The following is a 72,089-nucleotide window of genomic DNA, read 5'->3' as shown; positions in this document are numbered from 1 at the left end:
CACCAATGAATCGTCACTTTCAGTACTGACTAGGCCCCATGCTCTAAAAAAAAAAATAGTTTTCAATGCTACCATGAGCTAACGTGAGAGTCCTATATGCAGCTTCACCTGAAAAGCTCAGAATTGACAAATGTAGTTGATGTCATTAGAAATCTGACCATTATTAAGGACACTAAGCTACGTGGGAGGATAAAGCAGTCCTCTACTGGATTGTGTTGGCATTTCATGACAGTATAACTGTAGCTTTTTTCACTATTTACAAACTAATAGAACACACATGCTTCTGTGCTATGGCACCTGTGCAGAATAAGGTGCATCTGTTCGGAGGCTACTGCCATAGATTACTAATAATATAGCTGCATCCAGAAAACTAAATATGCAAAAGTGCATTTGACGAAATGGACCACAATAAAGTATGCTTAAATAGGTCATGAGACAGAGCAGTTGGTAATGTAGGATATTACCTCGGCATTGGATCAACACTAGTAATTGCATATAATATGTGTCACATGACTACTTTCGACCCTCACTGAACACAACTTTCACTGAGGTTTTCAAACAGGATTGAAGCCTTCTGTTCTACACAGATGTTTTGAATGGCCAGTGAGAAGTATTGTCATACCTTTTAAGGTATTTCTATGCTAACATTTGAGATTTTATTGCATTAATCCATTTTTTAGAGCTCAATGAGAATGAAGGCGTCAACAATCACTCTCATATGTTCTTAAAAACTTAGTACTCAAGGAAGGGGCTTCAAGCCAAGCAAACTCGAGCTCACTTTTTTTTTTAAATCCGCAGTCATAAGCCACATGGACGTAGTGACCACATCATCGACTTCATTGCATCAGCCAACCTGTTTCCTTTTGACCACACCCTTCATCCTTCGTAGCATTATTTTTAAGCCTTGAAGAAATAAACATCGCAAATATTTACAAAAAGGAGCTGGCTTGTACTTGAGAGTTGCGTGTGACAACCTCGGTCTGTACTCAGTTGAATGCAGGTCGAGTTTCATGAGGATCTAAAGTGTTCATGTTGTGCGAGGACTGTTAATTGTTCATGGCTTCTTCCTTTTAAGGGCTTGTATTACCGAGTGTGCCTTGTTGAGTTACAAGCAAGTTTGCTGCAACCATGAAGTGCTTGAGGAATGTAACTCTTTCAATGCAAATTACTAAGTGATGTTATTGACATGAAATTGCATGCTTGCATCACGTTGTCATTTGGTGTTATGCTTTCCACGGTACTTGTATGCCTCTGAGAATGTCTGATATAATAAAGGTCATGATAAGAAATTGAAATGTTCTTGCCTGTGCGCCAGCAGCAACATTGCTACAAGGTGCTTGCATCTTTGAGAATTTCAAGCCTTGCAGGAGCAGTGACCTTATAAATACGTAGAAGGAATAAAACAAACATGCTTCTCTGCAATGATGACTGCAATTTTCAGGTCTCGCTGTTTGCAAGCGCAGTGACTGTCTAGCTCTCGGCGGACACCTGAATGCGCCGCGGGGGAAGGAGAAAAAGAGGCACCATATTATTTTGCCGCACACGGGCATACTGTGCGTCATTTCGCCGTCATGGCAACGCGCGGCTGTAGCGGTCACAATTACTACTGGCTTCCTTTAGAAGTAATGCAGGCACCACGTGCGTCGTTTTCTAAAATCCTCGCTCAAACACAATCAACCCCATCTACTACGCAGACTTGTAGATCGTTTCTCTTCCGACCTGTCAAACTGTGTAGCACTGCTGCTCGAGGAGACACAATTACCACTGTATAACCAGCGCGAAATTCTCACGAGCCGTAGTAACTCTCGACAGAACTGCTAAATACACGTTAAATGTGGGTCGACTTCTGCTTGAAGCTATTCTGACATATATGCCCTGCATCGCTGGAAGTTGAAGATGACAACGATCAGCAACAGTGACACAAAAGAAGACAAAGTGGTAGCAACAATTGATGCAAGAATAAGGTCGACGCTGCTGTGTTTCTGTGTTTTGTGTGCTGTGCCAGCCTGGACTAACCTTCGTGGACTAACCTTGCCACATATCATCTTGGTGGAGGTGAATCAAGATACCCGTACGCGCTGATTAGTTCATTTACGTTGCCAAAAGCTGGATTTTTCGAAGCGGCCGCCACCTACCTGAGATCACAACCACGTCTCAAACAGCTACGATGACCTCCGTATACCCTGCATTTCAGCAAAGGTGAACGAGAAGTTTTAAAAAGGCTTGTTGTGATATTGAGATGGTTTCATTACAATTGCAATACTAATGTTGATTTACATCAGGATAGAGGTGAAAAAGCTGCCTTCCTATTGCAATTACGTAATCAATGTTAGTGGTTACCTAAGTTAGCAAGTGCGAGATGCCGGGTTAGTTGGTATTGCATTCCTTAAAGAACAGCACAAGGAACAACACGGAAATACAAAGAAGAATCGAAGCACACTGGCGCTGACTAACTGCTGAAATTTTATTACGGGGCAAACATATATAAACATGCATAATGGAGTGCAGCCAGACCCTTTTACTACACTGTTTTCGGTGATCGCGCAGCATCACCTTGCCTCCACACCTTTATGCATGTTTATAACTGCTGTACAAAGAAATAAAATTTTAGTTGTTAGTCAGCGCCTGTGTCCATCCATTCTTCTGTGTGTTTCCGTGTTGTTCCTTGCACTGTCATATAAGAATACCTAGGTTTGGTGAAGGTTTGGGACATGCCCTTCAAGACATCAACACGAACCATTCTCGAAATTATACGAGCTATTTGGCGTTGAGAGCTTGTGTTGTTGATTACTGTGTCATATCCCTTCTACAGTAAGCCCGCTTAAAAAATCATGCACACCGATTTGTATTTTAGGCCAGTTGGCGAAGCTTAATTTGAGGTCTCATAATGGACCTTTTCCCAGCAGCATCCTGTGATTGCACAAAGCCTCCTCACCCGCCGTTTTTGACTACCATGCTTGCGAAAAGTGCGTTTTCTGCGCGTAATTTTCAACGAACGTCCCCTCGATTATCCAGGCAGTGGCCTGCTGCACAATAACGGAGCTGTTCCCAGTGGCGCATTCCTCTTGTGACCGCCAGGCGAATTACACTCGACGGGATTGATTACCGATGTTCCCTCGCATATTTTGCTGCTGAAATTTGTTAACAATAGTTAGGTGGGCCTATTTTCGGAGAAGTAATTTAATGCGGCTTGGTATCGCCTAGCTTGTATAGAGACGCGTGAGTTATCTATGGACACACTCCCCAGCTCCTGTCCCCCATGACAATAGACCAGTTGCAAAACCCCAAGTCAGCTTCCCTGCGCGGCAGAAATTCCTGCATATAGGCGGCATAGACTTACTTTGGGGTAATCGTTGGATGCAGTGCTGGCACATCGCCTGGCGGGTAGGGTAATTCCCGTACCCCTCCCCCATTCGTCGCAGCATTCCCCGCACTGCTCACAATGATTGTGCGGCCGTTCGCCGCGTCAATGAAGCTAGGGACGTTCTTTCATGACAAAGCACGTACGGGGAACTCCTCTACCGAAATGGCGGCCAAGGAGCTTCACTCATGCGCAGTAGCGATACTTAAAAATGTCCATTTCGTGCAGTGCTAGCATCGTATAGGCCATCGAAAATGCACAGAATCATCGCTGCCTGCCCTCTCATCAAACGAGAAGGTGCAACTAAAGAGTCCTTTTGTCATGGATCAACTAAATCAACTGCAGAGGGAAGGTATATCAGAGTGTGTCCAAGCGTCTCACTCAAGCATCACTGCACATGCTAGTTGGAAGTAACCCTGCACATAACTACACCGTATAAGCCCACCCTAATACTGTCAAAGAATTTCTTCAGAAATTTTGGGAGCATCATAGGTAACCCCCTCGTCATACGTTAATCGCCTTGCGGCCAGAAGAGGAGTGGGGAGCTAGAAAAAAGTTTCCCATGCAAGAGAAATCTCTTGCTACTTCTGAAGCCGCGACGCGTTTTCAATACGCTCCCAATTTTCTACCGCGTCGCCGCAGTTTAGTCGATTAGGTCTTTCCATTGCTTCCGTGTGAAATACCTTTAAATATGTGTACTCTGCATCACCTCTCATGATCTTGTTTTTCTCTCCCTCAGGTTCCCTCGGAGTATGGATCCAACCACGACGATGACAGAAGACTGTTCAGTTATCCTGCCTTTTTCAAACTCAATAAAAAGTAAACCCTGTCTTTCGTCGTTATGTACCAATATGTATGCAAACTGCACTCTGAATGGCTACACGGCACGCCACACATCTGTCTCTCTAGCACGAAGAAACAAAAATTCCGGAAGCGAGGACGTCTGTGACCGGCTAACGTAGTCATAATACGTCTTTTCACCAAGCGATTTTCTGCTGTATAGGCGTATATATGTTAAGGCTGTCTATAGTTGCAGGTGGTGCTGGTGGAAAGCATTTATTACAAAAGGAGAGGTTGCTTGGAGAGCCACCCCTAGTGGGCCGCGGAAGTAGCATTACCAAGAATATGCAAAACGAAGTCGCTTGCGTGCAGGATGTCTCCTATTGCAGTGAAAACGGCGTCGCTTTGTGACTAACTGCGCAATCAGTCGAATGGCAGTTTTCAAAGTTCTAGCGTACCATTGTGCGTGTAGAGTATATTTAGAAATGAAGGGTGTAAACATACCCCTTCGAAGAAAAAGAAAGTTACCTTAAAAGGGTGTAAAAATACGCTTTAATGTAGATTTGTGATACTCTTCGGGGTGGTAACATCCTCCCAAACGAAGCGTAAATATGAAAGGTACGTCCATCCAAAACGTGCAAAGATGGACTTACAGAGCGCTGTATTAAGCTCATTACGCTGGCTCCCCTGTTACACGGGCACTTGTATGGCCTTGAAAATTACGGTCCTTTGCTGCAAAGGTGTTGACGCGCAGCTACACGGCAAAGTCGTGCGCCCTTTGCAATAAAGGACCGTAGCGGGAAAGGCTGCCGTCAGCGGCCTTTAGCTGCGTAAAGGAGCAGCCCAGACCTGAGCGTCACCGAGCGGGCTTAAAAAAACAACAAAGAAACAAAAACGTTGATACACATGTAACTTTAATATTATATTTAAGCCTACATGATTTTATTTAGCGTTAACTTTGCATTTCAATCAACTCTTAAAATCTCGAGTGTTGCTAGAAGACTTCGAACGTTTTCAGCAGCCGCATCGACATACGTGTCTCTTTGTTGTGATGTGCGTTTAGTGCGGTCGTCTTTCCTCGTTGTTTTTTGCTTGTGCCAGCATTTGTCGTTTTGTTTTTTGCTAGCTTTTTACTATTTATTTCTTATTGCCGCGTTTTAATCAGTTGTTTTATATATTTATTGTTATTTTTTAAACGTACTGTATTTTAATTTTCGGCCAAATGTCGATGGAGCCGGTTGGTGAGGCCTTTCAGGCAGGCACGCGAAAGTGCGCGTCGAGAAATGCGGCCAGAGGGCCACGCACGTGCGCATTGGCCGGAGCGCGAAATCTGGGCCCTTATCCGTCTGTGGGAGGACCACCTTTCAGCTCTCCGAGGTGATAGGAGGTACGGGCCCGTGTGCGAGGCCATTGCTCGTGCACTGGCCGAACAAGGCATCGTGAAAACAAAGGAGCAGATTCATTCAAAGATTGAGAACCTCACGACGGAATATCGGTGAGTAGCTAGTGCTATTCTCTTGGATGATTGATTGTATACGTTACGACACCTTATTTACCAAACTGAGACTTGGCGCGCGACGAGCACCACTTCGCGCACTTCTTCCACCTCGTAAGAAACAGGCCTGAATTGTGCAGTTATGTATTTTGTACGGGTGCATTTTGGCAACTTCGCACGCTCTCGGAATTTTTTCATATCAGAGCGAGCTATGGCACGCAGCTGTGAATGTGAATCGGCTGGTATAACGAAGCTTCATGTTAAATTTTAGTTCGCAGATTTTACCGACTTATGCAAGCAGTATCTTGTACAGGTGGGCATGCTGCCGAATATTACTCCTCGCCTTTCAGCTTTTTTTTTTTTTATCGAGTTGCGCGAAGTGACGTGTTTTTGTTGTTCTTGCAGGCTACGTCGTGCATATACAGTCTCATTTTCTTATATACCGCGGAATCACGTTAACGCATTAGGTTTCTTGACACTTCGCCCCACACTGCTGATCTCATTTCATCCCACATAAAAAAAAAGAAAAAGAACTTGTTAGCCTTGGTAACTCAATCGCAGTAGCTAAAATGGGCAACGGATGAAGAAAATTCTTTGATTTGTCCATTTGCTAGGAGCCTAGTACTCATTGAACTCTGATTACTTGCAGGAGGTGGTCACGGAAGCACACCGGCCAAGGTGCAATACATTGGATCTTTTACTTTGAAATGAACCGGTTCCTGGGCAGCTTGCCTGTGAACAACCGTTCCCTGGTGGAGGAGAGCAACTGCAACCCTCTCAGCACAGTCGAAAAGGTAACTTCCATGAAATAATATGCATCTCCATCTACATGGACGGCATTTCAACCTTCAATATCTCAACAAACATGATTGACAGGCTAAATACACAAAGTAGAAAAGTGCTAATGGGAAAATTCACTGCCCTTCATTCAAGCCAGAAATACAGCTAGGTTTCAGATCACATGGTTGGCATGAAATGGTATTCCTTCAAATCTGAAGTCCGACTGCTCAACAAATAACTTCATGTCTGGCTCAGCAAAGGCTTTGAATATCTATTTCAGATGACCACTCTGTAGATGTAAAATAACAAATATTTATTAAAAGTAACGATACAGGTTGGCACGTCATGCTAAGGACCAAGTTAAAGCATTACCAGGTGATCACAGCTGTTATTTACTGAAGTGTAAGGCAGACAGAAGATTATGCAAACTCTTGGGGTGGCTACGAAGATGTCTTGCTATTATACAAGTAAGCATGGTTTTCATGCGGAACACTTTGAGGTCACTGCAAATAAAGAGAGGACTATTTGTTGGTTGAACTGTTCAATTTCTTTTCCAGCCGTCTCTATCTGGATGTTTTTAATACTTAAAGTGCTATCCTACTACATCGACAGTTTTGAATGTTGTTCACGTTTCATCTCGCTTCAAACTGTTTTCATGCAGAGTGTCACTGCCATGGAGACAGGAAGCGGAGACGGCTGTTCCTTTCATCTCGACGATGAAGAAGGTAGTCTATCTGCTGCTGCAGACGTGCATGCCGCAGATTTTCAGTCCAGCATGCCGCAAGCTGTGGTTGACAGTATCCAACAATTGCCACCTGCTGTTGCTGCCACTACACAACAGCAGCCAAAGCGGAAGCGTAAGCGGCCGCTGACTACAGGAGAAGAGAATCAGCTGGCAATGATAGGAGAACAGCGCCTCCTGCGACAAGGCTTGGAGGAGTACAGGAGGCAAGAGCTTGAGCTTCGGGAGCGCCAAGTGAAGGCCGAAGAAGAGCTTGTTGATATGATGAAGGAATATTTGAAGAAAAAGTTAAATGTGGAAAAGTCAGCTTGTGTTGTTGTTATGTACATGCTACCATTGGTCCACATGCTGCATGAAGGACTCAAGGCAGTTCTTTTTTTGCTGCAATGCTGGCAGCTCGGCAAGGTATATAGCAGACAGCACTCGTCAAGTCTAGTCTCCTTACAACTGTTGGGGATGAAAATGATGCACGAGTGCTGCCTGAACATTAGGCCCACTGTCAGCTTCCATTTCTGTCGTGTGAGCAGGCTGCTCAAAAGCTGTGTCGTGTCGAGTAACTTCATCCAACCATTGTTGTTGTAGTCTGGAACCAAAACGCTCACAGATGTTGTTTAGTGTGCAGCAAGCTCTGATGATCATGGGAACATGCCTTATGTTGCACTCCATTCTTTTCATAGTGTAACGCAATCGAGCTTTCAACCTCCCGAAAGCATTTTCTACAATCCTTCTTGTCTTCGACAGGTGATAGTTGAAGATTTTACTTTCTTCCAGCAAAGGTCCATTAAGCGGGAAGGGTTTGATGAGATTCCTAGTCCGGGGAAAAGCCTGGTCGCAAAGGATTATTAGGGGCACGGCGGTGCAGTTTACGACTATCACTGGAGACTTAAACAGTGCTCCCTCGACAGTTTTAGACAGCTCAGATTGAGCGTAGACGTGGGCGTCGTGACATCGTCCTGGGCTGCCCGCTGACATATACCTAAACCGGTATTTATGGTCCACAAGGGCCAGAAGGATGATGCTGTATCTGCATGCATAAAAAAAAAACAAAACAAACGTAAGTATGCACAATGCTGATGATGCATAAAGTTACTAAGTTGGTAGATTTAGTTAGAATTTAAGAGCAGCAGACTAAAGGGAGCCCAACGCTGTAAAGGGTCGTCTACTTCTAAAGTAAAAAGTGCTTCAGGACAGTGCAGATGTTTTTCCCATCACTGTGGATGTGCTAGTGACATGGGAGTCGCGACAGCTTCGTGCCGTGTTTATAATTGCTTTTATTTTGCTAAAGTTTACATTGCAATATTTCTTTATTTATTGAAGATACAGAAACAAAAAGAATGCTGCAACAGTGTAAGTAGCCTTGAGGTTAAAATTACGACACTTTACACTTATTCTAAAAATTGTTAAACATTACTCCTAGATCTACTACGAAGTGCACAACGTGAGCAGACCTGTCTTGAGCGGTGGTCGGCGGAGAAAATGACGTCAAAATTTAATACATGTGGAAGCATTCACAGGCAATACTTGCACTCAAGCGCTGCCTCATGGCTACACGAATTGTAAAAGCACAAGTGCAGACTAACAGAGTAACTGTGATAAAATTCCACGTTATTAGCTATGCAACAAACAGCTCCAGCGTTCCAGATAGTGTGCTCACCTATGCACTGACAGAAAATCAAGAGAAATAGACTTGCCAGCCCTTGTAGTTCCTGTAATCCACTGCATTCAGTTGTGGTGGGGAAACCGGGAAATGGCAGCCATCCCCACAGCTTGCGGGAATTCTGTCATTGAGTAAAACTCGCGAATGTGCTCATCCATTTCATTCGATGCTATCATTCGGATCCATTCCGATTGTAGCACATCTACCACAGTCTCTGCAAACTCCCTATAAATAGTGTACACAGTCGACAGCCCAACACCAAAGAATATTGCGACCACCCGGTCTTCGGCAGCTGAGCACAGTTTGATGAGGCCAATACCGACTCGCTTTTCAACACTGATGGCGCGTCCCGCATATTCGTGTCCTCACGCTGCATCGTCGGCCGGCACCGGTCCACAAGGTACCGGAAGGTTGCAGGTCCAACGCGGAATGCCTGCCGAAAATGCTGCTCTCCTAGGTTTGGCAGCGTATCTTCGAACCACCGCTCGTTACTGGGATAGATCCACCTTCTGTGGTGCACAGTTCGCTGTGGGAACACGACGGCGCCAGAAAGGGAGATGTTTGCTGTGAGCTGCTCCTCGAGCGCGTCAGCGTGCGCCTTTGCCGCATCCGCCGCCGCGCGCAAAGATGTCACAGCGGCAATTCTCAAAGCAATTTCAAACTTCGCTTCCACCTCCCGGTTCTCGTCGCTAATGGTTGTGGCTGTAACACGCACTTGATCGAACACAATCTATTACAACTTCTATGAAAATCGCACCAGCAAAGTATGCCTCTCACGCAAACACGCGGAACCAGGCGGAACGACGAGTGCGCGTCCAAGTGGTCTGAGTGGAAAGGAAAACAGAAAAACGTTTGTTACTAAATGTCCGCTTCAAACGCTCAGAATAATTCTTTATTGATGATGAACTGATTTTTATGGCGCAAGGGCATCTTAGACCAAAGAGCGCCTAAGATGCCCTTGCGCCATAAAAATCAGTTCATCATTTCTCAATAATTCTTTATTAATGAGTCGGTTACTTTTCCTATCCTAAACAAGGGTAGTCTTGTTCGCTTATCACTTTTAGCAGAAACATATCTTCTACTTCAATATTGGTAGCTGTTACTAACGCCATTTCAAGCGCAGCGGTTGATAGCTGGTGTGATTGCCGCTCGACAGATGGCGCTCACAAAAAATCCTTGAAGTATAATACAATACAATACAATAATAAGTTTATTTCCAGGTTCAACTGGAGGGTTTCCCGGATAAAAGCTGCCTTCGCAGCTTGACAGTGTCCAGGAAACCCTTACAAGCAGCAGCAGACGAGTGGTGAAGGAAATCTCCAAATCTGTCATATATACAGTAGTCACATTCAAATAACAAAACACACACGGAAATTCACAATAAGCTTTAAAGTAAATGGCACAAAGAGAAAAACAGTTGAAATGCGCAGTTTTTAAGGGAAAAATGTAAAGTGGGCAAACATTCAGCAATCTACAAACAGAAGCATAAAATCACATTTCAACAAAATATTTGCGCAGCTCGGCTTTTGTGTATCCTATTGTACTTTGATAAGTGTTTAAAACATGGGGCAGGTTGTAAGACAGCATTTGTAATTTATAATCAGTGCGAAAACGTGGTACATTCCATGCATTAGTACTTCTTGTGTGCATGTTAGCACGATGCGTCTCCAAAGATGCTAAGGAAGAATAATATTCGGCAACGGATGTCTTCGAAAAATACATGATTTGTAGTAACCTATAATTATACAGTTGATCAACACGGATAATACTATGAGCTTGGAATGCATATTTGGAGGTGGTCGCATAATCAACATTAGCTATTATTCTAACAATTTTCTTTTGCAATACGAGAAGCTTATTTATGTTTGTCTTGGTCATTGTGGCCCACACTAAACTACAGTAGTTAAGGTGAGAAAAAAATAATGCGTAATAAACTTGTAGTTTACACTTCATAGGTAGAGTTGCACGACATCGCGAGAGGGCCCCACAGGCAGAAGAGAGTTTTTTGCAGATATGTTCAACGTGAGCATTCCAGTTTAAATGAGATGAAAAATATACACCAAGGGATTTATGTTCTTCAACAATTTCTATTTGTTGGTTTTCAAACTTCAGTACACAGTTTGGTGTTGTTGGCTTATTTCTTGCGCGAAATATTACAGCCGTCGATTTTGTAGGATTTATCTTTAATTTATTCATCACTGACCACCTAGATAACCTATCCAGTAGGTCGTTACCTTTCGCTATTACATCATTGAGATTATGGCCTGAAAGAAGTAATGTGCTATCATCGGCGTAAATTACAAAATGAATAGAAGGATCTATAGTTACAATGTCATTTATATAGGTATTAAACAAAAGGGGTCCAAGTACGCTCCCTTGCGGGACACCACAGCTAATAGGTAAAGGGGATGAAAGTTCATTATCTACAGATACTGACTGGCTTCTGTTTTGGAGGTAATCTTCAAGCAGTCTGAGTGGTTTACCACGGATTCCGTACATTTGAAGTTTATAGGCAAGGATCGCAAGATTTAAGCAGTCAAATGCCTTACTAAAATCAAGGAAAAGGCCCACCGTATACAAGTTCTCATTAATATTGTTCAAGATAATTTCTTTTATTGCTAATAAGGCTGTTTCTGTTGATTTGCCTGTTCTGAAACCAAACTGCGACTCAGATATTACCTTATGTTTATCAAAAAACTTCGTTATTCTTGAAAAGATAACCTTTTCCAGTCCCTTAGAAAACACGGGGAGCACCGAAATCGGCCTATAGTTTCCTGGTAAGTTTCGGTCGCCCCCTTTATAAATTACTGACACTTTTGCAGTTTTCATTCCGTTGGGAAAAACCCCGGATTCAAGTGCCAGATTATAGATATGAGAAAGCAGGGGACAAATTATAGATATGACATATTTCAACGGTGTCATCTGCATGGCGTTTATATCTAAGGCTTTGCTATTACTAATTCCCATATACACGTTGTAAACTTCACTTGCATCATCATCATCGTCATCTATCTCCTTTGCCTTTGCGGTGTAGCTGCGCCGCTTCTCCTTTTTAGTTTTACTCCTTTAATAGAATAAACCTCCTTTGCAGTAAAGGCCTTGGAGAAGTACCGTGTGACTGGGGTATTAAGTGCAGACCCAGTGAGGGTAAGTTTATGCCTTGGGATTTAGCATAAGCTTATTCGAACTGGGGGCATACATGCACCAGATTATAGAGCATATTTTTGCACTTTCATGGCCTAATCATTAGCCTCTCAGAGTAAGGGTAAAGTCAGACCCTGTGAGGATACGTTTATGCCTTAGGAATAAACATAAGCTTATTTCAACTGGGGGCATACATCCTTTCAATCCGAAGATCCAGACCCTGTAAAATTTTACGCAGATTGAAGCTTGTTCGTTAAAGCACTTATGGCACGCATAGTTTTGCCGTGTTATCTCAATACCGGAAAACCATGTGGGAGAGTCATGTAATGCATGTGAGAGCTATTAGAGCGGTGCTGAACATTGCTTCCGTCATGTATAAAGAGCGTATGAAAACGATTGCCGGATAACATGAAGCTGTTGGAAAATATCCGGCTTTTAGAGCCAAAGAACGAAGATTTCTTCCCTTTGACATTTTCCGCCGCACATTCGCCTAATATATATTGCCAGCAAGTGTGCCTGCACTAGAATCTGAATAGCTGCTCCTGCAGCGTAACGTGACATGTTTACAGAAGGCAGTGTGATATTTTGGTCAAGCGTGTGGCACTTAAAAGAATTCTGCCGGAAATTCCATGTTTCATTGAATTCGCAGATTGCTATCTCCCTGCTGGCACCGCCGATATCTAATGTAGCTGTTGAGAGTGTGCTCAGCCAAATATCTCTCACAAAAACAGAGCACAGGAATAGAATGATAAACGAGACGCTAGTTAGTGCCTTGCATGTCACGTTTGGTCTGGCCAGGACATGCGGATGTTGCAGATTTCAAACCAACCAGAAGAGTTCCTCGCCCGTTTCAATTATATTTTGTATGGCACAACGGGTGATGCAACGGAAAGCCCTTCATATCAAGCCTCATGAAGCAGAGTTTTTTTTAGTCAATATTTATTGCCTCAGGGCATCAGTAGGATATGAGATGAAGGATGAATGAATGATTAAATGAATGGAAAAAGGATGGCTGATTTTATGAAGTCCAGAAGTGAGCGATGATGAGGACCCTGCGTCCAAGTGACGTATGAGGCAGGATTGGTTGCTGAAAGACCAGCTATGCTCAGGTGCCGAATTCGTGTTGGTTTGAGTGCTGGGCAGTCCCACAGCAAGTGGTGGATGTCGGCCTCGACATCTTCGTTTTTACAGATCGGGTATCCTGGGCGAGGATATAAGTGTTTGAAGTGTTACCACGTCCTAGTGACAGCTGGTGTAAGAGCAACACCGACCCCGATCCTCCTAACCGCAACCTCCTCTGCACGGGTGAGACCGCGGGGAAGGGATATCGCACACGGAGGGATACGTGCACGTGTGCGGCACCGGAGGTGCTCCTTTCTTGACAAAAGGAGGGTAGCGTCGTCCACTTCGAGGAGCCGTGGAATTGATGCGTCTTGGTTCACGAGGCGGGTTCCTAAATCAGCTTGACTTTGGGAAGGCAGCAGATCACGTGGGACCCACTCAATGCGTATTGATTGTGGGATGCGCGCCGCAAGCTGGTGGATGTCTTGGTACATTTTAGGGCAGCGGCTGACACGCCGGAGCAGACGTACTGCTTGAAGTGCGCCAGTACGGATGACAACGTGTGCTGTAGGGAGCATGGTTATGGAAGCCACGGAGCAGAGTGCCTCCTGAACTGCCACGAGCTCAGCGCAGAAAGATGTCAGTGGTTCCGAAAGCTGAAACGTAGTTGTCTGATTCAGGCTAGGTCTCCGTGGACAGTAGATTGCCGTTTGGCTTCATTGCCTTGCAGGCTTCCATCTACGTACACTACTATGGAATCTTGAGGCAGGTGAGTATCTTGCTCTTCAAATTTCTGGGGAAGCAACGATGCCGAGTTGGCAGACGTTGGTCTGCGGATGTCAGTTGGTTTGTTGTCTCCTAACTGTATAAATTTCCAGGGAGGGAGTACTGGCGCAGGAGGCTAAATAATAATGTGTGACGTTGCATACGCCCTCAGAGCTTGCGTGGAATGTAACAAAGTGGCCTTGAGTCTGCGAGCATCATGGTGCTGCTGCACCAGTTCATCGATGGTGTTGAGCTGCGCATTCTCCTGTAACGCTATGACCGGTGTGAGTCGTGGAAGGCATGTTATGGTCCTCATAGCTTCTCGATTTACGGCTTCAAGGCGATCCCATTGTGCTCTTGTAAGATGATGGAACTGGGCCTGATTAGCAATACGTGGCTGCAGAACCGCTCTCACTAACTGGCGTGCAACAGACGAGCCAGTGCCACCCTTTTATATGCAATTCGTCTTATTAAACTCATAGTTTGAAGTGCTTGCTTTTTTCCCTGAGAAAGCCAAGCAGTCGTTAAATCCTGATTGTTGAATTGTTAAGCCCAGAATTTTCAGTCTTAAATTTTCTTGTATTGGGGTGCCTGATAGAGACAGACGGATTGGATTTGAGGTCAGTTTACGGCGTCCCCAGCGATTGGCGACTAACGTGTATGAAGTTTTACACACAGAACGTTGAAGACCAACGGAGGATGCGTAATCAGAGGTTACGTCTAATGCTGACTGAAGGGCGGCCTCTTCAGTGAGAAGATCATGGTGAGTGCTCTATACCGTGATATCATCTGCGTATTGCAAAAACGTGATTTTAGGAATATCATGTAAGCGCCACGCCAATGGGATGAAAGTAATATTAAACAACGTCGGAGACAATACTGATCCCTGGGGCACGCCACGTAGTGAAACGAATGAACCAACAGTGTCACCGCTGAGGCGTATTGCAAATTTTCTTCCGTCCAAAAATTATGCGAAAAAAGTGCGTACTTTCGGAGGGAGATGAAGCATGTCAATGGCATTCAGGATTGCAGCATGACTGATGTTGTCATATGCCTTTTCAACGTCCATTGCTAATATGGTACGTTTGTGGCTGCGGGTAGATGATAGGACTACTGATGCCAAGGCAGCCAACCCGTCCTCAGTACCTATGTATGGACGAAATTCAATTTGAGCAGGGTGATAAAAACCGTGCTGTTGAAGCCACCCAGAAAGTCGTGTGGCTAGTATTTTCTCTGCGAGCTTGCAAAGCGTTGATGTTAAGGAGATTGGTCGTAAGTTGGCGAGGTCTGTTGGAGGCTTCCCAGGTTTGGGAATAGGGATCACGACAGCGGTTTTCCAGCTCTCGGGTACGACACCATCAAGCCACACTTTGTTTATGGTGTCTAGTAGTTGAGGAAGTGAAGCAGTACTGAAGTTCTTGTAAACCTCGTACTGAATTTTGTCCAAGCCGGGCGCTGTTTTCTGTTTCGCATCGTCAGTTGCAGCCAGCAGCTCACACATCAAAAAGGGGCTCGCAATTCCGTCTGCGTCGGCAGCAGATGGTAGTTTCCATGCGTCTGCAGGGATACCTGCCAAATTAAGATTTGCAGCTGAAGGAGACAGTATATCATACTTTAGGAAAAATTTTCGAGCAGCTTCTTTGGCGAAATCGCCCGGCGACAGATTAGCCGCAAAGCATGCTGTTGCTACTGCGTCAGTAGAACGACGACCGTGTTCCATTGCACGAAACGTTCGCCAGAGTGAGGCATTCGAGGATTTATTAGAAAATTGTTCACACCATGCATGCCACTGGCGTCGCGATAGATCGCGTTCATATCTCCGAGCCTTCGCTGTAAGATAATTTAGTCGTGTACGTGCCTGCCCCGAAGTAGGATCTTGCGTAGCAGCCAGCTCAGCTTGACGGCGGGCTGCCCACAAGTTAAGCAGGCAGAGATCTGGTGCCGGGCGACCTACATCAATTCAGGTAGTAGTCGTAGCGCTGTTTAGTGCTTTCTGTATACGGTCAACAAGAAGTGACGGCGAATCTGAAGACATACTGTCGCGACATGAGCGAAAGGTGTCCCAGCTTATCACAGAACATTTGCAGCGTAAAGGGCGCAGACGGTAGGGATAGAGACCGATGAGGATAGGGTGGTGATCACTTCCCCAGCAGTCTGGCTCCATATGCCATGAGGGAGTTCCCGCGCCCAACCACCACGTCAAGTCTGGAGCATAGGCAGCACTACGTATGTGACGCACAGGCCGTGTTGCTGTCCCAAGGTGATTAGGCAGAACAAACAGGGCATCAGTGAAGGCATCCCGCACACGCCTACCATGAGGGCTTGCAGTAGGATACCCCCAATCCGGGTGAGGGGCGTTAAAGTCGCCTCCGACTAAAATTGAACACCTGGGGTATTGCCGACGAACACTTAATAACCAGCCAAGATTATTACGGGAAGAGGCGCCTCCAGCTGGTCGAACGTAATATGAAAAAAGAACAACGGTTGCTTTCAGAAATTTTGCAGCAACTGCTACTACCTCTTGGTATGATGTGCACCAGTTTTCGAGAGAAAGGCGCACATGAGGAATACGCGTTTCAACATATACCGCCGCCTTTCCCGGGAGAGAAGCAGTCTGCACGCGACGGTCGGTCATTGAAAGAGGCACGTAGCCGCTGAAGCCCGGAATAGATGGCAAGGCGTTCGTTTCCTGAAGTAATATAGCCCACACCCGAAGCTTGTTAAATCGCAGTCGGGTCTTGAGCTCGGCCACCTTCGTGGAAATGCCTCTACAGTTCCACTGTAGTACACCAAGACGACCGGATTTCACCATTTTGGTGTGCTAGTCCAAGCGCTGCAGTATCACAGATGTCAGGTTGGACAACTGGTTGACCATATAGCGGAGCAGCGATGTTGCCGAGATATCATTGAGCGTTGTGGTACACTGGGAAGATGCAGCAAATGTCCCTGTTGCGCGGGATGAAGGTGGCGGTGTTGGGCAATTACTAGATTTGGCGGTTACTTCTGCACCTCGCCGACGTCGAGCTAGCATTTCGCGGTGTTGTCGGGGCTTAGAGACCTCTGCTAAGAGACGATTGATTTGCTCATTCACTACAGCCATATCGTCGTCTGGTGGATCAGTACGCTGCTGTATTGGCTGTTGTCGAAGGCGTTTCTTGAGCACCGTATCGTTAAACTTTGTCCTAGCTGGAGGTGCATTCGAAGCGGGCTCAGGAAGCTCTGGCCACTCGCCATCATCCCACTGGAGAGCTGCAAAGCGATTGGATGTCTGCACTGGTGTCATGTCCTCTATTGGCCAACGCTTAGCGTTCCGAAGACGAGCCTTCTGCGTTGCCTTTTGCTTTGTCGGACAACTTGGAGATGTTTTCTCGTGGTCGTTCGATCTGCAGAGGCCGCATCAATACGTAATTTTTTCTTCAGACGCACCTTCATCCGCAGTAGCAAAAGGGCAAGATTTGCGCATGTGCCCTGCCCGAAAACAGTTGTAACAGTAAACCACACTCGGTTTATACGGTCTCGGCCTTAATATGCAGCCGTAGTAGTACAGACAGGCTGGGAGTGTCGGAGGATCTTGCAAGGTGATCATGCAGGAACGCCCCTTTCCTATGTGTCGGGCCTGTATGACTCGGTGCGTTGGGCAGTACAGCTCACGTTGAAGGGTGGTTTGATCTTCGTTTATGTCGACGTTGTAAACGACGCAATGCTGCAAGTCGGAGCCTTCAACTAGACACACTTGTACAGGCACTGAGATCTCAGTTGTGACTAAACTATAACCAAGCGTTTGGATACGTTCCACCGCAGTAAGTGTCGGGAGCCACACAGCTATAGTGTTTGACTTCTTCCTCGCCGTGAAGCCCCGAAAACCTCTGGTTCCTAGACACGCGTCCAAGTTGGCCTGGATGATCCTATTTGGTATATCGGTGAGGCTTTTGTTGGCTAGGGATTTAGTCGCCACTTTGTAAGATGACGATCCCGGTGTAGGTGCAACCTGATTTTCGATAGTAGTTAAACAGGAGCGCTTTCCTTGGTAGCCACCACTTGCCGAGGACGAATTCGGTTGATTATCTTTCGAAGGACGCTTGTGAGGGGCACGGGTGCTCGTTGACACGGATGGTGGAGCTGTTAAGTCTATGGGAGAGCACGTCTCCTCAGGTCGCACTGTTGGATGTCCCTCTCGGCGTGTTAGCTGGGTGGTCATAGCCGTGCTCCGCCCAGAGAACAGTTCACGTGCGGGCTGTTGTGCATTTTGGGAAGGCTGAATGGGCGCTGGTGCTGAAGAACCTGGAGCACCAAGCTGGACCTGAGGCTGATGGTCAGGTTGAGCTGTGGACGGCAGGGCAGGAGTTGCAGCGAGCAACTCCGGCGAAGCTCCCTCTGCCAGCGTGGCAGCGGCCGCACTAGGCCTAGCCTCCGTGCCGACTTGAACTGCAATCATGAATGGGTAGCATGCGCCGGAGGTCTCGCAACCTGACGCCGAGAGGACGTATGGAGCTTCCTCGGAAGTAGAGGATCCACTTCTCTGGAGACAGGACAGTTGCTTACAAGGACGGCAAGAATTTTCAGAGGAGCGATGAAGCCACCTTAGCAGCAAGACACTTCTCTTTCCTTGAAGCAGAGTTCAGAACTGCCATTCAGGCTCCGAAAGATCGGGAACTTAAAACAGAAATTGTTTTCTTAATTTTTAAACACACTGTCGGAATGTATAGGTTTAGTTTTCAGTGTATATTGGGTATCTTTGTATGTGCTGCTCATTTTCTATTATGTTCATTCTTGTACATGTATGCTTCCTCGTATTCAGTGTTTGCATTATATAAATGTTATGAGCATGGTGGAATATGTTATATATGTATAGTACACATGTATATTAGGCAAGCTAAAGAGGTGTTTTTATGCATTTAACTCGACAATTTTCGTACTTTTGATCTGTTTAATATTTTTAGAATATATATACATGTCTGCATGCATGTATACATAGTACACAACTACCACATACACCTCGTTTCGCCTCTATCATATTCTTGTCTATATGTTGCTTCTGAGTGTATATGTCGTAAATATGTATGTACGTTTGTGTGTGTTCGGAAGTGTGCGTGCTGTTTACATGCGGAATGGTGTTGGTAAAACATTTATTGTGGCAACCAGGGTACATTACAAGGATTGAGGTTGTTTCTTATTCCGGCTGGTGTCTGACAAGCCGTGCCTGGCAGCGACCGCTTCAGCTCCCAGTCAACCAGCATGTTTTGCGCTGCTGGGTCCGAGATGGAGACCGCGATCTCCCAAACCTTTTGGTCCGTGAGGCCCCAATGGGGCGGTGGCTTGGAATCTTTGCATAAAACCGTTATGTGATTGAACGTGGCTCCAGGTGCCTCACATAGAGAGCATACGGAGTCGTACCGGCCCGGGTGTGTCAAGGCCAACCAAGCTGAGGAGGGAAAGATTTTGGCCTGTAGCTGGCACCAGATTCTTTGATGGGGTTTTGAGAGAGAGGTATGAGGTGTGGGATATAAGAGTCGTTGTTCTCGGTAGCGAAGTGTTATGTCATGATAGGTGAGAAGTCTGTCCCGCGTGCTTCCTCAGCCTTCGGTATGCCCCGCTCTGTTGATGTGTGCCTCAGCAATTGAGTGGGCTACCTCGTTACCATGGTTGTCTGCATGGCCTGGTACCTAGACAATGTGAATGGGTCGGGAAGCTGTGGAGCGAGAGGTTAAGATTTGATGTGCGACTGGGTGTATTTTACCTCTTGCGAAATTTGGAATGGCCGGTTTAGAATAGCTGAAAATGAGTGTGGCAGTGGAAAAGGAGATGGCTAGCGCTATGGCTGCCTCTTTGGCTTCTGTCGATGTTTTTGCTTTAACAAAGGCAGAAACTGTGTGATTGAAGTTATAAGAAATCACACTGGTGACATATGCCGTGGGGTGACTGTATTCTGCCGTGTCTACGTAGGCCGCTTCAGTGTCAGTCGCGTGGTGTGGAATAAAATCGTTTCATTTAACACCACTCAAAATATTCGACTACCATGATTATCGAGCCAGCGCTCTTAACTTATTGCCGAGCCACCAGCGTCGCTCACATGTTACAAAAAAGAAAAAAAAATACATAAGAAACAGACAGCTGCACGGGCGGCAGATTCCGAGGAAGAGGGAGAGAATGACGGAGCGAAGCGATTGAGAAGGAAGCGGAAATGGAGCGATAATGTTAGTAATAATTTTTGTGCGTGTTTTTAAATGTTTATATTGGGCGATTTTTGGGCTATATGACATTTTGACATTTGGCTACATTTGGGCTACTTTTAGAACACCTTTGGCGGTGAGTGCTCACACCCATCTGTTAACCCTGCTCATCTTCCCTCCATAAAGTTGTATCCAGAGAACAGGCCACAGAACAGGCGTCTGGGAACTGAGCAGGCACGTTTGCGCCCGATTAAAGCGCATCAGCCAGAAGTGCACCTCGAGCACGTTTTGAAGAGACCCAAGTAGAATAGGCAGTATGTATAGTGACATCCGATGGCGTTATTGTAAAGCCTTTGAGCATCGCCCTATGGTGCGTGCCGCACTGCTGTCCCGTCGCGTCATGCACGATTATTTTCAGCGTCGTGTTTAGTGAAATATGTACAAGAAGATAGTCATTATTTAAAGTCTACTCTAGGCTATTTCGGAAAAAGCAAAAGAAACAGTAGCTGGCCTTTTAACCAGTACGAACCTTTAATATCATGTACTGAAAGGAATTTGCAGAAAGGGGATGATGGTAGAGATAAAAGAAAAGCAGACCATATTCTTCAAAGAGGAGCCAATGACCAGCGGAGTGTGCATAGATCAATATTGTCAGTGTATTCCTGGTAGACCTTTTTGTCATCTTTTTTGGTTACAGCATATTTGCTATGTGACTATTGCCTTACTGTCGTACCTATTCTGGCAATGCAGGTAGTTCCACTTTCTTAAGGCAGTGCTCGCTAAGGACCACGCAGTGCAATCCTTCAGTGCCAGTATTTAACAGTGTGGACTGCTTGGGTGTCCAAGCTACCAGCGTTGCACATGAAGCGGAGTTCGCGTCTATTATTGTTCAGGCTAGCTATTCCTGCACCAGAGCTTTTTAAGTTTTCAGTGCAGAACTCCTTGCCTAATTTTTTAGGCAATAAAATGTGTTCATAAAAGTCACTCAAGTGTTTTCTTATGCTTAGTTACACTCGGCAATATTTCCACTGGTAGTATAGGTCAGGTCGCAAAGTTGCAATGCATTTGTTACATCCATCATTTACTTTGCATGTCTACATCACTTGCGACTGAAGCTTTTCTGCTGTCTTTGTCACAAACCCTTGGGAGTGCACTATTTTGGTATTTTGGTAAAAGCATATTGAAATATTCTTATGGAAAATGATTTTAATAGGAATTTGTAAAAAGTGCCAATATTGTACAGCCATCCAGCTAACTAGTGAGTGCGAAGGCTGTGTTTTCTGTGCTCGTGTGCATTTAAAAGGCGCTAACTTGCGAAAAGATCAAATTTAAGCCGATGCTCCCCTAGCCCTTGCCTAATCTTGACCTTTCGAAATGTTTGATTCACCCTAAGGCATACGAGCACAGAAAATGTAGCCGTTATGCATGCTAGTTAAATATTTGGACGGCTTTACATAGTGTCCAACGTTTAGTCGTATCGCTGAATGGCCAGCATAGTCGGGTTGAAACCTCGCTTGGCTGCAGAGGGGCACCAAATAGTGCATGACTGCTTATTGTAATGAGCAGGGGATGATTTAGCCAAAAAGCTATGAAAGTTTAGAGTGTTTGAACACGGCCGCTCAATGGAGGCGCACTTGGTGCGGCCCGTCGCGTCGCGCCTCAATGGCTGGGGAAGCGACTATTGGCAGAAGTTACGGTTTCCGCCGTCATTCTCTGCGGGGGCGCCACCACTCCAGGACAGGGCGCCGCCGGCACGGACGAGCAGACGACGCGGAAGGAGCGCGCTGGCTGGGTTGGCGCGTGTTATCGTTTTGACTACTTAGCATAACAGCGTCCTAAGCGTATGCAGCACCATGCCAGGCAACTGCTGTGTGCCGCTGTGCACCACGAAAGCAAGAAAAGATCGGTTACCATGAGTTCCCGTGCGATTCACAACGTCGAGCAGCATGGCTGAAAAACATATCTCAGGAGGGCTAGGATGGAAAAGGAAGCCGGTGGGAGCCGAGTGACAAGTCACTAGTATACTCACTGCACTTCACAGATGACGATTACAGGAAGAACATAAAACGGAAGATCCTGCTTCCTTCAGCTGTCCCCTCCGTGTTCCCAAACTGCCCACATTACAAGTTAAGTTACTCACGCGGGCTCATGCTGAGCCAAACAACCTTGAAAAAATTATTGTGCGCAGGTCAATAGCTTTATTTCCCCCCCTTGTTATAGCTACACTTCATTTCCTCCTGGACAACCCCCCGTGTCATCCTGAAGCATGTGTGCTTCAAGAAGGCTGCGCCACGATCACTTTTATGACGATGATATCAAAATGGTATGCCTTGCACAACCTCGCATAAGTGAAGCCATGGAGACACCAAGAGGAGCCGCTCTATTTGTCAGATGACGAGCGACTCTCTTGGTTAGAGTTGGACTTTGCCATATCGAGGACATTCAGGTCCAAGGAGGCACGTCGAAGCAAAGGCTAGCCAAACAAACGTACGAAGCAACAATCATGACAACCAGATCCACAGTGGCGCAAATTAAGTACCTTCTTGGTCACATCAAGTATCTTACAACAATGTCTTCTGTGTGCCTTACTAGTGCATTGCATTTAACCGAATCTTATTTTCAGCTTCCGATACGCCCTAAAGCAGGCTTTGAAAGCGGGTCTATAGCATTGCTTTTTAGCAGCCTAAGGCAATTCAAAGGCGGGAACGACAAAGTTGACCCAAGGGCTGCAGTTTTCACCTCGGAGAAAATACTGAAGGTACCACTAGCGAAAAAAAAAAATATATCGACTGATGTTATACACATTTTGCCATGCTTTGTGCAGGTTGGCATCTTGCAAGCATCAGTCTGCAAATGCACCTATTAACAATAGGCAGCTATAAAACTTGGCATTCGTTATTATGAAAGTCGTACCTTGCCAACTGCCATATCACGTCTGCTGCGGGAGGGTTTTCGAGTCAGCTTGGATTCATTCATGTGTGGTGTGAACTAGCAGCTGACATAGAGTTAGCACCGATTGCATTCTTGGCTGGTTACCTTGCACGTCCATTTGAAGAAAAAGTATGAATAGTTTTACAGAATCTCATGAAACATTTTTATTTATTCTGTCTTCAGTCTCTGCCCGTGTTTTCATTATTTATATATTACCAAATTTTAAATAACTTCTAGTGCTTACTTTAGAGTGTCAATAATTTTATTTTATTAGTCCCCATCCATTTATTAACTTTGTGCCTTGTGATTCCTGCAAAACCCTGGACTTATCAAAATTCTTGATGATGGACGCCTAAGGTATTTGAAAATCACCATGCACCTTTGTTAGCAAGGTGATGAAGTTCCCGCAGGTCATAAGAAGCAGCAAGCTATGCAACATGTTAATTTCATCCCGTCTTCCCTATTTTGTGCAATTTCCGGAGTTGATTTGCGAGAGAGAAGACCGCAGTCACACTAAAGACCTAACCAAACTAATGCGCAACTGGACAGGCAACATTAATCAGACAGTGGAAAAAATCCCGCTTGCACATAAACCTTTTTCGAGAAAAGTTATTTGCATGTAAAATAAGCTTTCGTGTCTATTGTGCATCACGCGGCTTCATAATCAAACCAGAAAAAAATTGCCTGAGCCTGCGGGCGTGTCGTTGAACTGGCTGTCTTGTGTTGTTTCTCTTGCAACTGTTTGTGTTAGCTAGTATGTTTTGGTGGTGGTACCCACTTGAATATTATTTCCAGTGAAAATGGAGGAACAGGCTGAACAATAATGTTGAACGCTACGTCCTGAATTGTAAGTTTCCAGAAAAGTGCACGCAGAATATTGGCCCCAAACCATGTCCCGATTTCAAGATTGCAATATCTAATACGTTATTACAGTGGTTCAAACGCAACTAAATGGGTGCGCACTCAGCGAAGCACACGACTGCCTCGTTCTCGTTGTAAACGGAAGACCACGAATGACTTGGAAAAGCCTAGTGATGATGACTTGCCGCTATCACCTTATCAATAGCAAACTTGCACATAGCATCATATACAGTGTGAAACGCCGCTCATAATCCTAAATTGAGCAAGCGCCGACCACGCGGACGCCGAAACGAAAGCACAGCCACGGCCGCTGCGCGCAGCTCTCCGCCCGGACTCGTCCCGGACTGGTGGCGATGAGAACTAGGCGCAATACGGCTCATCTGGGCGACGCGACGGGCCGCACCCAAGTGCGCCTCCATTGAGCGGCCGTGGCAGAAGACTGAAAGGCTGTGGGCCACTGCGTCATTCAATGTTCTATTTTTGTGAAGATATGTATCGGTACGAAAAACTTTGGTCAAGTGTTTGAATAATAAGCAACGTGTGTGCGAAGTAGAAGCGAAGCAGAGGAAAAAGAAGCCAGTACCGCCAAAGACCTTCACTCGACGAAACAATATTCTAGATGTCGCTTTTAAATAGTATGGTGTTTTCTTAAGTCTGGGTCACTTTTCGTTCGGGCGCATATTGAAAAGCGGTAGCTTCAAAGCTCTATACGAAGTGCTGTATTGATTGTAGTTTTTCAGCTTGGTCACTTTTGAACCTCTTCTCTGTTCTTCGACCACAGGTGTATGGCGGTGGTGCTTCTATATCCGGCGATCGGGCACTTCGGCTACCAGGTCACTGTGCGCCAGGCGATGGTGCTCTCTTGGGCGGGCATTAAGGGAACCTACCTGAGTTCCCTCGCCACTGCCCAGTTCCTGAGGAACGAGAACATCTACACGGAGAGCATCACGAGGGTCTCCTTCTCGACCACTGAAGTGCTTAAAAAATTCAAGGATTCTGAATTTTTTTTTTTTTTTTTTGCTGCTGAAGCCTGTATTGAATCGCTTCCTCTAAGAACTCGTAGAGATTACGCGGGCAACCTTTGTATTAAACAAAACTAAATGAACACAGCATTTTCTAACGAGACGCCCTTGCCACAATAGTTTTGTATTTTTTAACAAAGCAATGGAAATGTTCCATTCTCGAATAAAAGTTACAATGATTTTCATTTCGCGCTTAATAATTTCTTTTGGCCAGCTTTTCATTTTGATAACAAGGAAGGCTTTGAAGGCATGATTTTTTCGTCATCGGCTAAAACTAAGCGGCAGTCATGAATGTAGTCAGAGCTTTAAGAGAACAAAGGTTGCATTCCACGAACAATTCGTAGTGCGGCTTGCAGAATATAATTCCCAAGACAACGCTCATTTCACGCAACGAAGACGAAGCGAGCATTACTAGTACGCATCGCACAAAGGGAAGCCGAAAGCTCGTCTGAATGTGTAATAATGGCGTCGATCACGTATGTATAAACGGCAGTCATCCTACAATATCAGCCTATAATACGAAAAATTTGACGCCTATATTTTTTTTTTCATGTCAGTCGTACCTGTACGTCGTCGGCGACATGGTTCTCACGCAGCTCATCAACGTCACCCTCTTGCAGGTGGTCCTCGGCACCCTAGGTGCGCCCAGTAGAAGGCCTCCCCTTTTTAGCTCCTCCTAACCCTCACCCTGTGCGCAGGCATGCTCGAGGTGTCGGATGTAGAGCTACGCGCCATGCGTGACGCGGTGCATCACCTCAACGAGGCTGCGGACTCGGCTCGTGCCCTCTACATGAGGGATGACTCGTTCTTGCTGGCAGACTGGCACTGGGTGGCAGGGAACACGCTCATTCGGAACCCGCTCGAGGCCAGCTTCCGACTACAGGCAGCCTTCGTGAGTCCTTTCCTTTCCCGCCAGACGCTGACAATTTTGTTTTTGAATCTGCTACCTAAATGTAAATTGTTGCTATTCTAGACGCTGTTTGTGATTCAGGTTATACCGAGAACGCGCAAACCTACTATCGTAAGTGCCATTCAGCTTCCTATAGTACAGTAGCCTTGTCACGGTAGTCTTATCACAGTAGTCTTGTCACAGCATTGAAAGGAGCTATAATCACGTATTTGCGCTTTTACCTGGTTTGGTATGTTATTATGCGCTTGAGTTTACACCAGCGCCACCTTTATGGTAGCTTCCTTCTTTCTGCAGAGGGCTGGATGCATTGTACGACTTCGAAAGGTTCCCAGGTACATCGACACATTGGCAGTCGAAAATGTCCTCAGAATTGAGCAGGTACGTTACCGGGTCTTCAGTAATCACAAGCCAATTGAATTAGCCAGTTTGCAGAAACACAGTCATGAAAACTAGCTTTCCTACTTACAATTACGAAAGAAATCAAGATATATGAAGAGACCACAGTGAATTTTATTGGCACGAAATATTGACTATTTGTTGACTGGTACAACTAAAGTGTTTGTTTCGTTCATGTTCTTGGCCTTACTGCTGACACAATAGGACGCAGAAAAGTCAGTTTGTCTCTCAGTCACGAAGTCTCTATGATAAAAAACTTAATATCCTCATAATTATGGTTATAAACGAAAACTATATCTCTCGCGTGCTCTCCCGCAGGCTCGGTTGTCCTGCAAATGCAAATTAAGTCACGATATAATAGAACAAGTAAATACACATCTGGAAGTTATGCTAAACACGCCATAACGACATCAGAAATAGACTACGGTGAGTGCTAGGTCTCCTGCACACTTTTTATTTACTATTACTCTGCGGAGGGAGCTTTTAGCCCTTTGTAAAGCCGCGGTAGAGCTGTTTATTAATATCACAAGAACCCTATAAGAAGCTTTTTATAAATCTTCTTTTTTTTTGAAGGTCAGCTATGCTCGTCAGTACCGCCAAGGAATAATTCAGCAAAGGACCAAAATGACGTTAATTGCAGCCCTTCAGTACCAATTTCACAAGAAAGTGTAAGCGGAACTTTCGCTTTCTTTCCAGACATGCTGTATATGTTTAAAGGACGCTTAACGGGAATGCGAATTCTAGCTAGAAAATGACATTTATGTGCAAATGTTATAAATTCGGCATTTCTTCTGAAAACTCTGCTTTTGTGAACCAAAACTGTCTGCATATGTTTAAGGCACACAGCTATGCCTCAGCGTATTTCGGACACAACTTGCTATCGGTAAGATACCGGTAAACGGTGATTGAAAAAAGGAATATTCCTATTACACAGCTTGAGCTTAGGCATGCTTAGGGTACCCGTAATCCTCAGGAGAAAGCGCCTTTTTCGTGTGCGGAACCAATTTTGGAGGTTCGCGGTGCCTCTTCGTTATTTCAATTAACTTGTACTAAGGTGGTTCACCCGGTTGGATAAAAGTGATCTCCTTAGTCAGTGCTTCCATGATGTAGATTGTTCCTTCCAGTCCACCGGGAGAGTCTTGTTTGGTACTCTTTCATGTGTCAGAAGCTCGTGGAAACAGGCCAAAGCTCTGCCACACAATGCATTTGACTGATTCGACAGCACCTCCGTAAAGTTTGCACTTCATGTCGTATTAGGTTATCTTCATCTTCTCCAACACTATTTCATCTGGCAGCTGTCACCTATACAGGATGAAGGCTGTGCTGCGAATCCTGACTGTTTGCGAAGTAATGCTCCCAACGCATGCAGTCCGCTTTGTCTGTTCAAAGGCGACACGAGCAGCGATTCAGGAGCATTACAAAGCGTAAGCTGTCAGTTCAGGCCGAAAAATATGTGAAAAACAAAAATATACGGACTATTAAACAGTAGCTTCATCTTTCCGAAATAGACGCACCTTACATAGTGCTATTTGATCAGCGGTCAGGGGCAGTTTTCCCCCTCACGACCCGCCTAATCTGTCTTGGCCTTCCTGTAAGAGCAGCAAAAACCATGTTGTAAAGCCCAAACGCAAATGGAGAAACAAATAGACTTCTATTCCGCTTTTTCAGAAGCGCGGTCATGATTTTAGCGTTGAAACAGACAAAATTGTTAACAGTCCCTGGAGGTGTAATTTTCCTCTCAGATAGCCTTGCATTACAGTTTCTTTTTAGATTATTGTGTAAACACTTGACAATTTCAGGTTCTAGGTCACTCCACTGAGCCAACCTCCATCATAAGGTATTCCTTAAACTTCGAAGTCACATTCCAGCCTGCACAGCGGAATATCAGCAGCTAATGTGTTTATTTTATTTTCCTACCGCGCAACTTGTATTTCATATGTAGGCAAGAAATTGCAGACAGACGTACTCCGATCGCTATGACGAGGTTCTTTTTAGAATATAATTACCACCTGAGGGCTGCTTCGGTGGTACAAAAAGATACACCAGGCCGGCCCTGCTAGAAGCACATATTTTATCTATACACGCGTTTGATGCGACGATAGTGGGACTAAAAACAAGATGAAGAGAAATTGTGAGAAGTGACCAGGGGCTAGAGGATGAGAGAGGAGTCTGTGCAGACGCTCGCGGTCTGGTGGACAAGATCGGCGAGATAAGCCCAGTGTCGAGGTGAATCTGGGTAAGTCCAGCATGCGGCTAGAACGCTGGAGGGGGCCCGGTTCAGGCGAGAGGCCTCAAGCTGCCGTCCAACGACAGTAGAGCCAGGCTTCCTGGGCGTCTGAGGCCAGCACGGCGCCGAATGTGTGCGTCGACTATATGCCCCAATCAAGGAGCAATGCACGAGTCGGCCAATCGCAAGCCTGGTACCCGGGTCTGCAACAGGTCCAGGGCTGGAGACAGCAGGCAGGCCCCAGATCTGGTCACTCGGGTACTAGGTCTGGTGGAACACAAATTGCCGGAGCTATGTGGCCGTGCGTCCTCCTGGTACGCTGCTCCCTCGTTCTGATTTCCTCGTTTCTCGCTTCCAGAGCCATTTGAGCCGCTGGATTGCACGTTCTCTTCCAGTTCCTCTTTTTCAAACGTAGCTTTTGTCCTCCTGGTTTCTTGGATATTGGTTCTTGCACGCACTAGTTTTTCAATCACGCCATTAAACTGTGTTTTCGAGAGGCACCTTGTTGAAGATGATCCGAAATGGGAACGTATTTCGAATTTCAACTGGTCACCTAGAGCAAGGAAATTTCATCAACAAACCGAGGAGCTGTTTCAGTGCGAGATTTGAATTTGCATCTTGAAATCTGATTGGACTACGTGGTCTGGTCCTTATACTTCCAAGGCTATTGCTGATACGCGGATATGGAGAACCCTCAGGATAGCCGACAGAAGTTCATTACGTGAGGTATGTGCAAGCAATCTCAACCAGTTCAATCGGCGACCCAGAGCGCTCTCCCAATACGCAATAGTGCAAAATATTGAGGAGAGAAATAGCTCACGATGAGATACAACTCATACATTGAAGTAGTTCTCCGGTGTCGTGAAAGAACTAAAGTTGGTACAAGCCACCGATTGTGGTCGCCCTTTGGTAGTATAATAGTGCTACCGAGCAAAGCAGGAAGCCGCCACCATTACCGCCGTTCACGACGAAAGAGAAAAGTAAGAGAATTTAGTTTTAATATTCTCTCCGCAGCAGTCGTGCTAGGTTCATGCCATCTGTACAGTAATTTTTTTTTCCACAAACGGTTATTCTTAAAGCAGCGGACAATAAAGAACCTTGGATGAAAAGCTACCGTTCGGCAAATATTTACTTAAAGCTAATCGTAGTGCAGTTAAAAAATAACAAAACTGATAAAATAAAACGCAAAAATAGTCTGCGGAGTACCTCTAAAACATTGGTCTAAATAAGTCACAGAATACATCTGAAGAGAATTCATGCGTGTGCCTTGTAAAACACGGAAAAATTCAGGTAGGGACATTTAAGACTTCTTATTGTGAAAACGCGAAAGCATGAGAAATACTGTTAAAGCCACAGAGGCATCATCGCAGTAAAACCCACTGCGCCGCTGCCGCGACTCTCGTGCTCATGCAAGCACTCGTGCTCTGGAATCCACTCACACCCGTCGCGGTCGCGCACATGTTAGAGCGCTCGACTACTGTGCCCATGATGCGGGAATGAATTCCGACCACGGCGGCCGCTTTTCGATGGAGGCGATAAGAAAGGTATCAGTGGGCTGTGTGTGCGATTGGTGCAAGTTAAAGAACCTCAGGTGGTGCAATTTCCGGAGCTCTCTACTACTGCGTATCTCATAGTCTGAGTCGCTTTGGGACCAAACCAATCCACTCACAAAGCTTTTTCGCCGGTGCGTAACTCTGGTGTCACGTACTGTGAGCTGCCTCTAAGTGAACACCCGCGGTTGCTGTCGCATTGCCGACGGAATTCAGACTTGCTCTAAGAACGCACATGTTTCTTCAAAACACACGACCAGGCGTTGAGATTGTAGAGGACGCGTGCTCCGCGCGTGAAGAAACGCCACGACCTCCAGAGAACGCGAGGGAAAGATGCCCGTCCACAAGCCTAGCAAATATGAGTGGACCATTCTCTATTTATATACTGAAGCGTGAATGCGAGGAGAAACAAGTAAGCGCATAAAGGTTTCCTTGGCGCGACCTCCGGACAAAGCCCTTACGCTCGTCACTAATCCCCTCACACGCGTGTTTTTCATGGCCGCATTTCTACCTTTCTGCATGCTCCTGCTCTGTTCATACTGATGCCGACAAACATGTGGGTATTGGTGCCGATCAATATGGCTAGCAGTAGCAATTTAGCATTATATTCCAGCCCTCCTTATCTGTACGTCTGCCTGTAATACTCGCCTGCATTCTGTCCGCGCTAAAGGCTCAAGGCACTGACGTCCAGTTCCATATTCTAGTAAACTTAATTTGATTCTACGAAGTTCCTGTATAGAGATGCGGCGACGAAGTGAACACATGTCCCCATGTTATCATTACCAACGCCGGCATTGTATATTTTCAGATACTTGGACAAGGCCACCATTGGATCGATACTGGCAATACCACAGTGGGTTATTTGGCTGGTAAGTTAGACCTTTTGACCCTTTAACACATTCTGAAATACAAGCGGTGTATATACGACGGCTGGTTCGCAACCAGTGAAGAAGTTAGTAACTCTGCTTCTACGTCCTCTCCAGAAGGAGAACGTCGGCAGCGCTCACGAGGAGGGACTCACGGAGGGCAGCGCCATAGACGTGATTCAGAGGCCTTTACGCGAGCGTGTGGTCGAGCTGTTCGAGCACTCCTACTACGAGGCGGTCGTCACAAGCTCTACTCTAGCCATAGTCTTCGTGCTTGCCGGGCTCTTGCGCATCTTGTTGGTGACGGCTCGTAGCAGCGCCTTCGTCGCCGCAATCAGCGTCGAAGCCATCTACCTCACCATGTTCACCACAGAGGTTACCGTCATGGTAAGTCACGTTTCTTTGATTAACCTTAGCTGTCGCAGGTAGGTGTCCTTCAACGTAATACTGTGAACTTTAATCAATGTTCAACGGTGGACTACAGTACTGCTTTTTCCTTAATAAAACATATTATACGAACAATTAAATACTGATTTCTGGTTTTGCGCATATATTAGCCTGATAGAATGTATTTCTACATATGCGCACACACACACCCAATTACACGTCTTCTACTAAACTTCATATTCTGTTCTGAAAATTGGTGCTGTTCACAATCTTCCGTACACCCAAGCGTCTGTCTGAATTTCTTGCAGATCAAACAGCGCCGTTTTCATTTCAATTTCAGATATCGGCGTATGGCCAGCGCATCGTGAATATGGACAACTACAACCGCCTAGACCTGGTGCTAGTGGCCGTTTGTATGCTAATATTCACCCTGCAGTGCGGCCTCTTCCTTAAGCAGCAGAACGACCTGGCCAACAGCGCGCTCATCGTGTGCTTCATCGCCGCCATCTCGCTGCGCTTCCTGCACGCCGCAAAGTACGCCGAGGTGGGTTTCCCTTTCTTTATTCGCGGTCATGTCGTGTGCATAGTACGATCAATACCAGCTGTAGAATAGGTAGCATCCTTGGTTGCTATTAAGGTATCCTGTGCCACATTTGAAAAGCAATTTAACTGGTGACAGCCTGCCCTAGGTACATTCGTTGAAGGAGAAATATATTGTTAGGGTTTATTTACAGAGTGATTCTGCACCTTGCCTGATGTGCTAACAGATGGTGAGCTTCCTCTTTCCGGAGAGCCTCTTTTTGCACTTCCTTCTCCTCTTCTGTGCGCATGCCTGACATTTCCCCCGTCGCAGACGACGCCCCTGTGCTGTCAGAGTCCCGAGCGAGAGTGGCAGCGCTTTATTCTTGCGACATGAACTACCTGTGTTTTCCGAGAGGGGCGACCGTGGGAACATTGGCGAGACACGACGTAATTCAACTCATTGATGCCTTTGAGCACAATAAATGGGCCTGCGTAGTGCGACAACTGCTTCTGGGACAAACCACGCTTGCGGAGAGGTGTCCAGAGCCACACTAAGTCGCCGGGAACGTAGGAGACATCCTGATGCCGACGATCGTAGCGCTGCTTAGAGCGGTCCTGCGAGGCCAGAGTGCGTAATCGGGCGACCCGACGAGCCTCTTCAGCGCGGCAGAGGGTGCTCGAAACAGACGGCTCGGTGTCGAGAGAGAACGGCAAAATGGTGTCAAGAGAACGTCGAGGTGGACGGGCGTAGAGGAGGAAAAATGGACTATAAGAAGTTGTCTCATGCTTCGAGGTGTTATAGGCGTAAGTAATGAAAGGGAGCACGTCATCCCAGTTCTTGTGCCGCGAGTCAACATACGTCGCAAGCATGTTTGTCAGTGTCCGGTTTGTACGTTCGACTAGGCCATTTGTCGGGGGATGGTACGGCGTAGAGTGATGCAACTGGCAAGTACAATAGCGCAGAAGCTCTTCCACAACATCTGCCGTAAACTGGCGGCCTCGGTCACTGATAAATACACGAGGAGGCCCATGACGGAGGACGACAGCGTGAAGAAGAACGAGACGTCAGCGGCGGTGGCGGAAGGGATGGCGGCAGTTTCACAGTAACGCGTGAGATGATCAACGCACACGATGACCCAGCGATTGCCTTTCGACGAGCGGGGAAACGGGCCTATGAGGTCAACACCCACTTGCTCATATGGTGTGGTCGGTGGTGTCACCGGATGTAAGTGGCCCGGCGGAGAGGTCGTGGGGAGCTTGAACCGCTGGCACTGCACGCAGGAGTTCGCGTAACGCTGAGTCGTTCGACGCATATTTGGCCAGTAGCAACGTTCCTTAATGCGCGTAAGAGTCCTGGAAAACCCCAAGTGCCCAGATGTAACGTCATCGTGCATAGAGTGTAGAACAGAGGAGTAGAGCAGCAGAAAGCGTGCATCGCCAGATGAGTAATTTTTTCGATACAGCAAACCATCGCGAATGCAGAAAGTGTTCGCAGATGCCGGATCACGAGCTTTTTCAAAGAGTGATACCAAGTCTTTATCTTTTCGCTGTTCTCGCTGGAAAGTGGCAAGATCCGGAAATTGTACGGAAACGGCGGCAAGATAGTCGTCAAAGTTGTCATCGTAGAGGGTAGTTGCGAGAGGCAGCCGCGAGAGGCAGTCAGCGTCAGCGTGTTGGCGGCCACTTTTGTACGACACTGTAAAGTTTACTCCTGAAGGCGTAATGCCCAGCGGGCCAACCGACCGCAGGGGCCGAGTAGATTCACCAGCCAGCAAAGCGAATGATGATCGGTGATGACTGTAAAGAAACGTCCATAAAGGTACGAGCGAAACCGCTGTACGCCAAAAACGACGACAAGGCACTCTTGCTCCGTCACGGTTTAGTTGCGTTCAGACTTGCTAAGGGTGCGACTTGCATAAGCGACGTGTTGGTTTCCGTCATGCCGTCATAGAGAAAGAGATTGGTAAAGAGCGGACACTCCCATAGGGCCCAGCGGCCCATTTGACTGTAGTGCACCAAGCGGCCGGCGGCAATTACTTCCGGCCTTGCTGAAAGGCGCGCGATTTGAATGTTAGCATGCACTGCGCCCTTCCCTGCCCTTTTGGCGCATTATTTTGGTTTTACATGGTCTGCTAGTGTTTCTATTTATTTTCAGCATGCATAATAACATGAAAAATAGATTCCCAGTTCTCTACACTGGCCATCAACGCAGCTGCGCCACAGTCTTCGCAAAACAGTATTCCAGAAAAGACGCTAAGTGTTGTGTGAAATGAACATTTATTTTGCTGTATATAAAACACACAAGAGATGCAACAGATGTAGACAGATGCATTGACAAACTTGGCACACATTAGCCGAGGTGTACAGTACTGAAAAATAAAAATACAGAAGGCGAGAAACAGAGAAAAAATAGCATAACGTTGATTTCCGCATTATGGCAAATGATATGTAGCAAAACAGGCATCATACATTTACACAGTCCCAGTAGCGGCTACCTTAGTAAGGGTAACTTGTATTGTTCAGGGAAGAGAGGAGTACTGACGCTTGGGGGAAGGCCACACCGTTCACTCGTCGCATCTGCCGTGCTTCGGCTGCAGTCCGTGGACAGTCGCAGTTTGACAAGAATGAAACATTTCTCACCTTGCGGCTGCCCTGTTAAACGCGTGACACCACGCAAAACTAGCCGTTCGCAAAACCGCCTCACGCCATGTCACGTCACCGCGGCGGCCAGCACGCCTTGTCATGCCTGTTTGCTTGCCCTTCACGCGCGACTTTGTGAAGCGCAGTCGCCGCGGTACTGAGCTAAACTGCTGGATATTCTGCACAGTTTAACAAGCAAGTCAAGAATGCAACATTTCGTATCTTACCGTCGCCCTGTTAAACGCGACACTTAGGAAAACTAGTCGTTCGGCAAAACGCGTCAGGCCTGGGCGCACCGGCCGGCTACGCCATGTTGGCGCAACGGCGTGCCTTGGTGCTTCGCATGCTACTTTGTCCAGCGTGCTGAGATAAACTGTTCGAAATGCAGCTCAGTTCCGCAGGAACACAACATATTAATCCTCGCCGCGGTTGGAATCTGCCGGAGCGTCACTAACTGCGCCTGAATAGCCGGCGCACTTGTTCACGAGCTGCGAAACTTAATTGGCACCGGCCGGCGTGGTCATGGAAACTGTTTTAAATGCAGCGTAATTCAGCAAAAAACGTTGCTCACCTTGACGTCGTTCCAAACCGCAGTCGTTCCGCTTAGCAGCCCATGAGAGGTAAAACATGCCGTCTGTGCCGCACAGGCGCGGCGAGGCACGAGCAGACAACAGCTCGCTCCCTTCGACAGCTTTTTGGCGTCTGCTCCGGCGGGCTACCGCTGCAGCGAGTGCCGTCGCGCGCGCGTCCGCGCATGCGCACGTTGCTGCCGCCATCCATCAATCGGCGGCAGCGCAAAAAGTCGCGCGTCATTTCCTGGGGCCAGTTTTCGCCGAGTGACCGCTCTTTACCAATCTCTTTCTCTATGATGCCGTTGTATGAGCACAACACCCACGCCGATGCCACTCGCGTCAGTGTGGAGTTCAGTGGAAGCTGTCGGACTGAAATGACGCAGTATGGGCCGCGAGGTAAGAAGAAATTTGAGCTGGCGAAATGCAGAATCATTTGAAAGGAAGATCTTTCTGCAAGATGCATATGAGGGGGTAAGCTACGTCAGCAAACTTAGGGATGAAGCGTCGAAAGTAAGAGCAAAGTCCCAGGAAGCTCCTGAGTTCTTTCACAGACTTGGGCGCTTTGACGCAGCTGACAGCTTCAGTCTTCTGTGGGTCAGGCCTAACACCGTCTTTGTCAACCAAATGTCCAAGCACAACGATCTGGCGTTCACCGAAGCGGCACTTCTTAGAGTTCAGCACGAGACCCACTTTCTCCATGCAGTTAAGGACCACCGCTAAACGGCTGTTATGCTCGGCGAAGGTCCTCCTGAAAATCACTACGTCATTTAGGTAACACATGCAAATTTTCCACTTCAGTCCACGCAAAAGAGTGTCCATAAATCTTTCAAAGGTAGCCGGAGCGTTGCATAGGCCGAAAGGCATCACCTTAAATTCATATAACCCATCGGGAGTCACGAATGTCGTCTCCTCCTTGTCTTTCGGATGCATCGGTATCTGCCAGTATCTGGACCGTAAATCAACAGATGAAAAGTAGGAAGCTGAATGGAGGTAGTCAACGGCATCATCAACACGCGGGAGCGGGTAAACATCCTTCTTGGTGATAGTGAGGCGGCGATAGTCGACACAAAATCGCCAGGTGCCATCTTTTTTTTTCACGAGAATCACAGGGGCGGCCCATGGGCTAGATGATTCCTGAATGATTCCTCTTTGCATCATATCACGGACCTGTTCGTCAATTATCTTACGTTCTGAAGGTGAAACACAGTATGGTGTCTGTCTAATCGTGTGTGCAGATCCAGTGTCGTTCATGTGATGGGTGCGGGAAGGCGGAATCGGTGGTGGCTGATCACGAGCAAAGTCGAACACGTCCGCATGTTTTATAAGAACCTCCATCAATACTCGCCGGTCGTTGGTGGATAGCGATTCATTTATCATAGACTTAAACTAAGAATCAGGATGATCGGGACGTCTAGTTGAACGAGCAATGCCGTCACTGAACGCGACGATGTGCATAGAAAGGCGTTCTTCAAATTCGGCGAGTTTCAAACCACGCGGCAATACGGCAGGTTCATTGGTATGGTTGACAGTCCAAAGCGTGGCACGGCCCTCGTTCACTCGAACAACGCTGCGGGGCACCAACACACTTTTTTTGGCACCGGAAAGGGAAGCGGGTTCCACCAGAGCGTCGAAGGCATTGGGAACCGCACTCGAAGATACAGCTGGGACAAAGATGGCGGACATCACCGGAACGACGGTATCCTCGAAGACAGAAAAGACTTGAACCGCCCGCGGCGATTCTTCTATGAGACCGATCGAAGGCTGGGGCTTATTGATATCTCGCCACTGTTGAAGTCGAGAGTTGCGCCACACTGCTGTAAAAAGTCAACTCCTCGAATAACGTCGTCTGTAGAGCGAGGGAGCACCGTAAATTCAGTTCTAAACTCGTGTCCATCCATCGCTACATTTACATAACAAATACCATGCAGAACCAACGATTCTCCACATACACCTCGAAATATGACAGTTCTATCCCGGCCAAACATAATTTTGCGGCCGAGACGGTTCTTAAAATCTAAGCTCATCACGGAAATTGTAGCACCCGTATCCACTAAGGCCATAACACAAACACCATCCACTAACACTTCCAAGCGGTTCTTCAGCTTAACGACCGGTACAGGAATTGGCAATATCGATGACCTGGCGACCGCACCTCCATCGGCCGCACACGCTAGTTTCCCGGTGGCGGAGAAGAACGGCGGGGAGAAGGCGATTGTTGGGAGCGGCAGGCAGGAGGAGTCAGGCTGCGATCAGAAACTGGTGAGTCGTTGCGTGGTGGTACGTAGCGGTAGGAGCCCGAAGGAGGGGGATAGGCCAGGTCACGGACTTCTGGACTCACGGTAGAATGGCGATTTGTCCATTGGCGCTGGTAGCGTGGTGCCGGGTTCCGGCGATGGCAGAATCTGGATATGTGGCCAAGCATACCACAACGGTAACCGACGGGTGGTTCACGAGCACGGTCCAAATAACAGTCCTCGGTAACAGGATCACAGCGATCAGCAAAGTCCAGCCGCTGGGATTGTTGCGGAGGAGGTGGAGCCCTGTAGTGGGAACGAGCAGGGCCATATGCGTCGTTTCGGTGGTCACGGATGGGAGGAGGAGCGGTAGAACACCAAGAAGAGCGCTGGATGGGAGCTGCCTGCAGGAAGCAGCTATCACAGGGGATTGCACTGCGGTTCACATCTTGATGGCGGGAGAGCTAATCACGGACAATTTGGCGAATCATGTCGGCCAAATGCGGAGGCTCATGTGAATGCTCGTCAGAATCCACGCTTGCAACAGTGGTCACGTTAGGCAGACGGCCGAATTTCGGGGTTATGTGACGCAGCCTTAAAATTTCGAACGTACGACAATTCTTTATCACGGCCGCGGGAGAATCTAAGTTTTCTTTTGTAATTAAAAAGATATATACGTCCACCGCGATGCCCTTTAAGAGGTGGCCAACTCTGTCTTCGTCAGACATGCTCGGATTCACCGCTTTGCAGAGTTTTAGGACCTCTTCTATGTACATTGTGCATGTTTCACCAGGCCCTTGGGCTCGCTGGAATAAAGTCTGCTCAGCGCATTTCCGTTTTGCCGTGGTATCCCCGAAACAATTTCGAATCTCCTCTTCAAAACGATCCCAGCTCGTTAGAGACGCTTCGTGGTTCTCAAACCATGTAAGGGCTGTGGAGTCCAAGAAAAAAACATTTGCCAGCATTACAGTGGCATCCCAGCGATTGTACTTGCTCACCCGCTGGTAATTGGTTAGCCACTCATCCACGTCTTCGCCAGCCTTGCCAGAAAAGGTCCGCGGCTCACGGTAATGCTGCCATGCGGGTACCGCTGGGCCTGGCTGCCGTGCGTCGTCGTCTTGGATCATTGTGGTGGTCAAAGGGGGAGCCCAGCGAGTCGTCGGCTCGAACGAGGTAGAGAGGAATCCGTGGTGATCTTTGCAGCACCTTCCACCACACTGTTAGGGTTTATTTACAAAGTGATTCTGCACCTTAGCCTGATGTGCTAACAGATGGTGAGCTTCTTCTTCTTCCTCTATTCCGGAGATCCTATTTTTGCACTTCCTTCTCCTCTTCTGTGCGCATGCCTGACGATATCTTCACTGTCATCATAGCCGTAAGTACTCCGGAGCACACTCATGGGCACGACCACCGCATGGTGAGATTTTTCCGCGTGCAGAAATTACAGAGCATAGTGAGGCATAAAGAGAAAATCGCACACCACTGATGTATGTCTACCAGAGTTGCAGGCAAACCCGATTTGTTTTACAAATATTCTAGTGACTTTGTGTAAATATTGACAGTCCCCATACATATTAGCGAGCTTCGCAGCTATGTCGGAATCCACTATCCTAATTGTCGGATGCGCGTTGACTGCTCGAAATAACCCAAGGATGCTAAATATCGAAGTGGTGTGACAGTGGGTAGCACTCCGATGTAACACAGCAAACAAGTACTGCATGCAGACAGCCAAAGTGTCTTAGTGTGAAACGGGGCAAACAGCGAATGGGCGCTTTAATTTCCCAGACACCAGAAAAGATCCAGGATTTTATGTAAATTAAACACACTCGTAGGACTTTGCAGAACGGCTTCCACTTATGCAGCTATAAAATTATTTCTATGTATACATCTGGCGTCAACATCTGTGAGTCGTCGTACCTACATGTGCGGTGTATATTTGCGTTTTCTCCTCCAGTCATCATTTCTTCGGCTGTGATAACTGTTACAAATAACTACCTCTTTTCCCATTCTGTCTTCTGGTTTCTGTTGTCACAGGTCATCAGAACGAACTCCTTCGCAAATTAAAAATTTTCGTGAAGGAAAATGTTCAACTTAGCCAGAAACCGTCTTTTCTAAGATTCTACTCCGATCGTATCCTCACGCTCTTTATACTTCTCTCATTTTCACAGCATGTACTGGAACGGGTGGCCGCATACGTGCATCGCTACCTGGACGCTAAGATTTACGACGCTTACCAGATCGGCCATGCCATCGTTACCGGCGAGGAAAAAGTTCAGCAGAATGTCTGGAAGTTCGTCAGCAACAGCAACACCATTGCAGAGATCCGTGGTCGAGCCACGCTGAACCGCCTGCTCGTGTTGCGACGACTCGTCGAGATTCAGGTGTGCCTGGGCTGCCTCCTTGAAACGCGGCATTACGTTCTCTTCCCAGAAGTGCAGAAGGGTTGCGAATCAGGCTATTTGGTGCAGGTCTGACATTTTTTGAAAGTGCTGAAACAACATGGACGGAGATTAAACAGACAGGGATGAGCGCTCGCCCCTGTCTCGTTCTTCTCCGTCCATATTGTTTCAGCGCTTTAGAAAAATTTCAGCCAAGAAGTGCATGTCGGTGACAACAGCAATTTCCCTAAACACGACCTAGGGAGGGAAGGGGGGCTTACACACCACCTTGTTTTTCCCGAATGCACTTCATTCATAACGAACATTTTTGTTTTGCACATTGCCGGGAGTTTTGCCTAAAAGCGCCGGAAGACAAGCATATACGCGAAGGGACACATTGTCCATAGCTTGCTTGTGGTGGAACATGACCCCGACACCCACTTCAATGTACCAATTCTTGTGTAGCAGCCGTAAATACACATCTAAATGTGTAAGTGTCATGCAACTCGTAAGGCCGATATCAAGGCTGCAAATACACGTTCCGAGTGCGTAAACAGTGTTGAACATAAATTCGAATTTGTATGTTGTTCTATACTAAATTTCACATAGCTCATCACAAGTTGGCGGCGCTGGCTGCCCATCCTGTCAATTCCTGCGTGTTTGCGTGCGTATGTGTGTGTGTGTGTGTGTGTGTGCGTGTGCGTGTGCGTGTGCGTGTGCGTGTGCGTGTGTGTGTGTGTGTGTGTGTGTGTGTGTGTGTGTGTGTGTGTGTGTGTGTGTGTGTGTGTGTGTGTGTTCTATTATGTTATTGTGCAAAGTCGCACGTGTTTTACAGCGTAGTTTCCAAGTCTACAAACGCATGGGGTGTTCAACAGCAACTATTTGTATGAGGTTTATTGCTCCAATGTAGTTTGCCAACAATTTATATATTCTTGTTGTTTTTGTTATAAATACGCATTTTGTCCTGGTGTAAAGTAAAGTAACTGTTTGCAATATTTCACATGAGTGCTAATCCTAGGCATCACATCGACGACAAATTAAAAATTTCGAGAGCACTGTGGAATCTATGCTGCATAAATGCGAAAGCCGGGGCGTTTTTGCTGCACACGGTGCATAATATTTGCTTTCATTATCATTATCAACGATGTGCACCGTCATTATCATTGCTAATGTCATCATTGTCATTATCACTAACTGCAGCGTCTTTGTCACCGCTACTACAATTTTCAACCTAGACAAATGGAATTATGATGTCCGTTTGCCAATCCCGGACGTGGCGAAATTGGTTAAAGCGCTCGGCTATGGATCCGAGGGAGACAAGAGTTTTATTTTTGCGATGACGTCATCGGGATGATAGACAATTGACTATCAGTGCACAAATAATATGCACAGATCTAACGCACAGATACCACTCACGGCATTTCTTTCCATGCGCCAAGAAAGGTTTTCGCCTTAAAAAATATGAATGACCAACGCTCCTCATCTACCGTCCATGCCTCCGCCCCACCCGCGTTCCCTAAATATAAGGCCCCCCATGCTAATTTGAAGTCTTGAGGAAACCCCTGGTAGGCCACATTTTGTGAAATTGTCCACGTATACGGTTGTAGAAAGTTTAGATGAAACTCACATCGGCTTTCTTCATAAACCGCACGCGCATGAGCAGCAGAGTGTTCGTTTCACGGTGTTTTGCAAGGCAAGCATTTTTTGCCCTTAAGGCACATAAAGTTCGTTTTAGCCATGTTCGGATTAACCCTCTAACTGGCAAGACCAGATAGAGCGATACTAAAATTTTTTCCTTGGTTTGTATTCGTTTCTATTAGTGTAATTATACATAAAAAAATGGGAATGCGTTTGAACAAGGATTTCAAAAAATACAGAACGTCAACAATTCTGTTGATCTGCCAAGATAGGGAGCACAAAGCTGGCAAACTGACACGCGTGAATCATGTCGTACTTGAGGTGGAATTGAAGAAAACAGTTGTTGCCGCTTTTCAGGCAGAAAAAGACATAACATTTGGTGCACTTGAAGCCTGACACACCTTTATGGCAGAGAGCACAGCGCCCTCTGACCTGCTGTGTTGACTGCGACTTCCATAAGACAGCGTTGTTTCCATGGCTACAAGAGATAAGTACGTTACTTGTCGGCAAAAGAAAACAAAAATATGAAGTGATGAAATGCTAACTTTCCACGGTGCTCATTTCAGCTTTATATGAACACGAGTACTCAGATTCCCGCCATAAACCCTTCCATACAAAAAAACAAAGAAACCTTGAGCAGCTCACATAGAAGCGGCAACGCAGAGCTAGTTCTAAACAGTTTTCTGTGCACCTTTACGTGTCCTGTATCACGTTCAAACGAATTGCGGATATAAAAACAAACAGCCGACTGCACATCATTGACGATAAATTTTTACCTTATTCTGGCAGCTCAACGATTTTGTAGACTATGTATTTTGTCCTGCACTGCCGCTTCTGTGGCGAAATAGGTTAGACTTTTCTGCAAGGGCCACATTTATAGATGCCTCTATAAAGAAATAAAATTGTCGCCATCCTTACCTTCGAATATCAACTCCTGCTGAGGCCAGAACTCTGCCAATGTGGCGCACGCGCGAAGAAGAAGACGACTGCACTTTGAGGTTGAACAAGGTCATTATGGGCCATCTATTGCTGTCTCATACAACTTTATTTCAGAGCCTCCTTCACAACAAGGCTAAATTGAGATGAACACGTTGTATATTTTTGGGGAGAGGCGTTTTGTGGCTGCCTATAGTGGGTCAACAATATTGTTGATCTGCTGGTTAAAGGGCTAAGCGGAGAGTACAGAGTTCATAATAAAAGGGCGATTCTTAAAACGCCTTCAAAGTTTCTATAGCAAGTTGTAATTATGCCGCACGGGCTTCTACTCTTCATATATGTTAATTCCTGCCGCCATTCTTGGCTGGGCATCGAGGCAAACGTCCCCAAATTATACGTAATATGGCCGCATACTTGTATTGTGCACGAAAAGACAGTGTACAAATTTTCCTTTTTTTTTTTGCAAGCAAAGTTGAAAGCAATAGATATTTATAGCAAAATAAGTGAGCAATATTTGAACGCCTTTCTGCTACTTGTTCATATGAGCGAGGCAAAATTGAAAGCATTGCTGTGTGTTGGAGCTAACAAAATTCATCACGGTCAATGAGATGTAAGCAGCAGTACATACATGGCTCCGAGGTCAGCATAAAGAATTTATTTTACGCATGCGGGATCTGTTTAAACGTTCGAGCTCCCACGGCAGTCGTTGTATTTCTTATGCTCAAGAAGGAAAAATTACATTTTTCATCGCACATAAAGTTTTTGACAAAGGTTATTAAGTCAACTGTCTCACTAATATTACCCATGACTTACGGAGATTGATGACGTGGCATTTGACGCTCGATTTCTGCGATGCTTGACTTCATTGCGATGGAACTCTGTTTATTTCAGTCTCGGTTCCCGGGAGTGATGGTAGCCTTTCGTAGTCGCCAGGCGAGCACTGCTATCTTGGACGACGTCGCCAGGAACATCGACGACCACCAGTCTGAGGGACTACTAGACGCGGAAGCTGCTCAGGAGCTCTGCGTGGTGAGGCCACGGTTGGGGGTGATAACATGTATACGCGATGCGCAAAACGCCGTTAACACCGCCTGTCGCCAAAGCCGCAAAGCGTAGGCGGGCTCGGTCGGGCACTGTTCGTGTCAGCGTCTGTGTGCGCGCATCGTGTTTTCGTCTTTGGTCGCGGTTTAACAGATATAACGCTGCTGTCAATCTTTAACAATGTCCGGGAAGAATTGCTGCGTAGTTGGTTTTCGAACACAAATACAACCTTGCCAGGAATATGTTTGTATAAGTTTCAGTGATGCTTGACGAGAACGACGGGGGCCGTGAATCGCAGCTATTCGACGCAGAAAACTAGCAATCGCACCGAATGACATTTATTCAAGTTATTGTCATTTTATCGACGAGCTGCTACACCACCAAAGCTAATACCATTTCCAAATTATGGTAACTGTGATTGATATGCAAATATTGAGTGCCTTCAATATGTTGCGAAGATGAAGGCGCTGTAAACAAAAGCAGCCTTTAAATTAACATTCATATATTGCATACCTTGTAACCAACCTTTTGATTAGGACTATCAATTACGAACTTAGCGGCTTTGTAGGCGGCATTTGTTTGCGAAATGGTACGAAAGGTGCGCAAGTCTGCGCTCGACTGCAAAACGCGTACGCGTTTCAACAACGCACTTTCCGCACTAAAGCAAGTGTCAAGAGCAACACGTAAAATAGGCAGTATCTAGTGTACTGTACGACGGCGATTTTATAGAAGCTTCGAGTATCACCCCACGGCGCAGCACACTACAGCCTCATTGACGCCCGTACGTTTTCGCCAAATCGTTCGCTCGGAAAAATGTTCGAGCTGAGCCTCATCAAGAAAGAATACCGCAAATTCGTAACGCTTTCGACATCGAATGACGCGAGCGTAGCGCAACGACGGTGCCCGCGAAGGCGGCCGACGACGGCGCTCGGGCCGTGTGCTAGACCCTAGTCGTCGCTAGGCCTAAACGCCTAAATGATTTCGCATAAAAATCGTAGCTGGAAGTACTTTGGAAATAGTAAATTTCCTGTTTTTAAAACTGCCTTACTATCCGTTCAATTGTCTCACAAATTCTCTTACAGTTCACGGAAAGTGTAACTTCGGTGACGCCTTAGCAGCGGAGCTAGAGAACGAAATCGGATGAGCTGCGTCACACCGGCGGCAGCTGCTATAAAAGCAGAAATTTGCTCGTATTACTGTTGTCACTTTTTTTCGAAATCTCGTTACATAACAGCGCTCCTCAGTAAAGATAATTTTTTTTAGATTCCTTCCTCAAATTAAGCGCATATTATTTAAAATGAACAGAGCATGCTTTTCTGAAGGTGGCGAAAGAAATCCGCTGTGTCGGCGACTCGGCGCCAACGGACCGCGGCAGCAGAAACGACCTGTTCCGCCCCCGCTGAGTGCGGCGGCTACGGGTTGGCTGGCAGCGATGAGTGCCAGTGTTTTTTTTTTTTACGATGCTGTTTAGCATATTTCGCATAGATTTTAGATATTTCGCAAAATTATAGGAGCACAGTAGTATTTAATGCAGGTGGCACCTTTGTAGTTAATTTTGGGTGTATCTTCTCACCGAGTGTCTGGTGTCGACATAACACATTTTCTCGTTGATAGCGTTCGGATGAGTATCTCAAAGTCGTTCGATACCTAATGGCGTTTTCATCGAATGTCGTTATATTTTCTCATGTAGCAGCAAACAAATATAATTTTGAACTAGCGTAATTCGAGGGAAAAGGCAGACATTTCCCGTATGACAAGGCAGAGTGATAACTATCCTTATATTGAGTGATAACTGTTTTCTGCTTGTCATTGCACCTTCCGTGAACGCTTCTTGTTTAAACTTGGTCGCGTCCGCTAGCCGGGAAGATACAATACGCATTATATTTGTGAAACACTTAGCCAGATGATATTTAGCGTGCATTGACATCGCACAGCACACGGTTGCATTTTGCGTTTTGTCTCCACCTAAACGCGGGCGGCGTGGTCGACTTCGGTCCCGATAACTCGATCATCCTTAGTAGCCTGAGCCACTGTGCCGGGTGATTGAACAGATATTATGCGTTTTCAAACTTGCCATGCAATTACTTTGAAGACCAGAGCCAGTGTTCCTATTGTCTGGCAAAATTACGAAAACATAACATGTCGCTGCACTTGCTATTCAGACTAAGGCAGTTGGGTGCGAGGGTGACACAAATGAAATGATGATACTACAATAATAAAATAGGATATGAAATTTAAATATAATATGCTCTTGTCTAACCTGTATTGCCGCTTTTCAGATATTGCCTCTGCTGATATCTCACTCCTTCATGAAATTATCTACCCACTCTGCCTTTTTGACGACGGAATACGTGAAATCCATCCTGTACAGGCAGTGGTAAAGCGCAAGGATGAAAAATCTGAACTCTTGCTACAGGGGCCCAATATGTGCTATTTTTCTTATGTTCAGAATGCTAGTTTGCAAGCTCGCTGGGTTTTCCTGCGGTCGCACCGGTACGAAACCGCTCGCAGTTTCAACGACACTGCCTCGTTTACTGTAGCATTATATTGCATGTAAAAGAAGCAAGCGTGTACCATTAAGTAAAGAAAGAACATTGGTTTATAGGTCAAGGAATGAACGAATTAGCGTGGCGTTGTAATGAAAGCAGGACACTTAAAATGAGCTCCACTTCGTACGCAACCTTGTTGACGCTCGTCTGCAGCAGACACTTGATGCATCAAGGTGATGTAGTTCCAGACGGCCGTGATATCGAACACGTGTCCACTATTATAAAGTACAATCACCTTGAGCACATTGTCACCGCGCAAGTGCCCGCGAGACGTGCACAAACGGCCGATCGCACGCGCGCAACACGTCCACGCTTGCCGCATGAGGCCCGCCTCGGATTCCGACGACCGCCGCTACGCGGCTTTCAGTGGCGCCCCTATATACCAACACCGGGTTTACAAAGGGGGCGCTCGAGGCGTCGCAGCTGACTGGGGGTGAAAAATAGGGTTAGCGCCCATAGGAATACATGGAACCGAAATATTTCTAAGCAGTTTTCTCATTTCACAGGGCATCTATGATGTCGTTGTTCAGTACAAAGCAACTATGAACATCCTAGAACAGATCACGAAAGTATGAAATCTCATTAACGAGGCGAAGTATTTTTAAAATACCGCGATACGTATGGGGGTGCAAGTTGGGAGGGCGACCAGTAGAAATACATGTAAGCACAACTTACCGGAAAATTTTTCTCATTTCACAGAGCATCAGAAGTGGTGGCCGGTCGTTAAACGTTGACCAGCGCTTTGATGAAGTGTGTGATAAAGTAGGGTGCGTCATTACGGAGGCAGTCTACTTTTAAAACTCCCCGAATAACCTGTGTTATGAATCCAGACACCGCCAAAAGGCAAGCATGGGTGCAGCGAATCGCGCAGTTTTGCTTACAGTCTGATATGCTGCCGCTTAGGGTAAATAAGCTTGATAATACTGTCGCTCCAGTGATACGTGCTAGACAGAATTACATTTAAAAAGCAGTTGTCAAACGCCATACGACAATATGAACCGAACGAGATTCGCGCATTGCAGCAGACGACAGCGTATCTGGCGATACCCACCGCGGCCGCCTCCAGCTCCGGAGCGTCTGCTAGCGACAGCGCCGGTGGCGCATTGCCGTCTGCAACTGTGCGCGGTCAGTTTATCGTTCTGTGAACTGTCCCACAAGTCGTCAGACTTGCAGTACTTGCAAGGGAATGTAGTGTGCCATGCAACATGATGTCAGGGCGTGATACAAGGCGATCACCAAAAAATGAGAAGGGTTCAACGCTGCTGAACCGAGTAAATTGTTGCGGTAAGTTGTGTTTGTATGTGTTTATATGGGTCGCCCTCCCAACTCGCACCCGCATACGTTTCGCGGTGTTTTAAAAATACTTCGCCTCGTTAATGAGATTTGATACTTTTTTGATCTGTTCTAGGATACTCATGGTTGCTCTGTACCGAATAACGACATCACAGATGACCCGTGAAATTAGAAAACTGCTTTGAAATATTTCGCTTCCATGTATTCCTATGGGCGCTAAGCCTATTTTTCACCCCCAGTCGTACCACGCTGGCGATAGAAGCGCCACCACATCGTGCTTACGTCACAGATCGGTGTTGGTCTATAGATCGTTTACAGAGAGTAGTTCCACTCTCCCCAACAGGTGGCGCCACAAGTACGGCCGTCATTGCTAGCCTTCGGAACGTATCGGCACGCGCTGCGGACTGCTGCAGTGCTTCTTTTGTAAGAATGCCGGCTCACTTTTAGAAACCGCTGCTTTGATGCAGGGGTCATCTTCTGCAATTCAGTATTCTGCAAGGAAGTAGAGCTAATGAACCTGTTGTTTACTGGCGGAAGAACAGACGATGCTTTCTAAATACGGTGCACATCATGGCCTAGGCCACCGTTTTTCTCGCAAGTGTATCACGAGTTCATGTTCCTTGCTGGGACAAGAAAGCGCCTGTGCATTGTAGAGAAAGGTTATACCTCACGCATCAGCTCATTTTAGCACCGGCAGTAGCCATGGGAATGCGAGGACGATCCTGACGTTTTCTGAAGAGTTGCATGTTGCGCCACTACTGCCGCGTTATTTTCGTAGGGCGTTAAGAAGTACCTTGACGTAGCTATTAATGTATATGCATCTTTATGAATTGATTGTGCAGAGAAGAAAAGTCAGTTTGGGCATATGTCAGTGAATCTGCTTACTTAAGTTAGGTACTGTTCCCAAGACATGCGATATCGAATCCCGGCCTCGGCGGCTGCTTTTCGATGGAGCCGAAAACACAGGCGCCCGTGGGCTGTGCGATATCGGTGCACGTAAAAAACCCCAGGGTGGTGGGAATCTCCGCATCCTCCACTCATAGCGAGTCGCTTTCTCACGTTAAACCCCACAAATCAAACCAAACTTTAATTAGATAAGCACTGCTGCAATATATGTAATAACTGCTGCTTTTATGAAACTAATGCACGTGCCAAGGATGAAATTTACCATGAGAAGATGTTTTTATATCCCCGCTTGCTTGGGCTTCCTACTGTGGGTTCTCAATTTCGATGCAGTTTCCAGTCACTTTCGTTTGAGCGCAGGTGAATGCCAGTGAGCGCCTGAGGCGGCCCTCAAGCAGCGTAATAGTCTTTTGAAGCCAGGACGTTTACAGGAGGTAAAATTATACCTTTTCAACTGTTGGGGATTACAAATGCGTCATATTGAGCAATAAATTGTCACAATGCTAAATGGTGAAAATTCATAATGCGTGTCAGCAAGCACTGAACATGCGTTTGCCCCTTGCGCAAGAAAAATAAAAAAAGTTTGAGAGGATAATCAGTTTGTAATCTATTCAGTTTTACAATGTTTTCCACAAAGAGCGCAAGAGAGAGAATTGGTAAAAAAAAAAAAGAAAAACGAGTCGACGGCTGACAAACCTGTCGAAATGTTCTAGCCAATGCAGATAGTTAGGAGGACGCAATAAATGAAATACGTAGGTAACTTTTACATTTTTTTAGCACCTACACACACATTATGAGCATTCACGTGAAGTTTCTTGGCTGTCTACAAGCTCATTGTTCCCAGCGATAGCGGGTAAGCCACAGCGTGCAGCCGAGTACCAGCGCGCCGAAAGCCGTCAAACCAGAAGGCCCAAAGGCCGGCGATGGCGGCACAAATATGGCAGCGCCCATGCGCTCGCGCTATATAGGGTCTATAGGCGCTGCGCATGGCGTATAGGCAGGTTATCCGCGTTGCCGCTGTCTGCTCTGAAAGAACCCACAGTTCAAAACCTATTCAATATTCTGGGGAAAAAAGTGTACCATAGACGCATGCGATGGGTTCAAGGAAGACTTGCAAAGAACGAGCGAAGATTGCCTATTTTTCAAAAATATTGAGAGCACTGCAGACACCTACATAGGAGAAAAGGGAAAGCATGTGCGTTGGATGCTCTTTGGTATAGCCTAGTGCGTCATGACTCAACACTTTTAGCACATTTCAATGTCATAAAATCAGCAGTTTTGAGGGTCATCACTAAGCACTTTTGAGAATCATGACTAGGCACTAGTAATGGTTATGACCGCTAATGACTTACGCAATTTATGGACTCCATTGGATCTTCGACCTGACTGACTAATGACAAGTGACTATGACTCAAGGCTAAACTATAATGACTCACAAGCATAACTAGACATGGCATGACATTTTGTACCACTTGTCTTTACATACACTTTCACGACCACCAGTCGCATCCTACTGCGACTTCATATCACACGTTACGTTTTGCTTCCACGTTTTGCGGACACGTTTTTAAAAACGTAGCCAAGTAAGGCTTTCGCATTAATAAAAATGCATACTGAAGTGTAAATATGAATCGCTGGGCGTTATTCTCTGAAAGGCTACTAGCAACTCCGCTAAACATGAGATGCGGCCATAGTGCCTAACCTACTCGCAGTGAGCTCACACTGTGCACTTCCGTGGCTCGCAGACACTAAAGGCTCGCCGCATGCGTGTCATCGGCGGACCCTGCAGTCTTCCGACCAGCTACAAGCCCATCGCCATGCTCCGCGTCATCCCCTGGATAAACTCCGACAGTGTGCGGCAGTTCCTCGCTGTAAGTTAGCTTCTGTTTATGCTTGGACAAACGAAAAGCACGAAAAACGCTCCGTACAAACGTCACATTATGCGGCAGCATTAGAGATTTGAGTACCTCGGTAAGCGCAGGTTGGTGAAGTGAATGTTGTTTACGAAATCTATACAGTGTACCGACATGGGAAGAAGTAAAGAGTCCAGTTGACTCTGCCTGCAATCTGTATGCCAAGCTGGTTTAGACAGCAGTCTACTCTTGCCATTCGGTAAGAAATGGAAAACCTTGGTGTACTGCATATCTCCTTGACGATCAACGCACCCAGAAAAACAGCTTTAATCTTATATCGTTCTCCTTATTAGTCAGTACTGTTAGTCTACTGCCTAAATATAATTGCGGCATTAATGATTTGACTCAGCTATTCCTATTATGCAATAACACTGGGCTTACGCAGTGTAGTTTTCTTACACATGCAGGGCTGATTCAACGCATATTTCTGCTGTTAGCACCATTATAACAAAACATGCCTTTTTATAATCGCTACAGTGATATGAATTCTCGAACTCACTATAGTCCGCGAAGTATACAGGCAGTCATGCGTGTCCAGAACAGCCACACGTGTTCATTGTTATGCGACGAGCATAAACACAATGTAAAGTTTCTTGTACATATTTGCGGTCCTTTACAGTGCGGTTCTTGTACATATTTCCCGTCCTAAATGACTGACGATAGTCTCAGATGCTCTAGGCAGTTTTGACTCGAGGAGTAATTGCTTAACTCTTCTCTTTATCAGATACAAATTCGTCCCATCGTCTTCTCGCCCGAGGACGTCGTCGTGCAGCGAGGACAAGAAAATCCGATCTTGCTCACCTACTCCGGAATTCTTAAGGTAGGTGCCACGTAATTGGAGGTCTCCGACGTCAGCGGCCTTGAAACTCTGAGCCCAGATTGCCAGAACACACTGCATCACACGGAACGAAGGGTAGGGCTCCGCAGTGCCGATTTTGTTCATTGGCTACGTGCAGATAGAAAGCGAGTTCGAGAACCCTGGCGACGGATCACTTCCCAACTCGGCGTCGCATCTGTTCTTCTACAACGAGGGCTATTTCCTGGACTACGTGAGCGCACCCGCCTGCCTTGGAGTGTTGGGACTCGTCACCGACGAGCCTTCCATCACTCGAGTGGTAGCCGAGACGCAGATAAATGTGAGACTTGCACTTTAAACTTCGGTACCGTTCACCTTAATGTTTCTTTTTCTTTTTTTCGGGTGAGAACACGAAAGGGGGTTGGGGAGAAGTCAGAGACAGCTTAGCCAGTTCATGCCTTGGGACCAATCTCTGTGGAGAGCTTGTGCAAATCATTGGCTGTCTGGCTCTTTGTCGCGCAAGTGTCAGATGGCGGGATATAGTCGCTTATAAGAGCTTTTCCATTCTTTCCGTGGGCTGCGCAGGCGTACGTGGTTCCAAGAGAACGCGTCATGGACGCCATTCAAATATTCACTCGGCCTCCAAGCCTTCTTTATCAGATTTGGTCCTACATCGCCAGGATCATTGGCTTCATGGTACTACAGGCACACCCGAAATACCAGGTGAGAGGTTTCACGGTATAGGCCGTTTTCCCAGCGAGGAGGAAAATAGCCTCGAACCGGAGCGCACTGCACCGTTCCTCCTGTCTGGTATGTGAGGACGCAGTGATAGCAGCAGGGGCGCTAGGGCATTCTACGGAGAAAGCGCACGCGCTGCGCAGTCTTTTGCACACAAAGTGCCTTTGGGGGATTCCTCTAAATAATTGACCAAAGTGTCCTTAATAGACTTTAATGCACTATAATTACAGAATTTTATATTTTGTACGCCTTTTACATACCCCATCCCTGTTTTATTTTTGAGGTCCTTTCTTCCGCCTACCGCAGTTCAGCTGCTAGGAGGTACTGCGGTAAACAAAAATCTTTTTCTCTATTCAGTTGTTCGAATTAACAAGAAAATAAGAGACAAAAGGAGATGAGTAACAGAACCAAAATGTTAATACCGGTGGTATGCGCGTACGTCGTTCTACGCTGTTCCAGTTGAAACTCTTTCATTTGTACGAAGAGAGCAGGCTCTAAATTTCAACGCCCAACCGACATTTTTCGCCATGGCAGCCTTTCGTGCAAGTTCGGAACACTTTTTGTAGAGGAGGGACCGGGAAAACTGAATATCAGTGCAACACCGGCAGCCTTTGGGGTGGTATTCCTTGCGGCAAACATTTACGAGATGCCGCCTGGGAAAGATAAACTATTTCGATGCAGTAATCTGAGGTTCATGAGAGTATCAAAGAACGTGTCCCAATTGAAGAGAACGATGCCTAATAAATTGGTTGTCAACATTATTTAGTAAACAGCGCAAAATGTTTAAAATACGCATCTCGTAAGCTTTTGCTGCCGATAATTAATCGAAATATAGTCATAGGAACTGCAGCGATTTCTTGAAGTCAGCAAACCTCTCGACGACAAATAGGGTATAATTGTTGATAAATGCAACTTTCGCTGAGGTCATTATGGGACAAAATTTAAGGTCACTATTCTATAAGTATTTCAGTTTCCGTTTCATCTGGATGACAGCATGACGAGCGCCTCAGACAAACTCAGCTAGCGGCCAGTCAAAGAAATTGTAGGATAGCAGGTCCCGCCGTCGACAATTTATCGCCACTCTACGCACATACTGGCAAAAAGGTGGTTGAGTCATGTAGTAACGCTGAAATCCGATTTATTTATTTTAGGTATTGTACCTTCAGGGCCAATGGCATTACGGAGGGGAGTCGGCTACATAGAATACAACTCTACATAAAATACAGTTAATGTTACAAGAGCGCAAACTCAATTGCATTCAGAATAAACAAAATTAGCTAGCGCATCGCGAAAACGCTGCTTATCTTCAATGGCTGCAATGTTCGATGGAAGACGGTTCCAATTGACCATGTCCGGGGAAGGTAAGAGTGAAAAAACGTTCTGGCACATCATTTTGCAGTTCCAACCTTGTAACAGTGATCGATGCGACGGGAAATGTATTCAGGTGGTGAGATGAAGTCGTCATGTAGCGTGGCATGATGATATATCTTAAGGAATAGAGTTAAGCGATTGATTTTCCTTCTAGGTTATAAGGATAGGAGGAAGAGATTAGCTTTCATGGCTGTTATGCTCGCGGTACAGTTATAATTTGAAAAACTGCCTGGTTGTGGGTGCTTGAACGCCCCGGCTTTGTCACCCTGCAAAAGTAGCCTAGGGCAAAGTAAATGGATCTGAAATTGATAATGGATCCTTAAGAATAGAACCCCAGTAGAGATGTGAGAACTCCCGCATAGCCACTTAAGCAGTAAACAGTATATGAATGATCGGCTGACGAAACAAATGTAGCGCGATTAGAATTACTTCTAAATACGATATGAAACGGCGACATTCGCTTGCTTGTATTGCTCAGTTTTACGGTAGCTCATCTCTAGAAACCATTTAAGGATCAAAAAGTGTTTGAAAGGCCCTGCCTTGCTTGTTTTACAGCCTTTGCGGCAGTAGTGCGCCACCGCCTCTCTGTTCCACATAAAAGTTACACACTAATTGTAATCAGGTTTGTATAGCCTTCAGCCGAGCTGATCAGGAGCATAAATATTGGTAATTTCTCACCAAATGACTTTGCTGCTGTTGAAAAACATGCATGCGAAAGCTCCGAGATGCCGATGTGCGCAACTTGTCTTGTGTTCCGCAGATGGGACCGCACATACCACCATGGCGGTTGTACTCAACTTGGCGACACATACACAAAATGGCAGCGCCCATGATAAAATGGTCTATAGCTACTGAGGAAAAGGCACTTCGCGGATCTGTAAAATTGTTTGCAGTTGGACTGAAATACCGCATAAAATTTCAAGAAACTCCAAGAACTGTTTGCTTCGCTCAATGTATATGTATATACAGGGTCTTGAATATTTGGGGGCCGGAATTTAAAAAATTTCTATGCAACATCTACTACCCCATTCGAGCTGAAATAACTTCCACAAGTAGCAAAATATAGTCTACGTTATCTGATAAGTGATTCAACATCGGTACTTGCCTAGATTTTCCGAAATCGAGGAAAAACTGCTCTCGGTGGCGTGCACAATTTTCGCAGAAGAGAGTCAAAAAGCTGTTTTGACATGGTGCCTCATCTATCGGGCAGCGAGGCAAGCGCGCCAACGGCCGGGATGGCGCTTGCCTCCCGTCATTCCCCCGTCATTTCTCCGAATACAAAATCTTCTTGAGTCAGAGATAAGTGCGCTAGACAGTACTTTCGGTTAGTGCAAAATGGACAAACCAGCAGCATTGTCATTCAAATATCTGATTAAATTCTCAAAACTTCTCAAAATCTCCAAATTCTTTCAAACTTCTTTTTCACTGCCTTCAAAAATGTTTGGGTCAAGAATCTCCCTAAAAGCCGTCTAACAAAACGCACCTTTGAAGTAATGCTTTATCAATCGATATTACAATGTACCAAGTATGCGTGCCGTGTGCTATGCGATTGGGATATTCTTATTGATAGCGTCAGCCGTAGCAGCCTTTGCCACGGCGAAGGTTGAAGTGTGGTTTGAGGGATATGAGTGTCCACCAATGCACGTGCCAGTCATAAAGAACTGCTGCGCAGTTTATTATACCTGAAATTCAAAGTTCATGCGTTCCATTCTTACGTTGCTAGCCGTATCGGGGAGCAGCACCTGCAAAAAGGGAAATGGTACCTTCTGCAACTGAGCCGAATCGTATTCCCTATTTGCTTGCATTGCGCACCAGACATGGCCGCTGGATAAAATCAACCGAAGGCTTGAATCCTTCCTACTGCCCGACTTGGAACGCTGCTCGAAATTCAACTTGACGGCGGACATAGAAGACGCCATTCTGATACATGGCACCGCCTTGGATCCGGAAACGCAAGAATACTTTGTCGCTCCAGCCTACCTGCCGCCGCAGACGATGAAGATTGCCTTCCCGGTAAAATACCTCCTCCACATATACTCACATATAGCTTTTCTCGAAATTGAACTTACAACGGAAGACCTATAGCTGAATTTGGAATACGACGTGTTTTAACGAGCAAACCTACAACACGGGCAGAGGAAACGACAAATATACACTACAATGAGTAACTTTGAGGTCGTGGGCAACCTGCAAATGTGCACTATGAGCACCTGTTGTACCCTTTGACACCTGTCTCACCTAGCTGTGCTTCACCCGGAGAACCCGCGTCCATTCGTCTCGAATGTAGCGCCACTTAAGGTGGGTTCAGACGGGAGGACCGGAGCGCGGACAGGCCACCCGCGCCCCAAGTGACACCGACGTCACTGCTCTGAGGGACGGCGTGGCCGTCCGGGGCCCCGGATCGCGGAGCGGACTGAATATGCCGAGCGCCTTTTTCAGTCCGCGCGGACCGAGATTGTTTTTGCTCTTTTTGCTTTATCGTTGCTGCCTCCGCGCTGCTACGCCCGCGCTTTTCGTCTCGTATTCAGTTCGAGCGGGGTATTGTTTGTTGTGCATGCGCTGCGTCGTTCGCTCTGTGTTCGCAGCAGTACATCGTTTTTTTGTGTTTGTGCTTGTGGGTGTGCCAGAGTTATAGCTTTACTCAGTTTCCAGTGCTTATTATGGGTGCAGTTGCGAAAAAAGCGCTCAGTGATGAAGCGACAGTCACGTTTTTAGCGCTCGTACAGAGCTGCCCACCGATATGAAATATTGACGATGTTTGCAGTAAAGAACGCTTGCAATAAATGAACGTTTTTTCGCTTCCTCGTCGTCCTCGCACAATTCACGTAGAACAGCCAGAACAGCGAGACGACGGTTTCGCTCGGCGTCCATGTTGAAACGTTCAGTAGAATGGTTTTCGGCAGTGCGCCACCAGCGTGGGGGGGGAGAGTACACGCGGATGGTCCGCTGGCTTCGCGTGAATTCTCGACGGCCGCATCGGCGCGGTGACGCGTGGTCACGTGGCACCAGATCCGTGCTGACGCGTGCGGACCATCCGCGCTCAAGTCCTTTCGTCTGAACCCACCTTTAAGCGCGTCAGCGTTGACAGCGTGAAAGTTCAGAGCAGCCCAGATTTATTAAACAAAAAAAAAATACATGCGTAGCGCAACACGACGGGGAAATTGAGAGAGAGAGAGAGAGCTAGAGGAAGAAAATACTTCTGATAAACTTTACCTATGGACCCGAAATCTAAATAAGGCCGGCGCTGGTCGAAACGCTTTATGGAGGAGAGGCGTGTAGCTTACTCAAATTCGCGGTAGGTCGCACGACCATCTGTAGCGTACGTGTAGTAGCCGTCCTTTGCTATGACCTGAGAAGGGCCCGCTACAAGTACGCAGCACCAACTGGCTCCCTTCTTGGCTTTAAGAGAACTAAGACTTGAGCATGTCGACAGGTTATCATTGTCACGTCGTTATAACAGGAACCCTTCAGAGATAAATTCTTACTGATGGTAATCCGCTTGTTTCTGTTGATGCCAGAGAAAAACAGCGTAATCTCACTATACTTTATTCGTCCAGAATCAACAGAAAAGTTCCATGAGAATGGGATATCAATCCATGTATGCCGTACATGTTCACCACGAGTTCAATTTCCGTCTGTTCTGCGGGCTTTTTTCTAACATTGCAACTGCACGTACCGTTGGACTTCGTAGCTCCGGCGAATTGTGTGCTCATTGTTCCTAAGTTCGTTTAAAGCTAAACTGTTTCGAATTCAGAGTCGCGCCGTTTCCACAAGTTTATCTGCACTTGTGATGCGTGTGTTGCTGTATTATGTTTGTACCGCGGTCAGCACGGGCTTTAAACAAACACTCGCCAACGGGACAGCACTTACGCTAGTACCCATCAGCTTCGTCTGCTGGGGCTCAGTGTGTCAGCGTGTTTTGACAGCAGTTCAACTTCGCTTCTTCCCGCTATTTCTAATCGACTGGGGGAGCGCACGTTTTGGGCGGCCTTGTTTACCGCATTTCGATCGTCTGTCGACCTCATACGCGCACAGGGGACCCGACGTGACTTGCTGCAGCTCGCACGCCCCACTTTTTTCACCTGACAGCTTGCGCTTCAAAGAAACCAAGATTAGAAAACGCAGAGCCTACACCGGCTCGGGATGTTTCATGGCAAATAAATAAGTTATTCCGGTTCTTGTTTTCTCCACTGACAATGGGCATTTGAGTGTCTTCCTGGGTTATGTTACAACGTATTGCTTTGTCCGCGCTGCTCCGAATTTCATTTATATACACCTTGGAGGGCCAGGGCAGAAAAGCTTGTGCTAAGCAAGGAACATGCGTGGATTCGAGTTGAAATTTCAAACAAGTTTTTATTATCGTGTTAACATGTAGAAGCACTAAGGTGTTTCCTGTTGAATAAGAAACTGGCCTCTGGATTCTGGCCTTATATTCAAGCTATCGGGAGTTAGCTGCTGAAGAGCCCATAGGTTAACTGCTCGACACTCCCTTAGACTCTTGGCGACTTAAACATCGAGTTGCTGATTTCATTCACAATACAATATTTGAGGCTTAAAGAGCGGCAAGGCGAAGACCCAGGCAGCACATTTCATCGGCCCAATAATGGGGATTGATTGGGGATTACTGGCCCACAAGTGGCCCAATGGTGCCATTGAGCTACCAATAATGTGCAGCCACGCTATACCATAATCATTATTGGCCCAGTGAACTTAACCCATATCCGTTATTGGCATTCAACCAGCTAAGAGCGGTCAATAATGCCCATTCATATTGAACAGTTTGCCATTATTGTATACACAATGAGGCAGCCTGGTCATTATTGGCCAACCAGCTGCAATTATTTGCCAATATCTTCCACACCATGGTATAACCTGGTAAATATTGTCCGGTCAATAACAACGGCTTCTCAATATTGAATATATCTAGGCATACAGTGGTCAATAATGTCCAACCAACTTTGGCGGCTTCCTAACATTGTAATATCTTGGTTTCTAGTGGTCGATATTGTCTAATGAGCCTTGGTGGCTGACCAGCATTGCACATATCATGGCATAGCTTGGCTAATATTGTCCGGCCATTATGGTTGCCTCGTCAACATTGAATATAGCTTGGCATACATTGGTCAATATTGTCCCACCAGCTTTGGTGGCATCCTAACATTGTATATATCTTGGATTATAGCGGTCAATATTGCCTAATGAGGTCTGATGGCTGGCCAGCATTGCACATATAATGGCATAAAAAGGTTAATATTGTCCGGCTATTATGGTTGTGTTGTCAGCAATAAATAAATCATGGCATATATTGGTCAATAGTGACCCGCCTGTCATGGCGGCCTGCCAACAATGTATACATATGCATTATATTGTTCAATATTGTTCGATGGACTGTGATGGCTAGCCAGCATTGCGCCCTAATGGCATAGGTTGGGCAATAATGTTCAGCCAATATGGATGGCTTGTCAACATTGCATACATCTTGACATAGATTGGTCAATATTGTCCCATCAGCTTTGATGGCATCCCAACATTGTATATACCATGGTTTCTAGTGGTCGATATTGTCTAACGAGCTTTGATGGCTGGCCACCTCTGCACATTTCAGGCTGCGGCGGCGCTAAAAAAAAAAAAAAAACAGTAGAATGAGCTGTGACCGACAGAGACATTTCTAATGCTTGCCTCTCAATATGACAGTGTGTTGGGGCTGATTTCGTCGCAACTAAATTTTTCACTGGCCCGGACGTCAGTTTAAGTTCAACTGTAGAAGATATTCATACGCCATACGTAATTTGGGCCACCATATATATAATGTTTATTGGGATTAATGTATAGATTGTCCTAAAATTGTTTGACTGAGCTGACCAGACACAACGAACAGAAGTGCCCATCACGGAAAATGTAGAATATATTTTTCTGAATACATTTTTCGTGATTCGCTAATTGTTGTGAATGACCTGCGATTATACTTGACAATTTTGGTAGAGAACTCTTTGATTTACGACTTTAGGCATGATTAATTGTTATGTAAAATTCTGCATATAATATCTTCGAGACAATTCCTGCAGACTAGAGGCCCGGATGTCGATCACGCGTGGACGTAGCTAACACAGATAGTGTTCCAAACTTTAGCCAAGTGTTGAAAAAATTCTGACAGCACGTGGAATCTACACTGCAGAAATTAGTGAAGGCGAGACTAATGCTACTGCATACGGTGCATTACGTATCATTATCGTTATCAGCTAAACGCAGCGTCATTACCATTGATTCTGTCATCATTGTCATTATCACTAATTGCAGTGTCATTCTCGTCGCTATCCTCACGGTAGACAATGAGAATTACGTATGGTGCTAGTTTCGCGATCCAAGGTTTAGCGCAGTTGGTTAAAGCGTTAACTAGGCTAGGAATTCGATTCCCGGTGGAGACGATTTGTTTTTCTGATCTCGTCAAATCAGGATGATTGAAAGTGATTGACACATCAATGCACAGATCCGATGCACAGATATATCCATGCACAGATCTCGAACACATCTCGCGCACAACTCTCGCGCACGGGATTTCGTTCCATGGGCCTATTTATACGCATACGAGTACAAGCATACGCGCACGCTCGAGCACACATCTGATCTGACAAGCAAATGTTTAATAGATGCGTGTCCGCGAAAAAAATCCTGCGCAGTCAAGAAACGCAAGGTACTCAAATGCAAAGAACGCAACAGAACGTGTGTGTCGCTTGAACAAACACCAGGGGTTACGTTTGGATAGTAAACGCAGAAACGATCGAATATATCCGGTGAATCCACATCCTGTAAACGTTTGTCCATGATTGGAAACACGCACGCGTAGCATCATTATTTCCGCCTTTTTTTTTTACGTGATGGAAAGAAACCCAACATGTTCAAGCTAAGCAGAGGTGGGAGAGATCGATCGCGCTAACCAATCAAACACGCACTGCATGATTCGCCATTACCTATATGTTTCCAGCATTCAACATCAGCACCGACTATACCACGCCTCAGTACTAGCTGTTCTTATAGACAGATATGTTGGGCTGCTTTCAGGGCCTTCGAGTTCTAATATCTACTAAACACAAATTTGTACTGTACTCTTTTGCGCTCTGCTGTGGGCTTCAGCAACAGACAAAGACTGAACGACTTTGGCCATCGGTGCAGCAGCGCATAAAATATTTCAGCTCAAAGAAAAAATACAAGCAACATATATTCTACGTTATGTCTAGCTAATTCACTTGACAAGAAAACAAATCTGAACTGTCCTGGAATGGTTCGTATTCTAATGCGACGTAAATCGCACACTGCCAAAAAGTAGTGTACATGTAGAAGTTAAAAAAAATGAACAGCACTGCATGGGGCAAGGCAAACGAAAAAAAAATTTAAACAATTATCTACAGTGTAATGAATGCGCGCACATGTGTCGCCAGCATATATGGTAACAAAACTGAAATTGCATAATAACGATGTTCTTTACGGAAGTTATTTTTGTTCGAAAGCTGTGATATATGGCTCATAATGATGCATTTGACCACAGCGTTTGACAGCGCTCTCCTAAGCATTGTTCAGAAACTATTCTTCAAACATTCATTGCCTTATTATCCAACCATATAATCACCGCACCGTAGGCGTTTCCTTTCGGAGAACTAAATAATTCTGTCCCATCATGTCAATCAGGAAGCTAATTGCAATTCATATATATTAAAAGTAATGCGAATGCGTTACTTTAGCAGTTTTGAGGCATTTTTAGAGAACACCACTCGCGAAGAATTTAACACATGATTGAGAAATAGGATTCCATTGTGAAATATTCTGCCGCTTTCACAAGCGCTGCTTCCGCGGGCTGAAAGATGATTATACCGCGCTTCTTTCTGAGGACAACCTTGTCCCAAGTTCGTAGATATAGTTTCAATGTTGACCCTTGCTTTCTTTCTATTTTTTCTTTACTGCAAATTTAGTTCTTCAGATCTTAGCTCGTCGAGTATTTTGTATTTCTTGATATGCCCACGCTTGGTTCTACGCGGATTTTTTCTTGCTCTAAATGTCCACCTGATTTGAAAAAAAAAAAATGAATAGCATGGGAATTTTTAACCTTGAAGTACTCGTAGTTATGGCCGTTTTCGCTTTTCTTTTCCTTAATAGGAATACAGCAAGTTTTCGGGCTGTTGCATCGCTCAGTTGAGCGTGATGACGTTTCAAGAGCACTCCGTCATGAACAGCGACCTGTGTGCCATCTTTAATAAAAAAACATATGTCCATTTGTTCGAACCGAGGACGATTCCGTGAAAACTGAAGATTGTTTTACGTATGTGATTAATATTTGAAACTATGAGGTAAAACGTATTTTGCATTAACAAAAAAAAATATAGCGAAATTATCATTCCACTGAAAATGTTACCGAGCCAACAGTCGAGGCGACCAAAGAGCTCCGAACGCACTCCTCGTTGTTTTAGCGAAGCCAAGGGCAAAACTCTGCGCATTCCTCCTCACACGCTTGGCGCAAAGAACATATGGTTTCCATTCTCTGGTCCTTTTGTCGCCTCTCCGCCCGAGGGCCTTAACTAAAGCAATTCTCCAAACCGCTTTCAACTTCCCGTCTTGTAGCCTTTTCTCCCCGTAAAGCAGTCATCGCGGAAGGGCAGCGACCTTCACTGCCCTCTCTTTCCTCCCGGCTAGGCAGGCGTTGCTCACAATGCCCCCCACTCTACTCCCCCTCACTCTTCCCTTCCTTCCCGTCAACTTTCCTGGCCGGCAGCCTTCTGGGCTCACGTGGTCCTGCGGGACCTCTTTCATTTCTCTCACCCCCTTTCGAGCTTTATGCCTACTCTTTCGTCCGATCTGAAACAAAAAAAAAAAAAAGAGGGAGAGAAAACACAACATCCTTCTGCCCCCTTCTAACCGTGCCTCAAAACTCGACACAAGCCGCTGATTCAGAGGCGTCTGGTCGGCCACACAATCCCCACCCGCTCGAGCTGCTCGAGCTCCCACAGCTTTGGACAGCAGAACCGAAAAACCAAGCCTTGTGAAAGTTCCGATTCGTTTTAATGGCCATGCCTGAAAGAGGATATTTGTGAGTATCACCAGCATTTTAAGTTGTTTGTTCATAACTGAGCACTCTGAGATTATTTCTTGCTTTGTCTCCTTGTAAGATCGCTACTTTTTCTTACCAGGTGTATAAAGCATCAGATCCCTGGGATGTACTTTGCGTGGCAGCATTCATTTTGGATTGTTGCAACTGAGGTCTGCAAATCTGCGCTAGCCGTATGGTAAGATACTTTTTTTTTTGCAATATTTGGTGCAGTATGTTGTCAGCCTTCATCATCATGTCAATAACCGATATGCTTGCGAGAACGGAAAGTCATTTATTTCGACCGCACCACGCCAGTCAGTTCTGAACTGTATTTTCAGCGCACTATTTTGTATGCATAAACTCTGGTCATAATGACAAAATTTACGGCGCAGAGGTGGCCAATTTGTATTGCAAAAGAAAAACGTGGTCCTGTAAAACAGGACGCGTGTTTTGTGCGATTTTCAGGTTACATCTTCATCGCACGTGTGTTGTGTGTCTGAAGTGGTCAGTTTCTTTTACAAACTATATTCGAAACTCAGAGTTACGTCTAGCTTTCTGGGACATGATTTTTAGTTGCGAGCGAATATTTAATATTGTAATTTGCCGTTATGAATGCGCTATTGGAATGGTCTAAACGACGCGTAGCTTATTCACGTGTTTGATCTTTCTCTTGCGCTAATTCCTTGTAGTAGAAGTGTCATAAAATAGCCGCTTAAAATAGGTTATTTACAGTTGCTACCATAGTTCTTATACTTTACCACACGTACAAACTTGTTCCCGCAACAAACGTGATGCTAAGTTACGGATTTCTTTATTTTTTCAGTTCGAGTGTATCATACAAACTCCAAAGCATCTGTGTCGTAAGTTGTTTTGGCTGCAGCTTTGACAACTTTTAAAACGTTCTGTTTGCAGTAATGATGCGGTGCACACTAAATTTAGCAGCCGCGGTCGGAGGGCGACTGCCATTTTTTGTGTCTGTTTTTTCCTTTGTAGTTTCTTTTTAGTTCTTGCGGCAATCTATTCAAAGGAAAGCTATTGATTTGAAGCTTCCAGTTATGACGACGTCTTTCTTCTACAGGTGTTCGATCACAAAGGCACTACAAGTATAAGGGGGCAAGCACTGACTACCGTTTAACGAATAGATAACGGCAAAGATCATTTTGTTTTATGTTTCCAGCGTCAACAACACATCCACATGGGAAGCCGTGCACTGCCAGATGTCGCAACCAATGTAACCAAGTCAATATGGCCGGCCTCACCGAGTATGCAGCTTATTTCAACCTGAGTAAATCAGACAAGAAAGTTGCCTGAGGGCCAACAGGTAGTGCTTTATTTTGCATTTTTATTCCACGGTCTAGCTGCACTTCCACTTTCCAAAAGTTTTCTGTCTTAATGGGATTTATGAATGTTGCTTTTATTTCCAGGTGCCATCTGCGAAAGGAAATACATTGTTATGCACGCTGCTCAAGTCCATATCCTTAAAGGCTGCAAGGAGCTGCTGGCCCTACAACCGACCACAAAAGAAGCTGCGATGAACGCAGCGCCTTCCTCCAACCTGGGACCTGAGAACACCTTGCCAAGGGACGCAAAGACAGTAGGAACACTGAAGTCTAAGAGTTCTGCCTAAATGTTTCCATACCCTGTAACAAGTGCACACCTAATAAATCACCATGCAGTGAACCTTTCAGCTGTATTTTCTGTGCATGGATATCCTCAGCATGCTTTATTTAAATAAAAAGCTGCATGAAAAATATCTGCAATGCATAAGTAGGGGATGGCTTTGCAGGTGCCTATTAGTCATAGCACGAAAAAGCAACTAGCCGGATTGCCAATTTATCTGGCTGGATGTCAATAAGGCAAAACCACTGGGCAAGATTGGATTGGAAATATTGGGTAGCTGATAAATCTGGCTGGATGCCAGTTGTGAATATCCAGTGAATAAGCATGGTTACAAGATATCGGATGGCCAGTGAGCTTGGCGGGATGGCCGTGATATAACAACCAGTGAGTGAGCTTGGGTGGAAGATATTGAGTAGCCATTGAGTGCCGTTGAATGCCAGTAAACAAGGTAGTATGCCAATACTGGTTTTGATAGGAGAGCCGATCAAATTGGTTGGCATATATCTTGGCTCTTTGTGCGCCCCAATCGGACGCCAATATTGACCAATATTGGGACCAATATATCCCAATATTGGACCATTGGCGGTCCATTGACGGCGTGCTGCTTGGGGAAGGTGAAGATACATGCGCACACTGCAAAAATGTTTTCCCATATTAAAGTCTAGATTGAGAATACAACGCGTACACCGCGAGTACAGCGCAGAGCTTGTTCAGTGAAAAGAATGTGTCTCCACGATGAAACGTGTGAAAAATTGAAAACGAAAACTTCGAAATCCTGCTCGCCTTAGTGTTTATTAATGTTCAAAATATCAAGAAATCCGCACAGCTTCTTGTAGATCATCAATATTCAGATTCTTTCCAGCTTTCTTACAATGTAATCTGATTCATTTTCAGCCTGATCATACCCACTGCAAGGCGAAGGCCTCTCCCATATTCATTCAATTATAACCAGGTCCTGTGTCAGCTGCATCCACTTGACCCCTGCGAACTTCTTAACCTCAGCCGCCAACCTAACATTCTGCCGCGCCCTGCTGCGCTTTCCTTCCCTTGGAATCCAGTTTGTTACCCTAAGCGACCATCGGTTATCCTCTCGTCGCACTACATGTCCTGTCCATGCCCATTCCTTATTCTTGATTTCCACTAGAATATTCGTAACTTTATTTCTCTGACCCACTATGCAAGCTTCCTATCTCCTAATGCTACACCTGCTATTAATCGTTCCATAGCCCTCTGCGTGGTCATCAACTTAAGCAGAACCCTCTTATTTAGCATCCATGTTTCAGCCCCATAGGTAAGTACAGATAAGATGCAACTATTGTCTACTTTCTTTTTGAGCGATGCCGGTAAGCTGCTAGTCGCAATCTTCGAGTGTTTGCCAAATGCGTTCCATCTCAATAGTATTCAACTTATTATTTCTCTTTAATAGTCCGGATCTGCGGTTACTACCTGTACTAAGTAGACATTTTCGCCTACTACTTTCAGTGTTTCGCTACCTAAAGTAAACCGCTGTTTTTTCCCGAGGCTGCTGAACATTACCGTAGTCTTCTGTATATTCATTTTTAAGAGACCATTTCTACTTTTGCTTTCTATGTCATCAATCATTCGTTACAGTTATTCCCTAAGTTACTTAGCAAGGCAATATCAGTAAATCTCAAGTTGCTGACGTATTCTTCATCTACCCTTATCCTTACCTGCTCCCATTCCAAGTCTCTGAATACTTGTTCTAAGCAAGCTGCGAATAGTACAGGGGAGATCGTGTCTCTTTGCCTAACACCTTTCTTCATAGGAATTTTTTACTTTCTTTACACATAACTATGGTTTCTGTGCAGCCACTATATATACCTTCCAGCACTTTTCCATACGGCTTCTCTTCTGTCGTCAGATCTGCTTCGTTATCATTTAATTCTTCAGTTACGTTTCAGGGTTTGTAACTGAATATTGTGATCGGCAGCATTTCGTAAAGGAGAATTGAAATTGTTGTCTGTTACTTATACTTTGTAACGTGTAAAAGATTGCTGCGAAACAGGCGAAAGACAAATCAAATCAAACTGCGACACAGCCATGCATGCCGCCATAATTATCTCGGTGCCAGAGACCAACGCTTCGCTGGCGCTAGTCCAGAGACAGGCTGTTCAGCGTTGGTACTAAGCACGCACGGTGCATGCCGGGATTACGGTCGCCATGTGATTTCTTCCAGTTTTTCTACGACGTTATGTGGCATTCGCAATGCTGAACGGCGATTAGAGAACTACATTAAGAACAGCTCAGCTTCGGCAATGCGCTAGGCTTTAACATACTTTTTAAGAAGGAGCGGAAAGCACAGAGAGTAAGAAACAGTAAGGTATGCATATTGGTTCGTGTGTAGCGCCTGTTTTGAGCGGTTTGTGTTTAGGAGAGGGTGATGATGTGTTGACTACGCGTATGGAGGGCCACAATGTTATAAGGTTTTTTAGATATGTCGATGTCTTTCGATGTTACTTGAAAGTAACATCGGAAAGGCGAAACTATCGGTTTTGTTCTAGGAATTTTCGAAGAATGCTTGGCCCCTTTGATTTTGACCTATTAAATGCCTCTCGGTAACAGCATACGGTTCCTAGACTTAAGTCTCCGTTTCTCTGATAAACACGCTTGCTGGATGTATGAACCTAGGTGGACAAAACACTTTACGTTCGATTCGGCACAGTCTAAATTTAGGGCAAAGAGGCGTTTGCTAGGCTTTGTTTTCGTAATGCGTTACAAAAGTTGTGCTATCGCACAGTTCAGTACAGCCTCATAAAGCAGTCAGCCCGTCTGGGTGCCGCCGGCTACCCTGTTTTTTAGTTTCAGTGGCGGAAGGCATTCTAAAGGGCAAAAAGAAAAAAAAATAGTGGGTGCCTATGTGGAAAGGAGAGGCAGAGACAATGAAAAGCAAAAGGTTGCAGTGATGCCCTATTCACATAAGGATCGCCATAAAGCCACCATAAAGGTGGTTTTTTCAGCCCCGGTAAAACTCATGAAGTTGTGTCGAGTGACTAATCCAAATACAAAGTGGAGTTTCGGATACAAAATAAAACATCAGAACACATTTTTAGCATCCCAGCAGGGCATTGTGTACGCCCTGTTGAAAAACAGCCGATGTCTCATAGCACGGCTGTACGACCACAATTATGTGTGTTACACCGCATCAGGTTTTCAGGCGAAGCACTGCCAAGAATGCAAACAAACCACCCTTGAAACCCCACTTTTCCAGTTGCAGAATCCTAGCTAAATGTACATGCAAAATAACAAGTGAAATTATCAAGGCGAAGGCAATAGCTAATGCGGGGACATGTGTCAGCACATCATCCATTCGCTGGAAAGCAGTCGCAATTCCTTGATGTTCGACGGTAAGCGTGACTAAGGATGCCTGGGGGTCCGCACTTTATCTAGCCTTGTTTGTGTTTCTTATGCTGAATTGTTTCGTATTTATTCTGACGCGCTCATGAATAAAATTGTAGTGTTTCTCTTGTCCCGTCTTCCTGTCAGTGTGTTTTCCTGTAGCGCTGTTTTTTTATTGAAAGGCAAACCAATTCGCCCAATTATCCGTTTTACTTTTACTTACATAGTAATAAGTCAATACCTTTGCAACAACGCCCAGCCGTGGGTCGGTCGTCCAGCGATGCGCTACTTGAACTTGAAGCTGAACTTCTTATGAACAGCGAAGCTCCGGGACGAGTAGTTGCCTCATTTCATCCTCATTTTGATTGCTGTTTTAGGCTCACGCATGGTCCAGCACAATATTACCTGTAAGCAGTCGATTATTTCAGATAATACAGAATTACACTGTCAAGATCCCATTTGCCCCGTTGCCGGTCGCCATTCAACTCCAACCATCAATGATAATTGATAATAAATTGTAAATTGGTATTGATAAAAATAACAACCAAATATTACATGTGCAGGAAAGCTAACCCTTTGTGATGCTGTGGCCGAAATTGTCCCAGTTTCGATTCATAGCGGCAGCGAAAGAATGAAGCTGCCGTCATGAATCAACATTGTGACTAACTTTGCAAAAACTTGTTTTGCTCAAAGATGTCCCACTTCCTTTAACAAACAGCGTACAACATGCACTGTCGTACCATATCTTTGCATGTTCAATATTACCGAACTATCAAACAAACCGTTCAATTCTTTTCATCTTTCGCTAAAGTAGGGTTGTCTTTGCATACATTGGGGCGGAGTGTGACGAGATCCATTTCAGTGCGAAAAAATTGTTACTATTGAGTTTGTGATATTTTTCAGCTAGGTAACTGCCCCTTAAACTTCTCAAAGTAACGTAGTTCCAATGCAAATTTTAGTTCACATATAACTCACTTAGATGCTGATATGTACCCTGTTTTAGGCATTTTACCAAGAGATTGGTACAAATCTGTAAGCCTTTCCCAACAAATTCTTATCTTTAGATGAATAAAAAATATTACCATTCAAATTTTAGAGGCAATTTGAGTGCAATTTTCTCACCACAGAACACTGCGTCCGCCTCAATATGCCGTTTTCCATCTGTGCAGTTTCACCAGAACCGACTGCGTCCGGTCATGGTGATAATCGCCAGCAAGACGTACCGACTTCCATCGGACGTCGACTGGCTGCAGACAAGTGTGGACGACGAGAAACAGGCAGAATACGAGGACAATTTCAAAATGGTGGGAATCCGCGGCCTTGCCAGCCCAGAATTCGAGATTAGCAGTTTCTGGTTCGCATTTTGTGCTTAGTAGTTCCTTTTTTTTTCAGGAACGAGTTGATGATTTAACCGACAAGGCAATGTCGCATCGTCAGAGTGTGGATCTGTATGGAGAGCGGCTGTGGTCCGTACAAGCTAGCGCTCCGTTCTTTTCGCTGCGAGCGCCAAATCCCGTCCGCTCATGGACTTCAAATAAATCAGACTGTTTCACCGTAAGCATGGTTTTTTGTTTTTATGGCAGCATCGGCCGCTCTTGATGGAATGGTGCATCCTACCAGAAGCGGAGACTCTTATTCAGACTCCATGGCATCGGTATCGGAAGTCTCAGCTTTAGCGTTCTCTGCAAACTTCACTGCTGGAACTTTCCCTGCGAACTACTGCGTGGCGCACAGCTAACTACATTTTCTGGCCCCAAGGTGATGCATCTGTGAGGCGCTGTTACTTTCCAGTCTAACAACATGCTCACTGACAAAGAAGCGAAAGTACTCCCGGCAACCAAACAAACTGCTGCAAATGAATACGCACTAAACAATATCTAAAGAAATTGTCACCCTTCCTTTTTACAGTAGCGCTCTACTTGATCAGCCAGTAGATATTGCCCAGAACTTTCGACACGAATATGACGCGTGTCGCATCACCATCTACTGAACGCAAGGACTCTACTAAGGTTTTCGTCATCTTTGCAACAAGAACATCAACATGGTATTTACCGACGCAAGATCTTGTGTTCTGCTTATGAGCAATGCTACAGCGCACACCCTCCAGCTTCGACTCCCAGCTCGCCTGAAAACTTTTCTGCTCACGAAGCTTCCTCAGAAGCATGTCAGAATGAAACCTAAAATTTAGTGTACACCACGAGGTGAATGATCATCTTTTGCATACAGGCACACCGTCCGTTTCAGAAAGTCTCTAATGTCATTGCCGATGCATTTTCACATCTACTTCTTCATAGACGAAGTAACTTATAATTATATCATAATTCCTCGCAGAAGAGCACTTACCACTTGCTACTGCTGCAAACAAGGCATCGCTAAATGGAGTAGAATACATCACAAAGAATGGACTCAGGTAAAGACATTGCCACCTGAAGCATTTCCCTACTGTAACACGCGCGAGAAACTTTTCGATGTAGACGATGTACTGTTCCGAGGAAAAGGTATTGCAATGTACGATGAGGTTAAAGCCAGGGTTGTCAGTTGTGAAAAGCTGTGTGATATCTATTGATGGCTCCGACTAGACGAACGAGTTGAAGCAATAAGTTCCTGCCACATTTATCACACGCTTGTCATGTCTGCTACGCCATCATTCGCGCCTTTGTAGTCCGTGACATCTCGCTGTGGGCGTCGCGTGCATAGGACGTCTTGAATGGGCACCTTCCAACTACAAATACAACGTCCAATCAGACAAGCGGCATTAAATTCTGGGCTATACATTGTAGGGCCCGTGGCGCGCCGCGCATTCGAAGGCCGCGCCACTTCCCAATACTCCCTGCGCGCTGCCTGTTTCCGTCTCCCAGCTCGTTCGGGGATAACCCGTCCCGCGCGAGGGGGCTATAAAAGAAGACACGCGCCGCCGTCTCGGCCTCTCTTCGTCCTCTCTCTTCTATTGATGGCTCCGACTAGACTGACGAGTTGAAGCAATAAGTCCCTGCCACATTTATCACACACTTGTCAAGTCTGCTACGCCATCATTCGCGCCTTTGTAGCCCGTGACATCTCGCTGTGGGAATTGCATGCATAGGATGTGTTGAATGGGCACCTTCCAACTGCAAATCCAAATTCCAATCAGACAAGCGGCAATAAATTCTGGGCTATACATTGTAGGGCCCCTGGCGTGCCGCACATTCGAAGGCCGCGCCACTTCCCAATGCTCCCTGCGCGCTGCATGTTTCCCTCTTCCCGCTCGTTCGGGGATAACCGGTCCCGCGTGAGGGGGCTATAAAAGAAGGCACGCGCCGCCGTCTCGGCCTCTCTTCGCTCCTGCTCTTCATCCCTGCTTCGCTCCTGCTCTTCGTTCCTGCTTCTTCGGTCCCGGCGCTTCTCCACGAAAGACGACCCGCAGGCTGCAGCCCCCCGGACGACGACCCCGCACCATGTTGGACGACCCCCTGTGAGATTAAAGATGTTTGTTACACGATCCGCTGTGTATTTGTCGTGCGCATCCCTCGGGCAGAGGAATCGCCCACAACTGGCACCCAGCTGGGGCTCAATTAGCACCCATGTGGACGATTTCTCTGCCAACGTGGCAGCGCACGGCAACACGACGGGCTGGTTCTTTGTATGATAGGCGCGACGCCATTTTGAGTTTAGGGCTATCGTGTGTGCAGATGACGCGGAGTGTAGTAGAGTAGTGTTTGTACATTGTTTTAATTTTGTTTTGGGTTATGTACGTGTTTTTTAGTGTCGGGCGGTTTTGTTATAATTTGTTTTGCCTATGTTAGTTTTATGAAGTGTTATCGCCGCGATTAACCTTTGTGAATAGCCTCCTGACGCGGGCTAGGGTTTAGTCGTGCATGTGCAGCTGTTCTGCGCATCCCGGCCAGCCTTACTGGTTTAGTGAGAATGCCGCCGAGAAAGGACACGGCAGATAGAAACGCCACTTCGGATGCCGGTGCATCCGGGAGTGAGGCAAGGGATGCGGCAGAGCCCGCACAGGTTCCCGACGCAGGCGCGCCTATGCAGCACATGACCGCGATGTTATCTGTATTAGCCGGTCAGCTCGGCTCGGTGGCTAGTGCCAACCAAGCGGCCGCTGAGGCGACAGTCTCGCGTCCGCGGATAAATGTTGAGGTTCCCTCCTTTTTCGGCTACACGGACGTGAAGTCAGTCCACGAGTTCTTGCAAGAACTCTGGGATTGTCAGACGGCACTGGGTTCCCCAGACGGTGTGGTGCTAGCGCAGGTAATTCCCGTAGCACTTGTTGAGAGCGCGGCGCGATGGAGACGCTGCCAGCCGGCCTTCCAGTCGATGGCAGACTTCACAGATCGCTTTCGCGCCGATTTCTTGCCGCCGGATGCTTGAGGAGCTAGCCTTGCGCACACAGCACCCAGAGGAGAGCCTCCTCGAGTATGTACGCGCAATGCAGGAGCTCTACAAGAGGGCAGATCCCACGGCAACCGATCTTCGCAAGAACTCGTGGACTGACTTGACGTCCGTGTAGCCGAAAAAGGAGGGAACCTCAACATTTATACGCCACTCACCTACCAGCTGCGGTTGTTGGCGAGCGGTGAAACCGCTGGTCCGGTGCACGTCGCAGACTTGAAAGCTTACCACCTTCGCAAGGACGATAACTGCGAAGCGGGGGAAGCTCTAAGCGATGCCGCAATCTACCCCAAAGTAAGGCGTACAGGTAGCAACCCGGTTCGCAACCGACGCTATAACCTAAGGCCAAGGTAGTGCACTACTTTCTCTAACGTCTTTGCTTCTTTCAGAATGTATTCTGATAAGATTTTGCAGCAACCAGATGAACCACCGTCGCTGGGGCGGGTCGCGCGCGTGATGAGGCAATGCCACCCGCGCTTCAAGTCGTATTTGCGGGGACGTGCTTTTGCAAACCTCGAGGCCCTAGCACAGGAAGCGAAGGCAGTGCAGGCAGATTTACTCGCTGAATTGCGCTACCAGCCACCCCCCAGGCCAGCCCAATCGCTAGAGCCGCGATGCGCCTGAGCCGGAGGCCAAGACTCCGCGCCGCGCGCCAGAGGCGCAGACGTAATGACGGTAGGGCAGGAAAGGCCAGCGGAAGGCTCCGCTATTCCTCGCGCTCTTGACCCGTACGCGTCCGAGCAGCGGCGTTGAGCTGCGCTCGCCAGCGACGTCCGCACAGGCGCGGAGAGAGGGGAAAGACGTCCCCAACCGCTTCGTGGAACGCGGCATCCCCCGATCGCGCGGCAGGTGAACGATCGGCTTTGCTGGAATTGCAACCAGCCGGGCCACGTGGCACGAGAGTGTCAAGCAAGGCGTATGCAGGGAAACGCGGACCGCCGACGGCCATAATTGGTAACACCAGCCTGTCGCCGGCGGCGGGAGAATTTCGTGGTAGCCACGGCGGAAAATGGGAAATGTACT

At 46.3% G+C, this 72,089-nt stretch overlaps 1 protein-coding gene and 1 pseudogene across 1 annotated transcript; one reads left to right on the top strand and one right to left on the bottom strand.

The window, feature by feature from the left end:
• The first annotated feature begins 19,425 nt into the window (after window positions 1–19,425).
• On the top strand, window positions 19,426–68,282 carry LOC146186857 (sperm-specific sodium:proton exchanger-like). Its single transcript, XM_084608127.1, has 19 exons — window positions 19,426–19,445; window positions 24,530–24,701; window positions 25,328–25,409; window positions 25,469–25,662; window positions 25,975–26,058; window positions 26,650–26,744; window positions 30,662–30,722; window positions 30,837–31,106; window positions 31,447–31,650; window positions 39,243–39,455; window positions 42,918–43,055; window positions 49,558–49,683; window positions 50,450–50,545; window positions 50,682–50,861; window positions 51,107–51,244; window positions 54,446–54,643; window positions 67,853–67,987; window positions 68,076–68,149; window positions 68,267–68,282. The coding sequence occupies exons 1-19, from the start codon at window positions 19,426–19,428 to the stop codon at window positions 68,280–68,282; spliced, it is 2,496 nt and encodes an 831-aa protein (XP_084464253.1).
• LOC146186858 (uncharacterized) lies at window positions 35,270–38,201 on the bottom strand (annotated as a pseudogene).
• Window positions 68,283–72,089: the final 3,807 nt, after the last annotated feature.

This window comes from Amblyomma maculatum, chromosome 6, assembly GCF_055883805.1.
Source record: "Amblyomma maculatum isolate TAMU_Amacu chromosome 6, ASM5588380v1, whole genome shotgun sequence".
Taxonomy (NCBI): Eukaryota; Metazoa; Arthropoda; class Arachnida; order Ixodida; family Ixodidae; genus Amblyomma; species Amblyomma maculatum.
This window is presented reverse-complemented; position numbering and strand designations above follow the sequence as displayed.

Coding starts and splice junctions, on each gene's coding strand:
- LOC146186857 (XM_084608127.1), top strand. CDS start 19,426: ATGGTTGTCTGCATGGCCTG. Junction 19,446..24,529: donor ATGGTTGTCTGCATGGCCTG/GTACCTAGACAA, acceptor CTTCGACCACAG/GTGTATGGCGGTGGTGCTTC. Junction 26,059..26,649: donor ATGTCCTCAGAATTGAGCAG/GTACGTTACCGG, acceptor TTTTTTTTGAAG/GTCAGCTATGCTCGTCAGTA.